This window comes from Emys orbicularis, chromosome 24, assembly GCF_028017835.1.
Source record: "Emys orbicularis isolate rEmyOrb1 chromosome 24, rEmyOrb1.hap1, whole genome shotgun sequence".
NCBI classification, from domain to species: domain Eukaryota; kingdom Metazoa; phylum Chordata; order Testudines; family Emydidae; genus Emys; species Emys orbicularis.
In genome coordinates this window covers 18,345,075-18,413,938 of record NC_088706.1, presented here as the reverse complement: position 1 = coordinate 18,413,938, position 68,864 = coordinate 18,345,075, and the positions used below count along the sequence as shown (strand labels likewise).

At 61.7% G+C, this 68,864-nt stretch overlaps 2 protein-coding genes across 2 annotated transcripts; both read right to left on the bottom strand.

The window, feature by feature from the left end:
- Window positions 1-29,393: 29,393 nt before the first annotated feature.
- Window positions 29,394-32,318, bottom strand: CABP5 (calcium binding protein 5). Its single transcript, XM_065422254.1, has 6 exons — window positions 32,256-32,318; window positions 31,892-31,922; window positions 31,285-31,428; window positions 30,868-30,977; window positions 30,495-30,642; window positions 29,394-29,419 (listed from the first exon to the last, which is right to left on the bottom strand). Exons 1-6 carry the CDS (start codon window positions 32,316-32,318, stop codon window positions 29,394-29,396), a joined length of 522 nt encoding a protein of 173 aa, XP_065278326.1.
- Window positions 32,319-35,962: 3,644 nt separating this feature from the next.
- Window positions 35,963-41,372, bottom strand: LOC135894180 (ADP-ribosylhydrolase ARH1-like). Its single transcript, XM_065422233.1, has 8 exons — window positions 41,362-41,372; window positions 40,476-40,699; window positions 39,239-39,337; window positions 38,837-38,942; window positions 38,544-38,623; window positions 37,979-38,162; window positions 37,334-37,548; window positions 35,963-36,126 (listed from the first exon to the last, which is right to left on the bottom strand). The coding sequence occupies exons 1-8, from the start codon at window positions 41,370-41,372 to the stop codon at window positions 35,963-35,965; spliced, it is 1,083 nt and encodes a 360-aa protein (XP_065278305.1).
- Window positions 41,373-68,864: the final 27,492 nt, after the last annotated feature.

Below are 68,864 nucleotides of genomic sequence, written 5' to 3'. Positions count from 1 at the left end.
AGCCCCGTCCCACAGCCCGCACCCCAGCCCTGAGCCCCCCCAAACCCCTCATCCCCAGCCCCGTCCCACCCCAGAACGCTCACCCCCCTGCACCCAAACCCTCTGTCCCAGCCCTGAGCCCCCCCAAACCCCTCATCCCCAGCCCACCCCACAGCCCTCTGCCCCAGCCCCGTCCCACCCCACAGCCCGCACCCGCCCACACCCAAACCCTCTACTCCAGCCCTGAGCCCCCCCACCCCAAACCCCCCATCCCCAGCCCCGTCCCAAACCCCCCACCCCCAGCCCTGAGCCCCCCCCACCCCAAACCCCCCATCCCCATCCCAAACCCCCCACCCCCAGCCCTGAGCCCCCCCCACCCCAAACCCCTCATCCACAGCCCCGTCCCAAACCCCCCACCCCCAGCCCTGAGCCCCCCCCCACCCCAAACCCCTCATCCCCAGCCCTGAGCCCCCCCCACCCCAAACCCCTCATCCCCAGCCCACCCCACAGCCCTCTGCCCCAGCCCCGTCCCACCCCACAGCCCGCACCCCCCCACACCCAAACCCTCTACTCCAGCCCTGAGCCCCCCCACCCCAAACCCCTCATCCCCAGCCCCGTCCCAAACCCCCCACCCCCAGCCCTGAGCCCCCCCCACCCCAAACCCCCCATCCCCATCCCCAACCCCCCACCCCCAGCCCTGAGCCCCCCCCACCCCAAACCCCTCATCCACAGCCCCGTCCCAAACCCCCCACCCCCAGCCCTGAGCCCCCCCCACCCCAAACCCCTCATCCCCAGCCCTGAGCCCCCCCATCCCAAACCCCCCACCCCATCCCCATCCCAAACCCCCCAGCCCTGAGCCCCCCTCATCCACAGCCCCGTCCCAAACCCCCCACCCCTGAGCCCCTCATCCCCAGCCCTGAGCCCCCGCACCCCAAATCCCCAGCCCCGCCCCCCACGCAGACATGACTTGACTCTCTCTGTCGCTTACAGGGCCCGGGCCCCGCAGTGACACGCCCCGGAGCTGGGTGGGGGCGGGGCGGCCCCTGTGGAGGGCCCGTGGGCTCCTGCCCCACCTCCCGCTACAAGGGGGGCGGGGCACTGAGGCGCCAACGGCTGCAGCGCGCGCCCGGCCCCGGCCGCCTTTTGGCGCCTTTTTCGAGCTCCTCGCGCCGGGGCGGCCGTTGGGCTCCGGACTCCGGCCCCGCCCACCGCGGCTCTCTCAGCCAATCACAGCGCAGGGGGCCGGCGAACTGCCCCGGCAACAGGCACCACCCCCTCCCGTAACCCCCCCCACGCCGCGCGCATGCGCAGTGACAGTGGCCTGGGATTTCACTGCTCCCCTATTCATTTCTTGGGGTCCTCCCTCAGAGCCCCCCCCGAGGTGCTGACTGGCCCCTGGGGTGGGGCGGCCTTTCACACCCTGTGCGGGAAGGGACTGGGCCGTAGCAAAGGGGGGAGGGGCGCAGTCACGCCAAGGGGGGGCCAGACTTCGGTTGGCCCCAGTATGGCCGCCCACCCCACAGCATTCGTTCCAAAATGGCCGCCCAGCCCAAGGTGGGGCGAGAGCACCCCCCTCAGTAGGGCGGGCATGGGGCAGGTGAACTGATACGCTCCCCCTGCCTGGGGTAGGGAAACTTCGGCATGGGGGCGGGCGGTGGCCATGCCACAGGTGGGTGGGCGGGTGTTTGGGTCACCCCAATATGGCCGCCGAACCTGAAAGGGGGCGAGTGGGCAACAGTGACGCCCACCCCCAGGGAGTTAGCTGGGTAACTCTGTCCCCGCCTGCAGTGGGGAGGCCCTTTAGCCCACACGTAGGCTGCGGGGACTGTGGTCATGCCAAGGATGGAGGAGAGTTTGGTTTGCTCCGATATGGCCACCCATCGTGGCATGGGGGGAGAGTGACCCCCGGGGCAGGGATTAATGGGTTGAGAGCACTGGGACCCTCCTGGGGGGTGGGGTGGGGGAAGAGCATGGTGTGTGTGGGGGGGGGTCATGCCAAGAGTGGGCAAGAGGTTAGTTTGTTCAGACGTGGCCGACCACCCTTAAATGGGGAGAAAGGGCAGGAGCACAGGCAGAAAGCCACCGATTGAGAGCACCGATTCCCAGCATACCCCAAGGGGAACCCTGGGGTGTGTGAAATAGACGGCACTGTCGGGTGATGCCCCTCCACCCTTTAGTACAGCCAGCTCGGGTAACCTCCCTTCTGCCTCTCCCTCTTTCTAGAGCAATGCCGAAGCCCCCAGTGCTTCCGCCATGCTGCCCCGCCAGCCTGGGCTATGTCGCCGAGCCGTGCTCCCTGGCAGGGCAGTTACACCAGCACGTGACTGAGGGCAGGCTCAAGAAGGCCAAGAGGCTGCTGAAGAGAGGTAAAGCCCCTCAGTGAATCCACCCTGGTCTAGAGAGACCATGGATCAGGGCCGTAGCAACAAAGAACGTGGCCCCCTCCGAACGTGGCCCCCTCCGAACATATGTCCAGGCGGGGCCCCTTACAATGCAGAAACTGGAATGCGGTATTTATTTTGCCACTTTTAGGGGCCCCCTTCCTTGCGGGGCCCCCTCCGGTCGGAGGGCGCTCGCTACGCCTCTGCCATGGATCCAGTGTGCAAGGCTCTGCCATGAGCTGAGCGGCCAAGCCGAGATGGGAGCATTGCATGCTGGGAGCTGGGGTCCCCATGAGCCACACTCCTGCAGCTCGGATGAAGATGGGAGCGTTGCATGCTGGGAGATGTGGTCTCTGTGGGTCACACCTTTTGGGTGATGGGCCATATTCATAGATTCATAGATTCTAGGACTGGAAGGGACCTCGAGAGGTCATCGAGTCCAGTCCCCTGCCCTCATGGCAGGACCAAATACTGTCTAGACCATCCCTGATAGACATTTATCTAACCTACTCTTAAATATCTCCAGAGATGGAGATTCCACAACCTCCCTAGGCAATTTATTCCAGTGTTTAACCACCCTGACAGTTAGGAACTTTTTCCTAATGTCCAACCTAGACCTCCCTTGCTGCAGGTTAAGCCCATTGCTTCTTGTTCTATCCTTAGAGGCTAAGGTGAACAAGTTTTCTCCCTCCTCCTTATGACACCCTTTTAGATACCTGAAAACTGCTATCATGTCCCCTGTCAGTCTTCTCTTTTCCAAACTAAACAAACCCAATTCTTTCAGCCTTCCTTCATAGGTCATGTTCTCAAGACCTTTAATCATTCTTGTTGCTCTTCTCTGGACCCTCTCCAATTTCTCCACATCTTTCTTGAAATGCGGTGCTCAGAACTGGACACAATACTCCAGTTGAGGCCTAACCAGCGCAGAGTAGAGTGGAAGAATGACTTCTCGTGTCTTGCTCACAACACACCTGTTAATACATCCCAGAATCATGTTTGCTTTTTTTGCAACAGCAACACACTGTTGACTCATATTTAGCTTGTGGTCAACTATAACCCCTAGATCCCTTTCTGCCGTACTCCTTCCTAGACAGTCTCTTCCCATTCTGTATGTGTGAAACTGACTGTTCCTTCCTAAGTGGAGCACTTTGCATTTGTCTTTGTTAAACTTCATCCTGTTTACCTCAGACCATTTCTCCAATTTGTCCAGATCATTTTGAATTATGACCCTGTCCTCCAAAGCAGTTGCAATCCCTCCCAGTTTGGTATCATCCGCAAACTTAATAAGCGTACTTTCTATGCCAATATCTAAGTCGTTAATGAAGATATTGAACAGAGCTGGTCCCAAAACAGACCCCTGCGGAATCCCACTTGTTATGCCTTTCCAGCAGGATTGGGAACCATTAATAACAACTCTCTGAGTACGGTTATCCAGCCAGTTATGCACCCACCTTATAGTAGTCCCATCTAAATTGTATTTGCCTAGTTTATCGATAAGAATATCATGCGAGACCATATCAAATGCCTTACTAAAGTCTAGGTATACCACATCCACAGCTTCTCCCTTATCCACAAGGCTCGTTATCCTATCAAAGAAAGCTATCAGATTGGTTTGACACGATTTGTTCTTTACAAATCCATGCTGGTGTGACGAACTGGGACTGTTCTTACTGTGATCTGTAAGTGCTGACAGGGGAGTGTGGCTAGGATGGTCTCCATTGGGGGATGGGAGAATGACTGAAGGGAAATACCTGAGCCTGTAACATGAGAACCCAGGAGGGGGCTGGGGCGAGGTGACACCTTTGCCCGGGAAACTGAACAAAGGCTGTGGGAGGGGTCGCTGAAGGCAGACTCGGGGGAAGCTAGCTGGTGAGGAGGCTGGAGGCAGGGAGGGCTCTGACCTCTGGAGGGGGCTTGGGGTGCCCAAGGACCCCAAGATGGACCTAACTGAGGGGTATCCTGTTGTCTGTGCCTGCAAGACCTGTCTCGGACTGTATTCCCGTCGTCTAAATAAACCTTCTGCTTTACTGGCTGGCTGAGAGTCATGGTGAATCGCAGGAAGCCGGAGGTGCAGGGCCCTGAGTCCCCCCTTACTCCGTGACAGCTGGCTATTCTCTATCACCTTACCACCTTCCAAGTGGTTGCAGAAGATTTCCTTAATTAATTGCTCCATTATCTTCCCTGGCACACAGAAGTTAAACTAACTGGTCTGTAGTTTCCTGGGTTGATTTTATTTCCCTTTTTATAGATGGGCACTATATTTGCCCTTTTCCAGTCTTCTGGAATCTCTCCCGTCTCCCATGATTTTCCAAAGATAATAGCTAGAGGCTCAGATACCTCCTCTATTAGCTCCTTGAGTATTCTAGGATGCATTTCATCAGGCCTTGGTGACTTGCAGGCATCTAACTTTTCTAAGTGACTTTTAACTTGTTCTTTTTTTATTTTATCCGCTAAACCTACCCCCTTCCCATTAGCATTCACTAGGTTAGGCATTCCTTCAGACTTTGTGAAGACCGAAACAAAGAAGTCATTAAGCATCTCTGCCATTTCCAAGTTCCTGTTACTGTTTCTCCCTCTTCACTGAGCAGTGGGCCTACCCTGTCTTTGGTCTTCCTCTTGCTTCTCATGTATTGATAAAAAGTCTTCTTGTTTCCCTTTATTCCCGTAGCTAATTTGAGCTCATTTTGTGCCTTTGCCTTTCTAATCTTGCCCCTGCATTCCTGTGTTGTTTGCCTATATTCATCCTTTGTAATCTGTCCTAGTTTCCATTTTTTATATGACTCCTTTTTATTTTTTAGATCATGCAAGATCTCGTGGTTAAGCCAAGGTGGACTTTTGCCACATTTTCTATCTTTCCTAACCAGCGGAATAGCTTGCTTTTGGGCCCTTAAGAGTGTCCCTTTGAAAAACTGCCAACTCTCCTCAGTCATTTTTCCCCTCAGTCTTGATTCCCATGGGACCTTACCTATCAGCTCTCTGAGCTTACCAAAATCCACCTTCCTGAAATCCATTGTCTCTATTTTGCTGTACTCCCTTCTACCCTTCCTTAGAATTTCAAACTCTATGATTTCATGATCACTTTCACCCAAGCTGCCTTCTACTTTCAAATTCTCAATGAGTTCCTCCCTATTTGTTAAAATCAAGTCTAGAACAGCTTCCCCCCTAGTAGCTTTTTCAACCTTCTGAAATAAAAAGTTGGCTGCAATGCAGTCCAAGAATTTGTTGGATAGTCTGTGCCCCGCTGTGTTATTTTCCCAACATATATTTGGATAGTTGAAGTCCCCCGTCACTACCAAATCTTGGGCTTTGGATGATTTTGTTAGTTGTTTAAAAAAAGGCCTCATCCACCTCTTCCACCTGGTTAGGTGGCCTGTAGTAGACTCCTAGCATGACATCACCCATGTTTTTTACCCCTTTTAGCCTAACCCAGAGACTCTCAACACTTCCGTCTCCTATGTCCATCTCCACCTCAGTCCAAGTGTGTACATTTTTAATATATAAGGCAACACCTCCTCCCTTTTCCCCCTGTCTATCCTTCCTGAGCAAGCTGTATCCATCCACACCAACATTCCAATCATGTGTATTATCCCACCAAGTTTCAGTGATGCCAACAATGTCATAGTTGTATTTATTTATTAGCACTTCCAGTTCTTCCTGCTTAACTTCCAGCGTGCTGGGTAATCTTTGTGCCTGCCTCCTTAGGGGTGGATGTGGACGACCAAAACACAGCTGGACAGACAGGTCTCTTCGTTGCCGCACTGCTGGGACACACCGCGGTCGCCCGGCTCTTCCTCTGGTTCAGAGCAGATCCCAACCAGTGAGTGGCCCTCATGGTGGAGCCAGTGGCCTGAGAGAGGAAAGGTCCCATATCCCATTCCCCTCCCCCTGAGCCAACCAGTCTCCTGCCTGGGGCCAGATCGGAGCTGGCGCCCTGGAAAGGCTCTGGATCCCATTCCCCCAAGCCAGACTGGAAGCAGTGCATTACGGGAAAATCTTCCCTTGTTGCCCTGGGGTCTCAGCAGTGCCTCCTAACACCTGTCCCGTGCACTTCCTTCCCCAGCCGGTGTTACGATGGCAGCACCCCTGTCCACGCCGCTGCCTTCTCCTGCCAGCGGTCCCTCTTCGCCCAAGTCCTGGAGGCGGGGGGTGACCTGAGACTCCATGATCAGCAGGGCAGGACCCCCCAGGACTGGGCTGAACAAGCTGGGAGTGACCAGAATGCCGAGGTACCTATGCAATCGAGGTGGGTGGCCTCCAGTGCTTAATTTGTAATGAAAGAGGTGCCTGGGCTCAAGCAATTTTTGTATATTCACAACTGATGCAGGAAGCCCAGAGACACCGGGGCTCTGAACCGCCCGGCCAAGAGGTGCCAGGGCTCAGCCCTGGCACAAATTAAGCACTGGGGGCCTCTGTATGGGATAAGGAGCTTAGCCTGAATCGTCTGCCTGTCGCCCCCCCCCCCCCAGGTGCTGGCATTCATTCAGCAGTGCCGTGCCCGAATGGTGGGGCTGACTCAGCATGGGGAGCAGGGAGCCACGCAGACGCTTTCCAGCAGGGTAGGGGGCTCGCCACGCAGCCTGCGTTCCTCCTTCTCCTCCCTGTCCTCCCTGCTCTCTGCCTCCTTCTGGTAAGACCCCTCCCCACAAAGCTGGGGTTCCAACAGTGCAGCAGCTCCCAGCATGCATTGCTCCATCTTGATCCCAGCAGCCATTCTGATGTGAGTGGATGGGAGGTAGCGCATGAGGTTACCATCCCCAGCATGCACTGCTCCGATGAGACTCTATGTCCTAGCATGTAATGCTCTATCGTGACATGAGTGGATAGGGAGTGTCTGGGTTGCTTGGCTAAAGATGGTGTGTTGCATGCTGGGAACTATAGTATAGAGCCACGGCCTGTCCACTCCCATCAAGATGGAGCATTGCATGATGGGACCTGCAGCCTCACAGGCCATAGTCCTGTCTGAGCATGTCAAGGTGATGCACTGCATTCTCGGGGAGCGGGAAACCTATTTTTATTTGGTGGCATGAAACAGCCTCAAGAGTGGATGGCTCACTACAAAAACTGCTGCTACTCACACCTTCTTGTTAACTGTTTGAAATGGGCCACCTTGATTACATTGACCTCATTAGCACTACACAAGTGATTTCCACCCCTTCTTGTCAACTGTTGAGAACAGCCCACTTCCACCTTAATTGAATTGGCTCCTTAGCACTGACCCCCACTTGGTAAGGCAACTCCCATCTTTTCATGTGCTGTGTATTTATACCTGCTACTGTATTTTCCACTCCATGAATCTGATGAAGTGGGTTCTAGCCCACGAAAGCTTATGCCCAAATAAATTTGTTATTCTCTAAGGTGCCACCGGACTCCTAGTTGTTTTTGCTGATACAGACTAACAGGGCTACCCCTCTGAAACCAGCCTCAAGAGGGCAGCACAGGGGTGGGGGCTGGTTATAACCTGAAGTGTCTGTCTCTGAGACCCCGTGTGACTCCAGTCTAGGGTGACCAGACAGCAACTGTGAAAAATCGGGACGGGGTGGGGGGTAATAGGCTTTTATATAAGAAAAAGCCTCAAATATCAGGACTGTCCCTATAAAATCGGGACATCTGGTCACCCTACTCCAGTCCCTGCTATTTAGAGATGCTCCCCTCGTCTCTCTGCCACAGTGAAGTGCCAAAATGGGGTGGGGTGGGCAGGGGGTTAGTAGGTAAAAGTTTAACTTTCAGCCTGCCCCACAGGTCTCTGGACAGCTCCGGGACGGATTGGAGTGGCAGGGGGCCTGTGGTTGGGTTTGGCCAGGTAAGCAGGGGGGTGGTTTCAGGTAAACAGAGGTCTCTGTTTGGACTGGTGGAGGGGGCATTCCCAGGTAGCAGGGGTCCCTGAATGGCCGGAGGGGTGGAGGGTGCTCCCAGGTAAGTGGGGGTCCCTGAAGGGATGGGGCATTCCCAGGTAAGCGGGGCCCTTGAATGGCTGGTGTGGGGGCAGTATGAAGCTCACGGGCTAAGGGCGTGGTTGGTACAGCTGGGTGGGGGGTAACCTGATCTCCACAGGGGGCCAGTACCATCTGATCACCCTTGTGTACCCCCCCCACAGCTGTGCCCCAGTGGCCCTCTGCGCCCCAGTTTTGCCTCTGTCACCCCCATCGCGGACCCGGACGAGCTGCTGCGGGCCCAGGCCGAGCCGGACCGCAGCTATGAGAATGGGCCCTACACACTCATGAGCAAGTAAGAGTGGGGGGGATGGGGTGTGTGGGAGGGTGATCCCCGATGCTGACCCCACCTTTCTACCACCCAGCTGCCTGTGGAAGGGACAGCTCGTCACTGTGCGAGGGCTGAAACCGGAGCCCCCCGGCAGCAGGCCCCATGGCCCCACGGACCTGCTGGTGGCAGAGCAACAGCACTGCAGGTAGCACCCCCACCCCACCGAATCCCACTGCCCCGGGCATCCCAGCCCCGGGGGGCCCCACCCCACCGAATCCCACTGCCCCGGCCCCGGGGGGCCCCACCCCACCGAGTCCCTCTGCCCCGGGCATCCCAGCCCCGGGGGGCCCCACCCCACCGAATCCCTCTGCCCCGGGCATCCGGGCCCCGGGGGGCCCTTCCCCTCCGAATCCCTCTGCCCCAGGCATCCCAGCCCCGGGGGGCCCCACCCCACCGAATCCCTCTGCCCCGGGCATCTGGGCCCCGGGGGGCCCTTCCCCTCCGAATCCCTCTGCCCCGGGCATCCCAGCCCCGGGGGGCCCCACCCCACCGAGTCCCTCTGCCCCGGGCATCCCAGCCCCGGGGGGGCCCCACCCCACCGAGTCCCTCTGCCCCGGGCATCCGGCCCCGGGGGGCCCCACCCACCGAATCCCTCTGCCCCGGGCATCCCGGCCCCGGGGGCCCCACCCGCCCAATCCCACTGCCCCGGGCATCCTGGCCCCGGCGGGCTCTTACCCTCCGAATCCGTCTGCCCCGGGCGTCCCGGCCCCGGGGGGCCCCACCCACCGAATCCCTCTGCCCCGGCCCCGGGTGGCCCCACCCCACCCCACCGAGTCCCTCTGCCCCGGGCATCCTGGCCCCGGGGGGCCCTTCCCCTCTGAATCCCTCTGCCCCGGGCATCCCGGCCCCGGGGGACCCCACCCACCGAATCCCTCTGCCCCGGGCATCCCGGCCCCAGGGGCCCCACCCGCCCAATCCCACTGTCCCGGGCATCCCAGCCCGAGGGGGCCCTTCCCCTCTGAATCCCAGCCCCTGTGAACCCCCTCTTCCCCCGTTAGCCATCGCTGCCCCTGTCCCCATGGGGAGCCTCTCCTGTTAGCGGGAGCGGCTGTGGCTGCCCCTCCTTTTCCCCGTGGGAGGCCCTGCACTGGGCTACACCTCAATAAGCCGCCCTCTCCCTTGTAGCCATCTGCACCACCCCCAGCTGCTGCTGCTCCTGGCCGTGAGCCCTTCCCTGGACCTGCGCGAGGTGCGTCTGGTGTTTGAGAGGGTGGAGATGGGCTCCCTCTACTGGGCCCTGCACCAGGAGGTGAGCCGGCCTGGGGCCAGGGTGAGGGGCTCCCTGTACTGGGCCCTGCACCAGGAGGTGAGCCGGCCTGGGGCCAGGGTGAGGGGCTCCCTGTACTGGGCCCTGCACCAGGAGGTGAGCCGGCCTGGGGCCAGGGTGAGGGGCTCCCTGTACTGGGCCCTGCGTTAGGAGGGGAGCCGGCCTGGTGCCGGTGTGACAGGCTGTTTGTGCAAGGAGGTGGGATGGGAACATGGGGGGGCAAGGGGCTCCCCACTCATGCTGTGTCTCCTGCTGCAGGCACCCCGCCCCCCTGCACCCCCCTCCTGCCTGGCCGCCTTGCGCCTGCTGTTGCAGCTGTGTGAGGCGCTGCTGTTCCTGCATGGGCAGGGGTATGTGCACCGTGCTCTCACCTCCCACGCAGTCCAGCTGGTGCGCCCCGGCCTGGCCAAACTCGGCAGCCTGGAGTACATGCAGCCACGGTGAGTCCTGTCAGGGTGAGGCCTGGGGGACCCTCGGAGAACCCCACTCTGATGCCTCTCTCCCTTGGCTTTCAGGGCCGAGACTGGGTCTCGGGACCCCACACCACCCCCTGAGCTCTATAACTGGCTGCCCCCGGAGGTGATCCGTGACCGCCCAGCCTCCACGACCTCCGACCTGTACAGCTTCTGTGCCGTCACCCAGGAGATCTTCACAGGTCAGCGCCCGGCGAGGCGGAGTGGGGCTGGACCCTCGCCAGCAATCTAACGCAGCCGCTCTGTGTTCCAGGGAGGTGATGGGCAGGGGAGTGGGGCCAGCCCCACCGGAGCTAACCTGGCTGCTCTGTGTTCCAGGCACCGGCCCCTGGGAGGTGATGGGCAGGGGAGTGGGGCCAGCCCCCCCGGAGCTAACCCAGCTGCTCTGTGTTCCAGGCACTGGCCCCTGGGAGGAGATGGGCAGGGGAGTGGGGCCAGCCCCCCTGGAGCTAACCCGGCTGCTCTGTGTTCCAGGTGCCGTGCCCTGGTACGGGGCGGAGGGTGCGGCTGTGTGGCAGTGGATGCAGGCAGGCCGGGTTCTGGCCCCTGATGCCTGCGTGCCCCCACCCTGCTATGAGGTGGTGAGGGCTGGGCTGGCCTTCCGGGAGCGGGAACGCTGTGGCTCCCTGCCTGACATTCGCTACGTCCTGCGCAAGGCCCTGCAGGTAACGGGGGAGGGGGGGGATTCCCCACCCTGGTCTGCCCCACCAGGATCTAACTAACCTGTCCATCCCCTTCCCAGGAGGCCGCGGGGCGGCTGGACGGCCCACTGTCCCTGTCTCCCAGGAGGCTGTGCGCGTGGGCAGGAGAGGCCTGGACCCCCCTGGAGTGCCTCCCTGCAGCCCCTGCAGGTGAGAGCCATGGGGTGCGGGTGGGGTGGACAGGGGGTACTGACGCCAGGCCCTCACCCCCACCCCTCTGCTCCCCAGAACCACTCTACTATGAGGTAGGGGATGGCAGTCCAGAGCGGGCAGCAGCCGATGGCAACGCAGGCCGATGGGCTGAGGTAAGGGGGTGGGGCAGGACCCTGGGACAGCACCAGGGGGCAGGTATCAGGAGGTCGGGATGAATGGGGTGCAGGCAGGGTCCAGGGGTGGGGGTGAGAATGGCTGGGTGGAAATCACAGAGTGGGCTCCAGCGCCCAGCTACCAGGGGTTGGTAAGTGCAGGGCGGAACGGCTGGGCACAGGCACCAGGGGCAGAGTGAGGGAATGAGGGGGTAAGGGCCAAGGAACAAGGTAAAGAGATGGGGAATGGGGCAGGATTCACTCCAGCCCCCCAGCCCCTTTCTCAGCAATGCCCCCTGCTTCCCCCCAGCCGGGCAGTGGCAGCCCAGTGCCAGGGCTACAGGGCAAGGGGCAGCCCAGCCCCCTGGCGTGCCAGGCCAGAGCAGCCTCAGACAGCAGCTTGGAGGTGGACAGCAGCAGCCAGGAGGAGACAAGGGGCAGTGAGAGTGACAGCCCAGGCTCCAGCACCACGGTATGTGGGTCTGTGCCCCTTGCCCTGCTTGCCTCAGCTCCCCTGGCATTTAACCCCTCTGAGTCTGCGTCTCCCCGGCCTGCACCCCGGCATCTAACCCCGTCTGCTTCTCCCCGGCCTGCACCCCGGCATCTAATCCTGTCTGCGTCTGCATCTCCCCGGCCTGCACCCCGGCACCTAACCCGTCTGTGTCGGCATCTCCCCTGCCCTGCACCCCGGCATCTAACCCCGTCTGTGTCTGCATCTCCCCGGCCTGCACCCCGGCATCTAATCCTGTCTGTGTCTGCATCTCCCCGGCCTGCACCCCGGCATCTAATCCTGTCTGCGTCTGCTTCTCCCCGGCCTGCACCCCGACACCTAACCCGTCTGCGTCGTCTGCATCTCCCCGGTCTGCACCCCGGCATCTAATCCTGTCTGCATCTGCTTCTCCCTGGCCTGCACCCCGGCATCTAACCCCATCTACGTCTGCTTCTCCCCGGCCTGCACCCTGACATCTAATCCCGTCTGTGTCTGCATCTCCCCAGCCTGCAACCCTGCCCTGCACCCCGGCATCTAATCCTGTCTGCGTCTGCATCTCCCCGGCCTGCACCCCGGCACCTAACCCCATCTACGTCTGCTTCTCCCCGGCCTGCACCCCGGCACCTAACCCCATCTACGTCTGCTTCTCCCCGGCCTGCACCCCGGCACCTAACCCCATCTACGTCTGCTTCTCCCCGGCCTGCACCCCGGCACCTAACCCGTCTGTGTCTGTATCTCCCCGGCCTGCACCCCGGCACCTAACCCGTCTGTGTCTGCATCTCCCCGGCCTGCACCCCGGCACCTAACCCGTCTGTGTCTGCATCTCCCCTGCCCTGCACCCCGGCATCTAATCCTGTCTGCGTCTGCATCTCCCCAGCCTGCACCCCGGCACCTAACCCCATCTACGTCTGCTTCTCCCCGGCCTGCACCCCTGACATCTAATCCCATCTGTGTCTGCATCTCCCCGGCCTGCATCCCGGCATCTAATCCCATCTGTGTCTGCATCTCCCCGGCCTGCATCCCGGCATCTAATCCCATCTGTGTCTGCATCTCCCCGGCCTGCACCCTGGCATCTAACCCCGTCTGTGTCTGCATCTCCCCAGCCTGCACCCCGGCATCTAACCCATCTGTGTCTGCATCTCCTCAGCCTGCGTCCCGGCATCTAACCTCATCTACGTCTGCTTCTCCCCGGCCTGCACCCTGGCACCTAACCCCATCTACGTCTGCTTCTCCCCAGCCTGCATCCTGGCACCTAACCCGTCTGCATCTGCATCTCCCCGGCCTGCACCCCGGCATCTAACCCTGTCTTTGTCGGCATCTCCTCAGCCTGCACCCCCTGCCCTGCACCCCTGGCACCTAACCCTGTCTGTGTATCCGTGGCCTGCACCCCCACAATCTAACCCTGTCTGCATCTGTCTTCCCAGCCTGCACCCTCAGCACCTAGCCCCATCTGGGTCTGCACCTCCAGCATCTAACCCCATCTGTATCTGTGTCTCCCGGGCCTACACCCCTGGCATCTAACGCCGTCTTGGTCTGCATCTCCTACTCCTGGGGGAATTCTGCGCCACTGAGCAATGCAGAATTTTGCAGAAATTAACATGCGTGCAGAATTTCCTTTCCCCCCACAGAAATGGGCTGCTGGACCCGGTAGAGCCCAGCTCGTACATAGAAGACACTGCTGGGGGGATGGGGAGGGAGCTGGAGGGCTCCTGGCAGCTGCAGTTCCCAGCCTGCCCTGGGAGGAGAGGGCAGCGCACAGGAAACTCCGTGCAAGCGTGGGACGAAGCATCAGGCTGTTTCTTCCCCTGGATCCCTGGGCTCTGGGGGTGGATGTCTGGGCAAGGGGGGCCCCCTGGCTGGACTCTGGGGGGGAGGGTACCTGGGCCGAGGGGGCTTGCAGCTGGGTTCTGCGGGAGAAGGGGTGCCGGGCCGGGGGACCCGGCGGTTGGGCTTTGCGGGGAGGTGTTGTGGGTGTCTGGCCCCCCGGCTGGGCTCTGGGAGGGGGAAGGGGGCAGAGAAACAGGAACTGGGTTGTCAGAGGGGTTTCTTTAACGCTCTGCTCCTGGGGGGATTTTTGTGTGCGTCTGTATTGTTTCAGACGTACTTGCTGCCAGGTATTTTGAAATAAATTACCAAAATAATTGAAACTGACATGATTATGTAGTGTTATTTTGACAAATACAATTTGCAGAATTTTGCAGAATTTTTAATTTTTTGGTGCAGAATGCCCCCAGGCATAGGTAGTGCGGTGTGAGGGTCACTGCAAATGCTGGGTGAGGGGCATTAGTCTCTGCAGAGTGGACGAGTCTCCGTCGGGCGTCTGTCTCAGTGAGACGCAGTGAACAGAGCTCACAGGATGAAGCAGGAAGAATGCAGGCCCAGGTCGATGTTCAGTCTGAGGGGGCGGTGAAGCCACGTGGCTTACCTTGAAGGAAGTGTGAGACCCCTGGGGGGTCTGGCTCACTGAAGGGGTTCCTTCTAGACACTGTTCCAAAGCTGGGGCTGTAGCACTGATCCTGTGACTCCGTGACAACAGTCAGGTGGAGGCACCACCAGGGCGTAGCGAAGAACCAGGCCGCTGAAACCCACTGCGGCCAGAGCAGAGGGACAGCGCCAGGTCAGAGCTCCTGTTGACGATTAGCTGCCCTTAGTGGTATGGCAACGCGTAAAACCCCCTTACACTCCTGGAGGCACCGCTGGGATTGTAAAGAAAAAAAAACTCCCTTTTATCCCGTGTGAGTCAGCATGGACAGAGGACAGGTCCCAGAGTGGTGTGATGGGGATGAAGTAGACCCACAACAGGCTGTGGTGGTGGGAGGCTTTGGCAGGAGTATCTCCAGAGTACAGATTGTACAGGCCATGGCTACAGTAAAGGCCTCGGGCCAGGTCACCTTCCATGGCAGAAGCTATCGGGAGAAAGAACAGAGATGGTATGCCTCCAGGAGGTTCGATGTGCAGATGGGAGCTGGAGACATAACTGTGGATGGCGAGGGAATGCAATGGACTCTACAAGCTAGAACTATGCCCATTCTGCCCCCTGCTCCATGGGATGAGACATCTGACTTTCAAGGAGAAATTCAGCGTTTTCCCCAGAGAATGGGAAATAGGGAAGAAGTTCTGAGGGCATTGTATAGTCCTGCCCCATCTTCTCACCCTTTGACAGAAGATCATTCCCCAGGCCGTGGGACAAGTGGTAGGCCTGGAAGTTGGAACTAAGAACCTTTTCAGGGATAAAACCTACCCCTGCGCATGAAGAAGAATTTGAGACCTGGTTGGATCATGCTGGTCAGACGGAATAGGAATGGGCATGCACCAAAAGCGAAAAAAGAGACTAGTGGAAAGTCTGCACGGACCTGCTGCTGAATCTGTCAGGGCACTCAGGGCCAGTAGCCCAGAGGCAACTGCAGCTGAATCAGAGCTTCCAAAGAAGAGAGGTAAAGTGGAGAGGATGTTATATTAAAATTCCAGACCACCCATCAGGAACCTGGAGAGAAGCTATCTCAGTATCTGGCAGAGGTGGAACAACTCCTGCAGAGGGCCCATTATAAGAAGGGAATTGCAGGGAGTGATTTGGATTGCCTCAGACTGGAGCAAGTGTGAAATGGTGCGAGACATGCTGGATTGATGCTCTTCTAGTTGCGATTAAAAGACAGAAAGGGAAATTCCCCATCTTTTGCTACACTGCCCAGAGAGGTCAGGGAATGGGAAACTCAGGATTCTAAAGATAACCCTTCCCGAGGGACTGACATGTGTGGACTTTGGAAGCTGCTTAGTATAACATCCCTCCTGAAAGTGACCATAGGATGAAACAGCTAGGTGAATTGCGAGAGAAAGTAGCTGTCCTGACAGTGAAACAGCACTCTGTAGTGCAGGGGTAGGCAACCTATGACACATGTGCCGAAGGCGGCACGTGAGCTGATTTTCAGTGGCACTCACACTGCCTGGGTCCTGGCCACCGGTCCGGGGGGCTCTACATTTTAATTTAATTTTAAATGAGGCTTCTTCAACATTTTAAAACCCTTATTTACTTAAACTATTGTTGTATGTAAGTTCTATATTATAGACATATAGAAAGAGACCTTCTAAAAACGTTAAAATGTATGACTTGCACGCGAAACCTTAAATCAGAGTGAATAAATGAAGACTCGGCACACCACTTCTGAAAGGTTGCCGACCCCTGGTCTAGTGTCTCCCCAACAAATGACAAAAGGTCAAGTATTTGTCCCCCAGAGCAAATGCAAGATGGACTGCTGGACTAAAGAGGCAGGGGTCAAGAAAGTCATAAGGCCTGGTGGAATCCTTGCCTCTTGGAGCCCATGCCTTTCTGTTGTTGATGTAGAGAGTTGAGGAACAATTTAAAGCCCTCTATGCCAGTAAGACAGCGGGAAAAAGAGTGATCAGATAAGGACTCACCCTGGGTCCCGTAGTCACCTTCGCTTCCCCAACTCAAAGATGTGAAGGCTTAGGCTTTGCCTCCAGCTACGCCAGGCTTGGCTGTAGGACTGTGGACCAAAGTCTGAGGTTGGAGTGGCTATTGAGGGAATAGCATGTACAGCTGTTCTTCATAGTGGCTCTCAGCTCATTATCGTCTCTGAACACTTTTACTGGCAACATCTGTCCCATCTGCCCCTAACGGGGTTGGCCACATGGGGGTCAGGAGATGACCAGTGCCCATATCTGTGAAATATGCTAGTGAAGTTACAATTCCCAAAGGATGTGGTTGGAGTTGAGAGAGACACTCTTGCTTTGATCTGTCTCCACCAGATAGCCAAACCTGGCGCCTTGTATTGTAGGAACACTTGCAGCCTTGGCTGGAGCTTTGGCCCAGCTATGCCAAGAGTTTGCTGGACCTAAATATACACAAAGCCTGAAGCTCCATGCGCTGTGTTTGGAAGCATACCAAGCTAAAGAAGGAGAGCGAGACCAGTGTGGACTCGGAGGACCGGTGAGAATGGTGAAACTAGGATATGGGACTCCAGTTACCATTCCTGCTAGGATGGAATTGCTCAAGTGGATCAGAAGGCCACTGTCACGGAGTGTGGGGAAACACAAGGCCCTGCACCCCCGGCTTCCTGCGATTCACCATGACTCTCAGCCAGCCAGTAACACAGAAGGTTTATTTAGACGACAGGAACACAGTCCAAGACAGGTCTTGCAGGTACAGACAACAGGACCCCCTCAGTTTGGTCCATCTAGGGGCCCCAGGGACACCAGAGCCCCGTTGGGAAGCCCAAGCCCCGTCTGGGCTCCCCTCCATTTCCCCAGCCAGCTCCAAACTGAAACTCCCTCCAGCGTCTCCCTCAGCCTCCCTCTGGCTCCTCCCACAGCCTTTGTCCAGTTTCCTGGGCAGAGGTGTCACCTGGTCTCCAACCCCTCTTCCTGGGTTCTCATGTTACATGCTCAGGTATCCTCCCTCAAGGCCAGTCTCCCATCCCCCAGTGCAGACCGTCCCAGCAAAACTCCCCTGCAACCTTCCCAGGCCAACACTCCCCGCTCAGCATTCAAAGAACACATTAAGAACATTCCCACTTCGTCACAGCCACCAATCAATCAGTTGATCTTGGTTGAAGCCTCAGATACAGATATGCTGCTGGGAGGATTGATGTTGAAGAGAGGTGTAGCCAAAACCTCATCTCGTACAGAACGCGTCTGTAAAGCTACTGGTGGCTAATGAATCTGAGCACCCAATCACTATCCTTCGGGGAACTGTGTTAGTGCAGGTATACTGGGCTGCAGCACTGGCCCGTCTGCCCCCCGCAGGAAGATTATACCCATATTTGACCCAGAGAAGTTGGACTTTAGGAACTCCCCAGTTCCTCTGGTGTGGAAAGAGAGATTGAAATGGAAACTAGTGCAGAGAGCCCAAGTGTTCTCCACTTGTGAGTGGGTTGGTCAACTCCTTGGCACATCACATTCCGCAGAATGATAGGCCTTTCTATGAAAGATCGAAGAGACTAGCACCTGCAGATATCGAAGATGTTCGGAAACCTGTGCAGGAGATGAAGACTGAAGGAATCCTACAAGTCTTTATGCCTCCCCAGTTGTTGTGGCCAGAAAAAAGAATGAGGATTATGCATTTGCATAGATTATCATACTTTGAATAGATGTACCTGACCCCAGTGTACCACTAAGAGTGGATGATGCCTTAGAGTCACTGCCTAATAGGAAGCGGTTAGTAACTTCTTCTCAGATCCAAAAAGGAAAACCATCAGATACGCAAAAGAGCCTTCATCTGTCCACTCGGCTTCAGGGAATATGTGGGGCCATTCCAGAGATTAATTGAGTGGATGGTTGGTGACCAGTAGCGTAGCTAGTGGGGTGCAGGGGAAGCAGCCGCTTCCCCTCATCACATTTTTCAAAAGTGGCGCCTGAGCAGGGCTGGCCGCGCCTAAACGCTCCGCCCCCCTGCTCCTCCCCCTCCCCTGCTTCCCGCGAATCAGATGTTCGCGGGAAGTCTGAAAACAAGCAGGGGCAGGCCGGCAGCAGGAGGTAAGCTGGGGCAGGGGGGGAACGCGAGGAGGAGGGCTCCGGGGAGGCGCGGCATGGCCCAGTCCGGCCCTAGCCGAGCGGCTCCCTCCGGCCCCGGCCAAGTGGCTCCAGCCCTGGCCGGCCCCAGCGGCGCTGGCTCGGCTTGGGACCTGGGACGCCGGCCGCGGCTGAACGCGCCGGCCCCAGCGGCTCTGGCCCGGCTCGGGCCCCAGGGCACCGCCGCCGGCCCGGTCCCAGCGGCTCCGGCCAAGCACGCCGGCCCGGTCCCGGCGGCTCCAGCCCCAGCCCCAGCCTGGCTCGGGCCCCAGGGCGGCGGCCCCGGTTCCCGGAACGTGGCCGGAGCTGTGCGGCTCTCCCCCCACCTCTGCCATGAGGAGCCCTCCGGCCTCCCCGAAGGCTGTGCCTGCTGCTACGCTGGGGGGAGCCGCCAGCCCCAGCTAGCCCTCGCCGCCAGCCCGCCCCTGGCCCCCTCCCCCCGGCCCGAGCCCCTCCGAGGGGGGACGCAGCATGGCCGCAGCTTGGCTGGAGGAGCCAAGGGGGGGGGGGGCACGGCGCGGCCAGAGGAGGAGCCAAGGGGGGGCGTGGCCAAAGTGGGGCGCCTTTTTTAGGTTTGTTCCCCCTGCACTTAGGACCTGGCTACGCCACTGTTGGTGACATGAACCTTCTGCAAGTCCTGGTGTATCTGGATGACTTGATAGTATTCGGTCGCACTTTGGAAGAGCACGAAGAATGTTTATTAAAAAATGTGTGACTGTCTGCAGTGACATGGATTGAAGCTATCTCTAGACAAATGCCAGTTCTGTCAGGAAAACAAAGTACGTAGGGCATACACTCCATCTCGAGATGGAGTTGCTGCAGATCCGGACAAACCAAAAACACTGTGGACATGATCAAGCCCCAAAACCTTGAAAGAATTACAGGGTTTTTGTTTGTTGTTTTTTGGTGGGGGGGGGTTTTCTGCAATTATTATAGGTGATTTGTAGTGGGATTTTCTGCCCTTTGTCATCCCTTAGATGAACTCACCAAGGCGTATTCCCCATAGGAAAAGGGTATCTGGATGCAGAACCTGACATCTACCAGTCAAAGAACCCTTTGGAAGCCAGTGGACTCTGTAGTGAGAATGCTTTTTTGATGTTAATAGATGCACTGGTGCATGCTCCTGTGTTAGCTTTTGCTGATACTAACAAACCGTATCTTCTACACATTGATGCTAATATGGAAGGATTTGGAGAAATAGTCTATCAAGAATATACAGATGGAGGGGCAGGGCCGGATTAACCTTTTGTGGGTCCTGGTGCCTGGACCATGGCTCTGCTCCCTGGCCCACCCATGCTCCTCCCTGAGGCCGTGCCACAGCTCACATGGGGGGGGGGGGCGCAAAGAGGAGGGATCGGCAGGTGGGGCCTCGGGGTGGGGGGGAAGAGGCTGGGGTGGGATCTTCCGGGTGGAGCGCATGTGGGGCTCCTTCCGAGTGTGGGCACGGCCCCATTTTAAACCCAATACTGTGGATGGGGACCAGTTGCTTATACCAGTAGGAGTCTAATATCTATCCAGCTCACAAACTAGCACCAAAGTGGGCTGTGGCCAAGAAATTTCACGATTATTTTTATGGAGCAAAATGCACAATCTGTACTGAAAACAATTCCTTAATTTAGGTCTTGAAGTCGGCCTGTTTGGATGCCACAGGGCATAGGTGGTTAGCAGCATTGGCCACCTATGACTTCCTAATGTAGTATTGCCCAGGGCCTGATGCATTATCCTGCAGGCTGGACAGAGAGGGTGCCAGGCCAGGAATGGACTGACATCCCAGCTCCTGGAGTGAGGGTTTGCGTAAGCTGGCTGAGTCCCAGCCTCTTAGCCTGAATCAGATGCACAATGGCATCATCGAACTGCTGGGAGCCCCTCCCAATGCTATGCCCGAGGGGTATACAGATGCCACCCAACTGGATCTTACTTCATTTCCCAGATTGCAAGGGGAAGATATTCGCACTCAAGAGCTCCCAGCCTGAAAGTGACCCTGACTGCTGAAAGCTGGGGGAGACCTGGGAATACCATACAGAATGCCCATCCAGATGCAAAACTGATCTTGAGAGTGGAATCAGTTGACATCGAAAAGAGGCCTGTTCTATCGAGAGACGAGGGACTCACTTCATCACCATCATCATCAGCTGGTGTTGCCAGGAGAATTCAGGGACCTGGTGCTGAAGTCCTTGCATGATGAAGGAGGGCACTTTGGGGTAGACCAGACACTTGGGAGGGTAAGAAGATGGTTCTATTGGCCCAGATTAGCGAGGGTTATAGAGGAATATTGGTAAGAATTGTGCCAGCTGTTGAGCTTGGAAGACGTTACCCAAACCATGTGCCCAGTTAGTTAACATCCAAAGCAAGGGACCCATGGATCTTGTGTGTTCCTAGAATCTGACAACGAAGGGAACACTAGCGTATTAGTGGTAACAGATCATTTCACTCAGTAAGCACAAGCATTCCCCGTGAAACATCAGCGTGCTCCCACTGTAGCCAAGATAGTATTGTGCACTACTGCTGGCCTTCCAGAATTCACTCTGATCCAGGGTGTGACTTTGCAACTATACTTATCAAAGAACTACTACAAATAATTGGGGCAAAGAAATCCCGGATCTCACCATATCACCCACAAGGGGCCCCACAGCCAGAACGTTTCACTGGGGCACTTTTGAACATGCTTGGGACTCTCAGCCCGATACAAAAGCACAAATGGAGCCAACATGTTTCACAACTAGCACACACTTATAATTGTACCAGGAATGATGCCACTGGATTCTCCTCTCGTTGTCTAATGTTTGGGAGGGAAGCGAGACTACCTGTGGACATTTGTTTTGGAGTGACTCCAGATGGAGGTGGCCTTCACGCCTTCAGTGTGTAAAGAAAATAACAACGGGAGAAACGCCTATTGACTGGCTATGGCTGCGGCAGTGAAGAGCACAACTCAGAATAAGACCTGACGTGACCAGTGCATAAGAGAGCAAGAACTACTCCCAGGTGACTGCGGTTTGATAAGGAACTCAGGAGTAAAATGGAAGAACAAGCCAGGAGACCGTTGGAAATCAGAACCCTATCAGGTTGTTCGGAAACGACCTGGGATTCCCATAGATCAGCTCCGGAGAGAAGAAGGAAGGAGAGAGATCAGAACTCTTGACAGGAATCGCTGGTTGGCGATTGGGCAGTTGGTACGGTTCCCTGGAAGTGAGCCGGCCACTACGTCTGCTAGTAGCAATCCGGCTCTTCCACAGAACGAGGATGGGCCGGCTGTGACGGAACAAGACACGAAGGGGAGAGCATCGTTCATCTCTGGTGATGAATCTGATGATTGGAGTTTAACTACTTTTATCAACCCCCCCAGAGCCTAGAATCGGGCTACGCTGTGAGGCCCCATTACAGCTCCCACTGGCAGATATGGCTGCAGAGCAGGCAGCGATGCCCAAGGAAGGGGAGGTGCTGCTCACAGGAAGTCTCCTGTGCTGGACGCAGAACCTGATGTGGAATTACAGCCCGTTCCAAGGAAGGCGCATGCTGCGGGGCCGACTGGGAGAGAGAGGTGAAGCCGCTTGTAAGGCTTACCCATGACCTGCCTGGTACCTCAGCCAATAGCCCTACCCATGTGGGGCGTAACGCTGTAGCTGCCGTGCGCACTGGTGAAAGCAAGCGTAAAGAGGCTTGCCGTGTGCGTTAGTTACAACGGGTTGTAATGAGGTTGTGAGCTGGGGTGCTCTTGCAACAGGAGAAACGCTGTTAACGTTGAGGGGATAGCTAATGGGTAACGTTAAGGGGTGGGTAAAATGTATTAATTGAGTGTCGGGACGGCCGACTTTACACCCATATCCCCAGCATCTAACCCCGACTATGTCACCCGTAGGAGCCGGCCCGGCCCCCAGCCCTGCCCTGCGTGAGCAGCCTCCAAGCCTCAGCCTGCCTGCTGGATCAGGCCCAAGCCTCGCTGGAAACCCTGGAGCGCCGCTTTGCCTCTGGCATCCAGGCCCTGCAGGACTTCGTCAGCCTCCAGGGGGCGCTCCCGGCCCAGCCACGCTGCGGCAGGCGTGGGGCTGGCCAAACTGGGGCCACCCGAGCATGCTGCAGCCTGGGGGCCCTGCAAGGGTCTGGCCAGCCACCCATGGCCCCAGCAGGTGAGTCATACCTCCCAGCCTCCCCCCACTAGAACAGAGCAGGTGGGCTCCACCGAGCTCTGTGGATGGGGGGTAGTAGGCAGCCCCCCTTGCGGAGCCCCGGCCGTGCTGCTCTGGGTGCCAACTTTGGGATCCCCTGGGTGCCTGGCTGACAGCACCAAGGAGCAGCACAGGGCCTGCCCAGCAGTGCTGGCCCCCCACTCCTGGGGTGTGACTGCCCCCAGGCCGTTATCCCTCCCCCTGCCAGGGCCTGGCCAGCACCCCCCGACCTGGGGCCCCTCCTCCCACCCTGGCCAGGGCAGTGTCCCACACTCACCCACTCCCTCCTCCCCAGGCAAGCGTAGCAGGGCCAGCACAGGGCCTGGGGGTCATCCCCTGCAGACCCTCATCGATTTCTCCGCCTGGGTACGAATGCAGGAGCAGCAGCAGGTAACGGAGAGAGGAGACACCCCCCCCCGGCTGCCCCCCCAGATCTGCCACCATCACCGACTCTCCTCCCCCCTCCCCCCCGCCCCGTCTGTCTGCAGGGCCTGGGACGCTCCGACCTGGCCCGTGAGCCGACCCTGGACAGCCCCTTTGGCACCCTGCAGTCGTGAGTGGCCGGGCAGCCCTGCAGTGGGATGGGAAGCAGAGGCCAGCGCTCCCCTCAGCATTTTACCCAGCAGCCTCTGCTGCAGTCCCCCAAGTTGGGGAGGGAGGGAGGGAGCAGGGCTGAGAACCACCCTCGAGCACGTGTTATGGGGAGCAGCACCCCCATGGGTGGCACATGCTTGACCCTGGCTCATGTCCCCGTTATCACAGCAGGGCTGGGAATGGGGGGAGCGGTGAGGCAAGGGGGGCTGGGGCTGGAGAGCAGGTGTAATGGGAGGAGGGAGGCCGGTGGCTTGACAGATCCGGCTATCGCTTCCTGCAGCAGCCATGGGGAGCACCATGTGGGGGGGCTGGGCCACCCCCACCTCCCTGCTAACCTGCCCCCACTCCCCAGGCTGGACCTGCTGCAGGAGATCATCGACGAGCTGAAGGGCACGGGAGACGCCGGGGCCAGGCGGCCGGCGGGCAGGGAGCAGAGCAGGTAGGGACACTGCCCCCCTCACCCAGCACCCGGGGCCTTCCCCCAGCCCTGCCACCCTCCACTAACCCCAGCTCCCCCCTCTAGGGCAGCACGACAGAAGAGGACAGCTCGGTCCCACGCAGCAGCCGAGAGTAGCACCGTGCCCCTGCGCCAGGACAGCTGGGATGTGGGAGGGAGGGGGGCTTGGGCCTCCCTCTAAGACCCCCGCCCCAACCGGGCCGAGATCTGCTCCCCCCTCGATGACGAATAAATGGCCTGGCCAGAGCTGGGGGCTGTGCGCAGTGAGAAGGCAACACCCCCCCACCCGGCATCTAACCAGAGCCCCCTGCTCCCAGCTCCCAGCCAGAGACACATCCCCGCCCCAGGGCTCCCAGGCAGAGACCCACACAGCTGGATGCTGGATGCCAGCCCCAGCCCAGGGCTCCAGCTTCTTCCGTTTATTGTAAAACCCAGGAGGACACAGGACATGGCAGCTGGGGTGCCCCCCCCAGTAAGTGACAGGAGAGCTGCAGAGAGGGTCTCCTACCCCCCCCCCCCATCCCCACTGATGGGAACCTCAGGCCGACTCCTCCCCTTCCCAGCCCCTGGGGCTGCCGGAGACTCAGGCCAGCCACTGCTTTCACCTCTCAGCGCCAGACACCTCCCACCCCCCCGGTACAAGTTACCCTAGTGACAGAGCCCCCCAGCCCTGCCCGCTCCCCAGCCCCCCGGCTTGCAGTCTGGGCTGGCCCCGGGGAGCGGCGCCCGCCCCACCAGCTGCAGCAGGCGCTGGGTGAGATAGAGGCTGGCAGGGCGGCGCGACAGCAGCTGCAGGAGGGGATCCGGGCCCAGCGAGACCGACAGCACCTGCAGAGGGGGCGGGGAAGGAGAGAGGGGCTGTCAGGGGTGCAGGGCTGGAGCTGCCCAGGGCTCACCCGTGCCCCCAGCCCAGCCTCCCAGCAGGGCATCCCTCCCCCTCCCCCAGGGCAGGCTGCCCCCCGGCTCACCTTGCCGCTGCGGCACACCCCCACCAGGCCGTGGCGGGGGGGGTCGGGCACCGTGGCGAAGACGATGTCCCAGGCCAGCTGGACGCGGTGCAGGGGCTGGGCGGTCTCCACGTCGGCCAGGAAGAGCAGGGCGTGCTTGGTGAGCACCAGGGCCAGGCCCAGCCTTGGGGCGAACTGCAGGGAGGGGAGGGGAGGAGAGGGGCTGGGTCACGCACGCCCAGATAGCCCCACACTACTGGCAGGCACCCCCAGCAACCCCCCTCATCTCCCCCAGGGACCCACCACACACCCTGCTCACCTGCACGGCGCTGGGGAAGTCCCCGGGCCTGGCACCCTTGAAGGCTAGGCTGGCGCGGGCACTCAGCAGGGCAGCGTTGCCTGGCTGGTGCGGGCCCAGCTCCACCACGTGGAACTGAGAGAGAGGGGGGTGGTCAGACGGGTACAGCCCTTCCCCAGCCCCCATCTGCCACCTGCCTGCCCCCCGCCCTGGCACTGCCCTCTGCCACCTCCACTCCCGCCCACCCCAGGCACTACCCACAACCCTCCGGGAGCCAGCCCCCACCTGCCCTGCCTTTCCTCTCCCGCCCACCGCAGGCACTACCCACAACCCTCCGTGAACCAGCCCCCTTCCACTCCCGCCCATCCCAGGCACTACCCACAACCCTCCGGGAGCCAGCCCCCCCCCAGTCACACACCTGCCCGTAGCGCTCTGCCCCGTGCCGGACGGCGGCCAGCAAGGCGGAGGAGGGGTGGGGGTTCCTGGAGAAGCTGTGCCGGGGCAGCGCCACCGCCTGGGCCTCGATGACCTGGGAGAGCCGCCCCCCCCGCCAGTGCAGCTGGGTCAGCCCCACCACCTGGCCCTTCTGGGGAGAGACATGGGGTCAGCCGGGCAGAGGGGCCGCTGGGATTCTGGGGGAAGCTGGCAGGGGGGGGGCGGTCCTTACCTGGTCCAGGCCCAACGTGGACAGCGCCAGCCAGAGCCCGCTGGCGTCCTGCTGGTATCCCACCACCTCCGTGCGCCACAGCTGCTCATGGCGCCAGAACTGACGCCGCGGCTTTGGGCCTGCCGGCCGGGGGGTACAGACTAGAGTTAGGAGCTTAGAGAGCCCTGCGACCACCCCTCACGGCACCCCCTGCCCCACGCCGACCACCCACCCCCCACGGCACCCCTTGCCCGATCCCCCCACGCCGACCAGCCCCCCCCCCCGACACCCCCTGCCAACCAGCCCCCTCCCCACGGAACCCCCTGCCGGACCCCCCCCATGCCAACCAGTCCCGCTCCACAGGACCCCCAGGCTAGCCCCCCATTGACCAGCCCACCCTCCTCCCAGGGCGCCTGTCAGCAACCCGGCGGGGGTGGCCTGTGGCATGCTCACGGCTGAGGGCCCAGTGGAACACCTCCTCCTCCGTCACCAGCGCCAGCGTGTTGGGCTCCAGCCAGGCCCAGAACTCCAGGGGGTGGGCAAAGGTCCACTGCCAGTGTAGGCAGCGCTGCGCCACGTCGAACACCTGTGCCACACAGCCCGCTGCGGGCAGAGACAGGTCAGCGCCCCGGGGCCCGGCCCCACGGCCCGCTGCGGGCGGAGACGGGCCCCGGGGCCCGGCCTCACGGCCCGCTGCGGGCGGAGACGGGTCAACTGAGCCATGGGGGAGGTGAGGTGAGGACCCCCATTGGGGTGCAGTGAGGCCATGGGGCTGAGGGTCAGGCCGGGGCCTCTATGGGGAGTTGATGCTATTACCAGTCAGCCTGGAACACCCCCCACCCTGTTCCCTGGCCTGGGGGTCTGGCCCCCGCTGCCCCCCTCCTCGTACCCGTGAGACCCCCATACCTCGTAGGGCCAGCAGGGGCTGGCTGGGGTGGGCCAGCGCGCCCTGGGCCTGGTGCAGGGGCCAGCTGTGGGTGGCTGGGCCGTGGGGCTCACGCAGGTCGAGCAGGGTGACTCGGGCCCCAGCAGGGTCCTCGGGGGGGCCATGCCGGACGCAGAGCCGCCAGGGCGCGGAGAGGGTGACGCGAGGGTAGGTGATCTGCTCTGAGGGGATGCCGTGGTGCTGCAGCTGGGGGGAGAGAGGGGTTAGAGGGGCACCAGCACCTAGGTCATCCCCCCACAGTCCAGAGCCTTCCTGCCCCCAACACAGCTGTGCATCCCCAGGGGTCCCCCAGCCCAGGGTCCCCCCTTCTCCAGACACTCTTCCCTCAGGGATCACCACTCCCCCACCTTCCCCAACACAGGTCACCCCCCAAAGCCCTCCACCCCCACCATGACACCCCAGAGCCCCCTTCCCTTTACCTGGGTCAGCACCTCCACCCGCACGGGGGACTCGCCCATGGCTGAGGGGGCAGGTCAGCCCTGGGGGTAGGGAGCTTACCCCTGGGTGGCCCCAGGCACCCAGCCGTGCAAGACACACTACACCCCCAAAGCCCTGCCCCAGGGAAACCCCCTCCCCCTGCTCACTAGCTCCCTACTAGGCCTCCACAGGGGTCTGATATATCCCCTCCCCCGGCACTGCCCGGCCACACCCTGCTGCAATCAGCGCTAACGAATGGGTGGAGCCCACCCTCTGACAACATCACAGAGAGCAGCTTGGGACCCAGGAGTCCTGGCTCTACCCCACCAGCCCGCACTCCCCTCCCAGAGCCACAAGAGAACCCAGGAGTCCTGGCTCCCAGCCACCCTGCTCTAAACCACTAAACCCCATATCCCTCTCAGATGCATGAGAGAACCCAGGAGTCCTGGGTCACAGACTATGACTCCCCTTCCCCCTGCACTGGGGTTCCTTCCCAGCCCTTCCCCCCACTTCTCCCCAGGACTCTCAGTGGGGCACACACGGTGTACGGGGGCCCCCACTCCCCTACGTACCACCTGCTCTGGCAGGGTCCCAGCCTCCGCGGTCTGTGTCGGGGAACAGGCCCAGCGAGTGTGAGAGCTCCAGGGATCGGGCCCTGAATGTGAGCCAGCAGCCCGGCCGGGGCCCTGGTGTGAACTGACCCCTCAGCCCAAGGGCCTTAACTCCGCCGCAGGGCACTGGATCCCACTGCTCACACCAGCGGGGATGGAGCGAGATCAGGGGCCGTCGGGCTGGGTGTGGCGCAGACCCGCAGGGAGCGAGATCGGGGGCCGGCCGCGGCGCAGACCCACGGGGAGCGAGATCGGGGCCCATCGGGCCGGGCGTGGCACAGACCCGCAGGGAGCGAGATCGGGGGCCGGCCGCGGCACAGACCCACGGGGAGCGAGATCGGGGCCCATCAGGCCGGGCGTGGCGCAGACCCGCGGTGAGCGAGATCGGGGCCCATTGGGCCGGGCGTGGCACAGACCCGCAGGGAGCGAGATCGGGGGGCGGCCGCGGCGCAGACCCACGGGGAGCTAGATCAGGGCCCATCGGGCCGGGCGTGGCGCAGACACGCAGGGAGCGAGATCGGGGGCCGGCCGTGGTGCAGACCCACGGGGAGCGAGATCGGGGCCCGTCGGGCCAGGCGCGGCGCAGACCCGCGGTGAGCGAGATCGGGGCCCATCGGGCCGGGCGCGGCGCAGACCCGTGGTGAGCGAGATCGGGGGTCCCGTTGTGTGGGGCGCAGGGTCTCAGCCCCTCCCATGAGAGCAGGATGTGTCTGTACACAGCCGAGCGCTGGGGTGTAGAGCCAGGGAGCAGGAACTGAAGTGGGAGGGAGTGGTAAAGAGCTGGGGAGGGGCCCAGGGCTGGCAGGGGCTGCGGGTCAGGAGTGAGGGGCACCGCAGGGCTGGGCTGGCGGGGGGCTGCGGGTACGTCCATCTCCCTGCAGTGCCACAGACCCACGGACCCCCCCCCCACCCAATCTCAGACCCTCAACCCCAGGACACCCAGGTGCTGGAGCAATCCCAGGGCGCCGGGGGGATTATCTGGCTCGGCTGCTCGTTTCATTTAACGATATTTCCGGATTAAAAACTCCCAGGATTGGAGCTGAAGCCGCAATTTAATCTCAGCCCCTAATGACAGACAGCTGTGCCTGGGGAGGACAGGGGGACGGGCTGCCAGGACCCCCATGCCGGTGCCCCTCACTCCCGACCCGCTACCCCTGCTAGCCCAGTCCTGGTCTCCCCCCAGCTCTGCCGGTGCCCCTCACTCCCGACGCGCAGCCCCTGGCCAGCCCAGCCCTGCCCCACCCCCAGCCCTGCCGGTGCCCCTCACTACCGACCCACAACCCCTGCTAGCCCAGTCCTGGGCTCCCCCCAGCTCTGCCGGTGCCCCTCACTCCCGACCCGCAGCCCCTGCCAGCCCAGCCGTGCCCTGCCCTGCCCCCCCAGCCATCCATGCTAAGCCGGTTATTCCCATCCATATGTTGTCCCCGCGGGCTGTGATTATCGTCTCTAAGCCCTTCGCCCTGCGCTCGGCTCGGCCTCCCCCCAGCCCCCGCTGCCGCGTTGTAACCGTGATCCCCTGGCCAAGAAAGCCTCCCTCGGACGCCTGGGTTCAGCACACGGCTTTTATTGCACACAAGGGCTGCGTGTCTGCGGCGGAGGGGTCCGGGGAGGAGAGCTGGGGGGACGGTGGGATCCAGAGAGCCATGGGGCGGGGGGGACAGGAAAGGAAGGGCCTTGGGGAGTGGAGGGGGAGGTGAGTGAGTGCTGGGGGGGGGTGGAGGTCTGGGGGGACATGGTGTGGGGGAAGGCTGTGGGAGGGGGCTGGGGGCGAGGAGGCTGGGGAAGGCATTGGGGACTCTGGGGGTAGTTGGCAGGGAGGTGGGGGGGCAGGACGCAGCGATTTGGGGGTCACTTGTGGTGGTGTCTTGACAGCCAGTCTGGCTCGACCCCCCCTCCAAGGTCAGTCTCTGATCTCGGCGGGGCTCAGCCCCCTCAGCGTGACATCATCTTCACAAACTCTGCAGGGAAAGACCCCCATTAGTACCGATCCCAGCCGCATGGAGCCGCCCCACCAGGGGATCCCAGCCCCCAGGAAGCCCTGCGCCACTCACACCAAGTGTGCCTTACCCACAGTCCCCTCTTAGAGCTGGCAGGCCATGGTCCACCAACACCGGCCCACAATCCCTTGCCAGGGCCATGGGGCGTGATCCGTGTGGGCTCTGGCCGAGTGGTGCGTTACCCACAATCCCTTGCCAGGGCCGTGGGGCGTGACCCGTGTGGGCTCTGGCCGAGCGGCACGTTACCCACAATCCCTTGCCAGGGCCGTGGGGCGTGATCCGTGTGGGCTCTGGCCGAGTGGTGCGTTACCCACAATCCCTTGCCAGGGCCGTGAGGCGTGACCCGTGTGGGCTCTGGCCGAGCGGCACGTTACCCACAATCCCTTGCCAGGGCCGTGGGGCGTGATCCGTGTGGGCTCTGGCCGAGTGGTGCGTTACCCACAATCCCTTGCCAGGGCCGTGGGGCGTGACCCGTGTGGGCTCTGGCCGAGTGGTGCGTTACCCACAATCCCTTGCCAGGGCCGTGGGGCGTGACCCGTGTGGGCTCTGGCCGAGCGGCGCGTTACCCACAATCCCTTGCCAGGGCCGTGAGGCGTGACCCGTGTGGGCTCTGGCCGAGCGGCGCGTTACCCACAATCCCTTGCCAGGGCCGTGAGGCGTGACCCGTGTGGGCTCTGGCCGAGCGGCGCGTTACCCACAATCCCTTGCCAGGGCCGTGAGGCGTGACCCGTGTGGGCTCTGGCCGAGCGGCACGTTACCCACAATCCCTTGCCAGGGCCGTGAGGCGTGACCCGTGTGGGCTCTGGCCGAGCGGCACGTTACCCACAATCCCTTGCCAGGGCCGTGAGGCGTGACCCGTGTGGGCTCTGGCCGAGCGGCACGTTACCCACAATCCCTTGCCAGGGCCGTGAGGCGTGACCCGTGTGGGCTCTGGCCGAGTGGTGCGTTACCCACAATCCCTTGCCAGGGCCGTGAGGCGTGACCCATGTGGGCTCTGGCTGAGCGGCGCGTTAATCCCCCAGGGCGCCCCACGCACCCTCGAAGTCGACGGTCCCGTCCCCGTTGATGTCAGCCTCCTTGACCACGTCACTGATCTCACGGGGGGTGAGCCGCTCGCCCATGAGGCGCTGCATGGCCAGCTGCAGCTCGTCCAGCGTGATCTCCCCGTCCCCGTTGGTGTCAAACTGCGGGGGGGGGGGCAGCCGTCAGGACTCCTGGGTTCGCTCCCTGGCTCTGAGAGGGGAGGGGGCTGAGAGCCCAGACACTTGGGTTCTCTCCCAGCCCTGGGAGGGGGGTTAGAGCCAGGGGCTGGGAGCCTGGATTCCTGGGTTCTCTCCTGGCTCTGGGAGGGGAGGGGGGTTAGGGCCGGGGGACTGGGAGCCCGGACGCCTGGGTTCTCTCTCCCTCACCTCCTTGAAGGCGTCCCTCATCTCCTGCAGCCCGATCATCCCGGCCGTCTCGGCCAGCAGCTTGGGTGTCATCAGCTCCACGAAGTCTTCGAAATCCACCCGGCCCCCCACTGCAACAGGAGGTGGGGGTCAGCCAGGGGTCCCCTGCTAGGAGCCCCAGTCCCCTGGGCACCCCTCTGCCAGGAGCCCCGCCTCTCCCGCGCACCGCCCTGCCAGGAGCCCCACCCCCTCCCGGGCACCCCTCTGCCAGCAGCCCCGCCCCCTCCCGGGCACTGCCCTGCTAGGAGCCCCGCCCCCTCCCGGGCACCAACCCGCTAGGAGTCCCCCCCCCGGTCACCCTGTGGAGCCCCGCCCCCTCCCACGCACCCCCCCGCTAGGAGCCCCCCCCCCCGGGCACCCCGTGGAGCCCCGGCTCACGGTTCATGTTGATCTGCTGCGATAGCTCGATGAGCTCCATCTCGGTGGGCATGTAGCCCATGGTGCGCATAAGGTTGCCCAGGTCCTTGCAGCCGATCAGCCCGTCCTTGTCCTTGTCGAACTCCGCGAAGGCCTCACGCAGCTCTGCTGGGAACCGCCGGGCTGAGCCCCCCCCGCCGGGCTGGGCCCCCCCCACCAGGCTGAGCCACCTCTGGGGGGAACCCACCGGGCTGAGCCCCCCCCACTGTGCTGAGCCCCCCCCACTGGGCCGAGCCCCCCTGCCTTGCTGAGCCCCCCCGCTGGGCTGAGCCCCCCCCCTGGGCTGGTCCCCCCTGCCGGCCAGGCTGAGCTCCCCCCGGGGGGAACCCAGGACTGCTGGGCCCCCTCCCCACCGCACCCAGGACCCGGGAGTGCTGGGACCTGCAGCACCCGTGTTCCCCCACAGCCCTCCTGGGTTTGGGGCTAGTACCGGGGGCTCCTGCACCAATCTACTAGACCCCACTCTCCTTTGGGCTGCAACGAGAACCCAGGCGTCCGGGCTCCCAGCCCCACCCCTCCTTCCCTGCTTTAATCACTAGATCCCACTCCCCTCCCGCGGGCTTCTTACCTTCGATTTCATCGGCTCCCAGCTCCCGGTGCTGCAATAAAGAGACACACTCAGGGACCCAGTGCGGTCCTGCTGGGGAGAGAACCCAGGTGTCTGGACTCCCAGCCCCGCCCCGGCTCTAACCCACCAGGCCCCCTCCCCTCCCAGAGCCGGGAGAGAACCCAGGTGTCCGGACTCTCAGCCCCACCCCGGCTCTAACCCACCAGGCCCCCTCCCCTCCCAGAGCCGGGAGAGAACCTAGGAGTCCGGCCTCCCAGCCCCCCTACTTTAGCCCACCAGCCCCCACTCCTCTCCCAGAGCCGGGAGAGAACCCAGGCGTCCGGGCTCCCAGCCCCCACTTCCCTCGCAGAACCAGGCGTCTCACCCCATGCTTCTCGGCGATGCCCTTGCGCAGGAAGATGCAGGCGGGCCCCAGGGCATTCTGCATGGTGCCGGCTGCTGCCCCGGAGCCGGAGCTGTGGCTGGAGGAGGAGGCGGCCGTGCCAGGCTGGGTGGGGGGGTTTATAGTCGCTCCCACGTCAGGGGATTATCCTCACCCCCATGACCTGTCGCCATCCCGACCAGGGCAGCTGCTGGATAAACCCGCCTGGCCAACATCTGCTGGCTGGTACAGGGGCTGGGAGCTCGGACACCTGGGTTCTCTCCCTGGCTCTGGGAAGGGAGGGGAGGCTGGGGGGTTAGAGCAGGGGGGCTGGGAGCCTGGACTCCTGGGTTCTCTCCCTGGCTCGGGGAGGGGAGGGGAGGGGGGCTAGTGGGTTAGAGCAGGGGGGGCTGGGAGCCAGGACTCCTGGGTTCTCTCCCCGGCTCTGGGAGAGGACTGGGGGCTGGTGGTTAGAGCAGGGGGGCTGGGAGCCAGGACGCCTGGGTTCAGATGCAGAGGGCTCAGTGCCATGTCTCTGATTAGGGTCCTGGGTTCACATCCCCTTTGTGACCCCCACGGGGCGCTCCCTGCAGCTCAGCCCCCCTGCAGAGGTGGGGCAGGGGGTCTCATGGGGTGTCCCCGCCAAAGCTTTTAAGGTGGAAATTTTGGGACGCAGGAACCTTGGTTCCCAGAACCCGGTTGTGGGGGGAGGGCTAACACCCATCTCTGGGGCACTGAGCATATGGGGCTGGGGGTATTATGGGATGGCAAGCTTTGCAGGGGGGAATTGTGGGGTGTAGGACCCCGTTCTGGGGTTCAATCCCATCGTGGGGCATGGGGTGGGGCTGGGGTCTCTTATGGGATATCACCGGTGTCCGTTACAGGAGATTCCCCCCATGGGGCGGGGGCTAAGCCCTTCCTCTAGGGCAGGGGCCCCTCTCTGCTGGGTGATATGGGATGGCCCCCCTCTGTTATGGTGGGAGTTGCAAGAGACCCCAGAAAACCCAGCTCAGCTCCCCCTCCACTGGGGGCTTCAGTCAGAGGGTGGGGGCAGAATCCCCCTCTGCTTGCCCAGAGCCCCCTGAGATATGGGGGCCTCCCTTAGCCCCCCCCCCACTATGCTACCCTGTGAGACCCTGCTTTGGCAATTCCACCTTAAGAAAACTCCCCCCCCGCAAGGCTCCCACCGCCTGATCCCCCCCGCCCCCCAATACAGCAAAGTGCTCCTAGTGTGAATGCAGCTCACCCAGCACAGCCTTTAATGCTGTAAGTTAGTCCAGCTTCCCCCCCGTTCTCCCCCCACAGAGCTGAGCCGGCTGCAGGGTGCAGTGGAGATGGGGCCTTTTGGGGGCAGTTTGTCAGTGTGGAGAGTCAGTGGGGTAGCCAGCCTAGAGCCAGGGGGTGAGTGAAGCCCTTTGCCGCAGGGAGCACCCTGCTTTGTCTCTCCCTGCCGCAGGGAGCAGCCTGCTTCTTCTCTCCTGGATTTGGGTTCTTGTGTGGTATCGTTCTGGATTCTCACTGAGCCGCTCAGCAGACCTCTTGCTCTGGTTATCACACAGGGTGGGGGGCGTGAACGGGACAGACTTAGCCCCATGACCCCAGTTTGTCCTTTGGGGCGGTGCCCAGGCTGTCTCTTCACATCACCCTGGTGGGAGGGCCCCAAGGGAGAGCCCACTCCTCGGCCAATGGGTTTCCTGCCCGTCTCCATGGCAGGTGGCTTCCCGCAGGCTGCATGTGGACAATGGGGCAGGAGGACAAGACCAGGAACTCAGATGTCCTGTCCAGCTGACTGCCCAGCCGGGGGGCTCAGAGCAGGGGGGCAATTGAGGTTGGGGATTTTGGGGGAGTGTGACATTAGGAGTGTGATATAATATCTCATTGGAAGGTGACAGGGCCAGAAAGAGTTAATTACCTCCCAGACTGACCTGACCCAGGGCCCAACTGGAGCGACTGGTTCGGAAGATCTGTTAATGAGCAGAGCTGGGAAATGCAGCCGGGGTTGTTAGAGGTAGACGGGAGCTGTGTGCTCAGGGCTTGTGGGGTCAGCAAACAAGTCTTGTCTATTGCTAGAGCTTTGATTCACAGATCAAAACAGGAATAGTAACATTTATGATGAGACTTGAGGGAACAGTATTATTGTCTCTCTGTCTCTTTGAAGGTTGTGGTAACCTGTATCTGAACTGTTTAATGGATACATTACCCTGTGCTAATTGCCAGGATGTTTGGGAGAAGGAGAGTTCAGCCTATTGTTTTCTCAGGCCGAAAGGCTGCTGGAAATGTATAAGAACCCTGGGACACGATCCTACTTCATCTCAGATCTGCTTTGGGTTTCAAGAGGGGGAAACCTTAAGCCACAAGGATTGAGATCCCCAGTCACTGACTGGAGCCACCCTGAATATGGACATTGGACTATAACCTATGGACTATTTCTAAAAGGATTTTTGGCAATGACAAGCTCATCTCTGCTGTGTCTGAACCTCAAGAATTGAATTCAAGTCTGTCTGTATATTGATCTTTTAACCAACACTCTCTCGCTTTTCTTTTTAATAAATTTTAGTTTAGTTAATAAGAATTGGCTAGTAGCGTGTATTTTGGGTAAGATCTAAGTTATAATTGGACCTGGGTATGTGGCTGATCCTTTGGGGTTGGAAGAACTTTTTCTTTTCTATGATGAGATAAGATTGTCAGGAATCATCATCATATCTGACGTGTGTGTCTGGACGGAGGCCGGACGCTGGGCACTTTAAGGGAACTGCGTTGTTTGGACTCTAAGTAACCAGTGAGGTCCTATAGAAGCTGTTCTGTGCTGGTTGGTAAATCTAAGTATTGGAATATCCACCAGCGTTTGGGGTTTGTCTGCCCCGTTCTGTTTGCAGTTCACCCTGATTGAGTGACCTCAGCCGGCTGGCGGAGGCCAATGACCAGAGCTGGGAGCAGCTGGGGGAAGAGCGGGCGGGCGCTGACAGGAGCTGGTTTAATGGCTGACGGGGCCCAGCCGGGTGGGGCTGAGCAGAAAGTTGGGGGCTGCAGGCCCCTCTGGGGAGCCAGTAACAGGTTTGGGGGCACAGCCCTTGGAGCAGAGGGGGGCCTGGGTTCCCGGGGGGCTGATCTCCCCCCCCCAGCTGGGGCACAAGGCCTGCGGGAAGGTGGCCCTGGGGGATTGCAGAGCAGGACCAGGAGGGGACAGCACAGCAGGCAGCCGGCGTGGGGGGCTGTGGGGGGCCCTTCCCTGGCAGTCAGTGCTGGGATCAGTGGGGTGCTGGGGGTGCTGCGCTGCAGGGAGCAGGACGCCTGGGTTCTGGCCACTCCTCCCCTGCACCCTGGCCTCGCCCATCCCCCGGGGGACGCCTGCTCCTTGGCACGGGCCCCGGGCCCCCAGGAAATGACCCCCGCCGGCACAGGAAGGCAGGAGACGGGTTTATTGAGCAGGATGGTGCCAGGAGCAGCGACGCTGACCAGGGAGACCTGGTGTCCTGGGTGCAGCAGTAGGAGGTGCTAGCAGGTGGGGCCCCGTGGCTCATGGGGGGCCAGGAGCGTGCACTGGGGGGGATGGGAATTTGGTGCCCCTCCCCCATGTGTCTGGAGAATGGGGGAACCCCCAAATCCAGCCCTGGCCTGCGGCGGGGTTGGCTGTTGAGTGCAGGGTGGGAGGCCAGGGTGGTGGGGTTAAGAAGGAACCCAGGTGTCTGGGCAGTGCGGGGTCCCCCCGCTCACGGGGCACTCTCCCCCCAGGCCAGGGCGTGGATCCGGTCGGCGGCTGCCTCCATGCGGTGCCGGTACTCCAGGTGTCGGTGATTCCCCTCAGGCACCCCGGCCAGCCCGTGCGCCAGCCCCCAGCAGCACCCCGCAATGACGCCCGTCGAGTCGCTGTCTCCTGCGGGGAGATCGGCACAGGTGAGACGTGGCCCCTCTGGGGTGGGGCACCCGGGGACCCCTCTGGGGCGGGGGCTGGGCACATGGGGATCCTGCAATGGGGTGTTTGCCCCACACGAGCCCTGAGTGGGTCAATGTGGGTCAGACCAGGCCAATTAACCTGCCCCACTGCAGCTGTGGAGGTTGGGGGGCTGAGCAGGGCCTGTGGCAGCTGGAGCCCAGCAGGGGCGCAGTCCCTGGAGGGGGCAGGGAGGTTGGCCAGGCAGGAGGATGAGTTTGGGGGGCGACCTGGGCCCTGCCCCAGCTGGGAGAGTCTGGCCGGGGTCAACCGGGGTGAGGTAGTCTCTGGGGCCACGAGCTGTGTGTACTGGCATCGGGATGCGACTGGCTCTGGGGTGAGACACCGGGGACTGTGTATACTGGCATCGGGACCAGAATGTGGCTGGCTCTGGGGTGGGAAGCCGGTGGCTGTGTATATTGGGGCCGAGATGCAGCTGGCTCTGGGACGGGATGCCGGGCACTGTGTATACCAGCATCAGGGCCAGGATGCGGCTGGCTCTGGGGTGGGGCGCTGGGGGCTGTGTGTGCTGGGATGTCCCCTAGCGGGTCAGGGTCGCTGGGACGGGGTGACTCGCTCGGCTGGGCCGGGGGAATTGGCTGGCTCGGCCCAGCCTGGAGCCCCAGGGCAGGAGCAGGCGAGCTGAGTGTGGGCGGCAGGGGCAGCCGCGGTCCATCCCCAGCCGCAGGGTGGCAGGAGGAAGCCGGGGGGACCAGCAGCCCCCTGGCAGGGCGCTCCCAGAGGAGCCGGAGGAAAAGCCTGATGCTGGCGAAGCAGGACTGAAGTTGGGACCGCGCAGGCCTGGGCTGGAGCCGGCCGGGTCCTGGGGTGGCCGGGTTCCCCACCAGCCCTGAAGACTGGGGACTGCACGGCCGCCCGGGCCAGCGACAGGAGGGGGCGTGGGAGGCGCCCGTCCCCGGAGAAGCCAGCAGGAGGCGCCCTCCCCATGGCCGCAGGGGCTGGTTTTACAGAGACCAGCATGCGAATGGCTCTGGGACAGGGCGGAGGGGGCTGGTTATACAGGGCTCAGAGTTGGGAGGCGGCTGGCCCTGGGGTGCGGCTGGCTCTGGGGTGCAGCATAAGGGGTGCGGCTGGCTCTGAGGCACGGTGGGGCCGGGGATGCGGCTGGCTCTGGGGCGGCCGGACTCACCCCCGTGGAACATGGCACGGCTGCAGAGCTCGTCCCAGCGGTCGCCAGCGCCCAGCAGCGCGTCATAGGCGATCATGGGGGCGTCGTGCCCGCTGCGACCCGCCCAGCCCTCCAGGCTGAAGGTCTGGTAGACCCCGTCCCGCTCCGCCGGGCCGTAGGGGGAGGGGAACCGGGGGGGGCCGTGTCCTTCGGCCAGGCCCCGCTCAGCCAGGTACCTGCGGGCAGGGATGAGACCAGGCCGCTGACTGCCCCCGGCCTCGCCCCCCTTTCCCTGCCCTGCGCCTGGCACCCTGGCTCCGCCCCCCAGGGGTTGTGCGCCCCCCTTTCCCTGCCCTGCGCCTGGCACCCCGGCTCCGCCCCCCAGGGGTTGTGCGCCCCCTTTCCCATCGCCCGCCCTGCGCCTGGCACCCCGGCTCTGCCCCCCTAGGGGTTGTGCGCCCCCTTTCCCATCGCCCGCCCTGCGCCTGGCACCCCGGCTCTGCCCCCCCAGGGGTTGTGTGCCCCCTTTCCCATTCCCCGCCCTGCGCCTGGCATCCCGGCTCCGCCCCCCCAGGGGTTGTGCGCCCCCTTTCCCATCCCCTGCCCTGCGCCTGGCACCCCCAGCCTCGCCCGGGGCTCTGTCCCCCCATTGCCCCCCGCACTCACCAGCCCCATTTCTGGGGGAAGTACCCCCAGGCGTCCAGGTTGGGCTGGGTGTCGACGCCCGCGTCCCGCACGTAGGTTTGGGCCAGGGGCAGCGTCTGCAGCAGGCCGGCCCCCCACTGCGCCAGGGAGAGCCCCCGCACCGCATAGGCCGTGAACAGGGCCGAGGCCAGCGCCCCCAGGTACCCTGCAGCGGGGAAGCGTCCGTCAGGGGCCCTGCACAGAGACCTCTTCCTCCCCCAGGCCTGGGGGCAGAGCCACCGCTCAGACCGGGGCCCCCCAGTTCCCTGCAACGGGGAAGCGTCCATCAGGGGCCCCGTACAGAGACCCCGGTACCCTTCCCCCCCCCCAGCCTGGGGGCAGAGCCACCGCTCAGACCGGGGCCCCCCAGTTCCCTGCAACAGGCACAGCGTTGGGGGCTGGGACCTCCCACAGCCCTCCCATAAACCCCCAATGGGAGATTGGGAGGATGGCCCCTCACACGGTCCCCCAGTCCCCTGCAAGGGGGAGGGGGATGCCGGGGTGGGAGTGTGGGACTATTTTCCCCTCCAGGCCCTGTGCCCCCTACCTGTAGGGTGATGGTGCGTCATGCGCCCGCTCTCCACGCTGATCCGGATCAGGGTCAGCAGCTCTGTGGGGTGTGGGTACCTGGGGGTGGGGGCAGGGGCAGTGCAGGGTCATGCCCCCCAGCCAGGTGTCCCCTGACACCAGAACCCCCCAGCGCCCCCCTGGGATGCACCCGCCAGACCCCCAAGACCCAGAGCCCCCATCTTCCTGGATGCTCTGTCCCCAGTCTCCTCCTGAGGCCCCCCACCTCCACGCCCTTCCCCGGGGTGCCCCATGGCCCCTGGGGCCCCGCACCTGAGCCCGATGGCCATGGAGCGCATGGCGGCCCCGCAGCCGGTGGCACTGGGGTTGAAGGGGATCCGGTACCCGGCCGGCTCGCCCGGGCGCAGCTGGGACGTCCCTGGGGGGAGCGAGAGTGGGGGTCACACAGGCGCCCTGCAGGGTCCCCAAAATAGCACCCCCCTCCCGTCCCCAGCCCCCCCAAGCCCGGCCCAGGTATGCACAGCCCACAACCCTCCCACGCTCCCCCCCACATGTCACAGGCGTGGGGGCTGCTAGGCTCCGGGGGGTGCGTGGGGCAGATGGGAGGGACAGTGGAGGGGGCCCCAGGAGGCAGCTGTGGGCTGGGTGTTGGTGGGCATGGGGGGGCCCCAGTGCCCAGGGGGTGCCAGGCATGAGGGGGCGTCCCTACCATACCCAGGATGCTGGTGGGGCCGGGTTTCCTGCCCTCCATGTCGCCCATCGCTGCCACGTAGCCTCGTGCCAGCTCCTGCAGCAACGCCTCCCCCTCCAGTCCTGGGGGGCAGAGAGAGGGGTCAGTCTGGAGCCCCCCAGCCACCACAGGGACCCCCCAGCCAGTCCCCTTCCTCCCCCAACACCCCAACTTCTCTGGGTCCAGCTAACCGGCCCAACCTGATCCCTGATTTACCCTCCACGTCTGTGCCCCCCATTCCCTTCCCCCACATCTGTGCCCCTGTGACATTAGGAGTGTGATATAATATCTCATTGGAAGGTGACAGGGCCAGAAAGAGTTAATTACCTCCCAGACTGACCTGACCCAGGGCCCAACTGTAGAGACTGGGTAGGATACTTGAGGGAAATAGTATTATTGTCTCTCTGTCTCTTTGAAGGTTGTGGTAACCTGTATCTGAACTGTTTAATGGATAAATTACCCTGTGCTAATTGCCAGGATGTTTGGAAGGAGAGTTCAGCCTATTGTTTTCTCAGGCCGAAAGGCTGCTGGAAATGTATAAGAACCCTGGGACACGATCCTACTTCATCTCAGATCTGCTTTGGGTTTCATGAGGGGGAAACCTTAAGCCACAAGGATTGAGATCCCCAGTCATTGACTGGAGCCACCCTGAATATGGACATTAGACTATAACCTATGGACTATTTCTAAAAGGACTTTTGGCAACTACAAGCTCACCTCTGCTATGTATCTGAACCTCAAGAATTGAATTCAAGTCTGTCTGTATATTGATCTTTTAACCAACACTCTCTCGCTTTTCTTTTTTAATAAATTTTAGTTTAGTTAATAAGAATTGACTATACCGTGTATTTTGGGTAAGATCTAAGTTATAATTGAACCTGGGTGTGTGGCTGACCCTTTGGGATTGGAAGAACCTTTTCTTTTATATGATAAGATTGTCAGGAATCATCATCATATCTGACGTGTGTGTCTGGACGGAGGCCGGACACTGGGCACTTTAAGGGAACTGTGTTGTTTGGACTCTGAGTAACCAGTGAGGTACTATAGAAGCTGTTTTGGGCTGGTTGGTAAATCTAAGTATTGGAATAACCACCAGCGTTTGGGGTTTGTCTGCCCCGTTCTGTTTGCAGTTCACCCTGATTGAGTGACCTCAGCTGGCTCCTACGGGCAGCACCGTCACAGCCCCCTTTTCTCTCCCCCCCAGATCTGTGCCCCTCTCACCGGTGGCCAGAGCCTCCGCGGTCGCCAGGTGCAGGACGGTGTCGTCGCTGACGGGCCAGTCGGGGGGCGTGGCCTGGATGCCCCCCAGCCCCCCCAGCTGGGCCAGCTCGGCGTGGATCTGGGGGCCCGAGGGGCAGTACTCCCAGCGCTGGTTCCGGTAGCCCAGCGCGTCGCCCGCCCCACTCAGCACCATGGCCGCCCGGTACGCCGCCTGGGGGGGTGTCCTGGGGGGAGACGGGGTCAGGGCTCCGGCCCCCCAAGTACCAGCCCCCCCGCTGCTCCCCCCCCCATCTCAGCGCCATGGCCGCCCGGTACGCCGCCCGGGGGGGGGCCCTGGGGGGAGACGGGGTCAGGGCTCCGGCCCCCCAAGTACCAGCCCCCCCACTGCTCCCCCCCCCACATCTCAGCGCCATGGCCACCCGGTATGCCGCCCGGTGGGGGAGGGCCCTGGGGGGAGATGGGGTCAGGGCTCCGGCCCCCCAAGTACCAGCCCCCCCGCTGCTCCCCCCCCACCGCTGAGCACCATGGCCGCCCAGTATGCCACCCGGGGGGGGCTCTGGGGGGAGATGGGGGTCAGGGCTCTGGTCCCCCAAATACCAGAACCCCTCCCCCCCACCGCTCAGGGCCCTGCTGCCTGGGTAACGGTGTGTGTGTGGGGTCAGGGGTCCACCCCCCCCAAGTACCAACCCCCCCCCACTGCTCGCTCTCCCCCCTGCTGCTCAGCGCCGTGCTGCCTGGGTAAAGGTGTGTGCGTGGGGGGGGGGTCAGGGGTCCAGCCCCCCAAGTACCAACCACCCCCCTACTCCTGCCCCCCAACTCTTCCCCCCCACCCCCTTCAGCTCCATGGGGCTGGGGACAGCCTGGGGTGGGGGAGGGGGGCACTTACGTCCCCTCCATGGAGCCTGCAGCTGGCTGGGGGCGTCAGGCCCACCTGTGTCCGTCTGTCCCTGCCGGGCCCTGCCCGTCCCCCTGTCTGTCCCTGTGTCCAGCCCCTGCGTCCGTCCGTCTGTCCCTCTGTATCTCCCCCCCCCACCCCCCGCTGGCTCAGCAATTCCTGTCTCTAAACGCGGCCTTGGCCCGGGGCCAGCTCCAGCCGGGCGCCCTTAAAGGGGCCAGAGAAACCAGAGCCCGCGAGAAGGGGGCTGGATGGGGGGCAGGGGCCTGGCTGCATATGGGGGCGGGGGGGTTGGCTAGATGGAGGGGGGGATGGGGAGGGCTGGGTAGACAGGGGTGCTGGGGTGGGGAGCTGGGTGCCTGGGGGGGTGGGGAGCTGGGTAGATGGTGCTGTGTGGGTGGGGGGCTGGGGGGCTAGACGGGGATGTGGGGGCGGGGGGCTGGCTGGCTGGGGGCAGGCAGGAGCTGGGTAGATGGGGGTGTAGGAGCAGGCTACATGGAGCTGTGTGGTGGTGGGGGCTGGGTAGATGGAGGTGTGGGGGCAGGCGGGGGGCTGGGTAGACGGGGCTGGGGCAGGTGGGGGGCTGCATAGATGGGGTGTGTGGGGGTGGCTACATGGAGCTGTGTGGGGGCGGGAGGCTGGGTGGCTAGATGGGGATGGCGGGGCGGGGGGCGGGCTGGCTGGCTGAGGGCAGGGGGGCTGGGTAGACAGGGGTGTGGGGCTGGCTACATGGAGCTGTGTGGGGGTGGGGGCCAGGTAGTTCTGCCTCCCCCTGGCTCTCGCTGCCATTTCCTGCCCTGTGCCTGTCTCCGCATCAGAGCCCACAGCTCGTCCGCTGGTCACTGCCCCCAACCCGTTTCCTGCCCCCAGCCCATTTCCTGCTCCCAGGGACTCTGAGCTCAGAGCCGCGTGCTGGGCCCCACAGAGCCAGCCGGGCGTGGGGCAGGGGGCAGTGGGAGCCGGCCCCACGGGCGGAGCTGTCGTGCCAGGCTGGTTGCAAACTCAGGCAGGCGCCGCTGCTCCCCCCACCAGGCATCGCGTCGCCAGGGCCGGGGGCTGCGTGTGGGGTGGGCGCTTGGCCGCCATGCGCCTGCTGCTCTGGGCCACTCTCCTGCGGCTGGCGGGCGGCTCCCGGCAGCGCGGTGAGTGCAGGGGGCAAAACCTCCACGTCAGACGCATGGAGCTGCGGGGCAGGGGCTGGTCCTTGCTCTGGGGGTGGGTGCTGAGCCCGGATCTCGGGGGGTGGGGGCTGGGCCGCAAGGGGGCCCCGGTCTCGGGTGGGGGAGGCTGGGTGGTGAGGGAGCCCCAATCTAGTGCAGGGTGGGGGGGATCTCGGTGGGGGGGTGTCACGGACTGTGGGGGAGACAAGGCCCTGCACCCCCCACTTCCTGTGATTCACCGTGACTCTCAGCCAGCCAGTAAAACAGAGGTTTATTAGACGACAGGAACATGGTCTAAACCAGACCTTGTAGGTACAGCGAACAGGATCCCTCAGCCAGGTCCATCTAGGGGGGGCAGGGAGCCCAGACTCCGGCCCTGGGGCTCCCTCAGTTTCCCCAGCCAGCTCCAAACTGAACCCCACCCCCAGCCGTCTCCCCCCCCCGGCTCCTCCCCCAGCCTTGGGCCAGTTTCCCGGGCAGGTGTCACCTGGCCCCAGCCCCCCCGGGCTCTCAGGTCACTTGAGGGACGATACCTCAGCGTAAAGTCACCCCCGATATCCCAGTCCCAGTACAACTCCCCCACCCCATCCCCAGGCCAGCCCGCCCCCCTCCCCGCTCCGTCACAGGGGGCCTGGCCAGCGTCTCCCAGCTCTGACTCTCCTCCCCCACCCAGGTCGCTGCCTGGGGGGCTCTGAGTTCTGGGTGCAGCAGCGCCCCCCGTGGGCAGCCCGGCCGGAGGGGGCGTCCCTGGAGATGAGCTGCACTGTGGAACCCCCCCCGCCGCCCGGGGCCTTCAGGGCCAGCTGGCACCGGGGGCCCCTGGCGACGGGGCTGGGCCAGGCCCGGCTGGAGAACGGCTCCACCAGCGTCCTGAGCATCCGGGCCCTGCGGGGCAACGACTCGGGCGTCTATCGCTGCCACCTTGTCCTGCTGCTCTCGGGGCAGCCCTGTCTGCTGCTGGGGTCTGGGACCCACCTCGTCGTCACAGGTACCCCCCCGCCCTGCCCCTGTCTCCCCTTCCCTCCCCCGTATCCCCTTCCCCACCCCCGGCCTGCCCCCCGGTCCTGCCCTGCCCCCATCTCCCCTTCCCTGCCCCCAGTCCTGCCCCCCAGTCCTCCCCTGCCCTGCCCCCGTCTCCCCTGCCCTGCCCCCGGCCTGCCCCCCGGTCCTCCCCTGTCCTGCCCCCAGCCTGCCCCCCGGTCCTGCCCTGCCCCCAAGTCCTGCCCTGCCCCCGTCTCCCCTTCCCCGCTCCTAGCCTGTCCCCCAGTCCTGACCTGCCCCTGTATCCCCGTCCCGTCCCCCAGTTCTGCCCTGCCCCTGTATCCCCGTCCCGTCCCCCAGTTCTGCCCTGCCCCTGTATCCCCTTCCCCACCTCCGGCCTGCCCTGCCCCCGTCTCCCCTTCCCCGCCCCCGGCCTGCCCCCCGGTCCTGCCCTGCCCCCGTCTCCCCGTCCCATCCCCCAGTCCTGCCCTGCCCCCGTCTCCCCTTCCCCGCCCCCGGCCTGCCCTGCCCCCGTCTCCTCTTCCCCACCTCCGGCCTGCCCCCCGGTCCTGCCCTGCCCTGCCCCTGTATCCCCTTCCCCACTCCCGGCCTGCTCCCCGGTCCTGCCCTGCCCCCATCTCCCCTTCCCCCACTCTGCCGGTGCCCCTCACTCCCGACCCGCAGCCCCTGCCAGCCCAGCCCTGCCCCCCCCAGCTCTGCCGGTGCCCCTCACTCCCGACCCGCAGCCCCTGCTAGCCCAGCCCTGCCCCCCCCAGCTCTGCCGGTGCCCCTCACTCCCGACCCGCAGCCCCTGCCAGCCCAGCCCTGCCCCCCCCAGCCCTGCCGGTGCCCCTCACTCCCGACCCACAGCCCCTGCTAGCCCAGCCCTGCCCCCCCCAGCCCTGCCGGTGCTCCTCACTCCCGACCCGCAGCCCCTGCCAGCCCAGCCCTGCCCCCCCCCAGCTCTGCCGGTGCCCCTCACTCCCGACCCGCAGCCCCCTGCCAGCCCAGCCCTGCCGGTGCCCCTCACTCCCGACCCACAGCCCCTGCTAGCCCAGCCCTGCCCCCCCAGCTCTGCCGGTGCCCCTCACTCCCGACCCGCAGCCCCTGCCAGCCCAGCCCTGCCCCCCCCAGCTCTGCCGGTGCCCCTCACTCCCGACCCGCAGCCCCTGCCAGCCCAGCCCTGCCCCCCCCAGCCCTGCCGGTGCCCCTCACTCCCGACCCGCAGCCCCTGCCAGCCCAGCCCTGCCCCCCCCAGCCCTGCCGGTGCCCCTCACTCCCGACCCGCAGCCCCTGCCAGCCCAGCCCTGCCCCCCCCAGCCCTGCCGGTGCCCCTCACTCCCGACCCGCAGCCCCTGCCAGCCCAGCCCTGCCCCCCCCCCCAGCTCTGCCGGTGCCCCTCACTCCCGACCCGCAGCCCCTGCCAGCCCAGCCCTGCCCCCCCCAGCCCTGCCGGTGCCCCTCACTCCCGACCCGCAGCCCCTGCCAGCCCAGCCCTGCCCCCCCAGCTCTGCCGGTGCCCCTCACTCCCGACCCACAGCCCCTGCTAGCCCAGCCCTGCCCCCCCCAGCCCTGCCGGTGCTCCTCACTCCCGACCCGCAGCCCCTGCCAGCCCAGCCCTGCCCCCCCCCAGCTCTGCCGGTGCCCCTCACTCCCGACCCGCAGCCCCCTGCCAGCCCAGCCCTGCCGGTGCCCCTCACTCCCGACCCGCAGCCCCTGCCAGCCCAGCCCTGCCCCCCCCCCAGCTCTGCCGGTGCCCCTCACTCCCGACCCGCAGCCCCTGCCAGCCCAGCCCTGCCCCCCCCCAGCTCTGCCCGTGCCCCTCACTCCCGACCCGCAGCCCCCTGCCAGCCCAGCCCTGCCCCCCCCCAGCTCTGCCGGTGCCCCTCACTCCCGACCCGCAGCCCCTGCCAGCCCAGCCCTGCCCCCCCCAGCTCTGCCGGTGCCCCTCACTCCCGACCCGCAGCCCCTGCCAGCCCAGCCCTGCCCCCCCAGCTCTGCCGGTGCCCCTCACTCCCGACCCACAGCCCCTGCTAGCCCAGCCCTGCCCCCCCCAGCCCTGCCGGTGCTCCTCACTCCCGACCCGCAGCCCCTGCCAGCCCAGCCCTGCCCCCCCCCAGCTCTGCCGGTGCCCCTCACTCCCGACCCGCAGCCCCCTGCCAGCCCAGCCCTGCCGGTGCCCCTCACTCCCGACCCGCAGCCCCTGCCAGCCCAGCCCTGCCCCCCCCCCAGCTCTGCCGGTGCCCCTCACTCCCGACCCGCAGCCCCTGCCAGCCCAGCCCTGCCCCCCCCCAGCTCTGCCCGTGCCCCTCACTCCCGACCCGCAGCCCCCTGCCAGCCCAGCCCTGCCCCCCCCCAGCTCTGCCGGTGCCCCTCACTCCCGACCCGCAGACCCTGCTAGCCCAGCCCTGGGCCCCTGCCCCCCGAGCTCTGCCGGTGCCTCTCACTCCCGACCCGCAGCCCCTCAGAGTTCCGCAGACGGAGCTGACTGGGAGGAGATCTCAGGATGTCTCTCTCTCTCTCTCTCTCTCTCTCTCTCTCTCTCTCTCAGGTCCCCCTGCTCAGAACACGACCCGGCCCGGTCTGCAGGGGAACACAACCCAGTCTGAGCCCGGACGTCGAACGCTGTCCCCACATCACTGGACCATCCGGCTGCTGGTGCTGGGAGCAGGAATCATTCTCACGGCTGCCGTTGTGCTTTGTCTGCACAGGAGGCGGGGAAGGGAGAACCGGGAATGAAACCCGTGGCACTCGGCTCCTTTAGGAACTCGAATAATTTCTGCAGGGCTGAAAGGAGCCTCGTTCAGAGCTGAAATGGCACTTTCAACCCTGGATCCCTCCTGCCCTGTCACCTTCTACTCCTGGAGGGAATTCTGCGCCACTGCGCGCATAATTCATGTGCTGTGCATAATTTCCCGCCCCCGCAGAAAATAACTTCTGCCGGAAAGTTGCTGCAGTTCCGCCTTTTGCCCACTAGGGGCCCCTGTGGCGCTAGAACAGATCAGGGCCACGTGGGGGAAGGGAGGTGGCTGAGTTGGGGCACAGAAACACGTGGGGACAGTGCGAAGGGGCTGCAGGGACACAGACAATGTGGCATCAGCTCTGCCTAGCCGGCTTGATGGCCCATTAAGGCCCATCAGCTACAACTGACCCATTGAGAGAAGCAGATACACCTTGTGACTCAGCAAGGCAGGGACAGGCCTAGGGACAGAGCTCTGAGGTTTTTCCAGGCCATGTGCTGGGTCGGTGTCTTTGGGACAAAGAAAGCAGAGACCACATGGCAAGAGACTATAAAAGGCTGATGCCTCGTCTCCATCTTGTCTTCAATCCTGCTTCTTACCTCTGGAGGGACTTTGCTACAAACTGAAGCTCTGAACAAAGGACTGAGGACCCATCCCAGCGGGGGATGTTCCAGAGACTCGATTTGAACCTGCAGTTTATTCTATCGCTGCTACAAGCCTGAACCAAGAACTTTGCCATTACTGTATGTAATTGATTCCATTTAACCAATTCTAGCTCTCATCTCTATCCTTTTCCTTTTATGAATAAACCTTTAGATTTTGGATTCTAAAGGATTGGCAACAGCGTGATTTGTAGGTAAGATCTGATTTGTATATTGACCTGGGTCTGGGGCTTGGTCCTTTGGGATCGGGAGAACCTTTTTTCTTTTTCATAACCATTCGTCCCTATAAGGAGTGGCACTGGTGGTGATACTGGGAAACTGGAGTGTCTGAGGGAATTGTTTGTATAACTTCTGGTTACCCATACATAAGAATAATCATTCCCTGTTTTCATTGCACAACCGACACTTTTGGTGAACATAAGAATGGCCGTACTGGGGTCAGACCAAAGGTCCATCCAGCCCAGTATCCTGTCTACCGACAGTGGCCAATGCCAGGTGCCCCAGAGGGAGTGAACAGAACAGGCAATGATCAAGTGATCTCTCTCCTGCCATCCATCTCCATCCTCTGGCAAACAGAGGCTAGGGACACCATTCCTTACCCATCCTGACTAATAGCCATTAATGGACTTAACCTCCAGGAATTTATCCAGTTCTCTTCTAAACCCTGTTATAGTCCTAACCTTCACCACCTCCTCAGGCAAGGAGTTCCACAAGTTGACTGTGCGCTGTGTGAAGAAGAACTTCCTTTTATTTGTTTTAAACCTGCTGCCCATTAATTTCATTTGGTGACCCCTAGTTCTCGTATTATGGGAATAAGTAAATAACTTTTCCTTATCTACTTTCTCCACATCACTCATGATTTTATATACCTCTATCATATCCCCCCTTAGTCTCCTCTTTTCCAAGCTGAAGAGTCCTAGCCTCTTTAATCGCTCCTCATATGGGACCCGTTCCAAACCCCTAATCATTTTAGTTGCCCTTTTCTGAACCTTTTCTAGTGCCAGTATATCTTTTTTGAGATGAGGAGACCACATCTGTATGCAGTATTCGAGATGTGGGTGTACCATGGATTTATATACGGGCAATAATATATTCTCCGTCTTATTCTCTATCCCCTTTTTAATGATTCCTAACATCCTGTTTGCTTTTTTGACCGCCTCGGCAGACTGCGTGGACATCTTCAGAGAACTATCCATGATGACTCCAAGATCTTTTTCCTGACTCCTTGTAGCTAAATTAGCCCCCATCATATTGTATGTATAGTTGGGGTTATTTTTTCCAATGTGCATTACTTTACATTTATCCACATTAAATTTCATTTGCCATTTTGTTGCCCAATCACTTAGTTTTGTGAGATCTTTTTGAAGTTCATCACAGTCTGCTTTGGTCTTAACTATCTTGAGCAGTTTAGTATCATCTGCAAACTTTGCCACCTCACTGTTTACCCCTTTCTCCAGATCATTTATGAATAAGTTGAATAGGATCGGTCCTAGGACTGACCCTTGGGGAACACCACTAGTTACCCCTCTCCATTCTGAGAATTTACCATTTATTCCTACCCTTTGTTCCCGGTCTTTTAACCAGTTACCAATCCATGAAAGAATCTTCCCTCTTATCCATTGACATCTTAATTACGTAAGAGCCTTTGGTGAGGGACCTTGTCAAAAGCTTTCTGGAAATCTAAGTACACTATGTCCACTGGATCCCCCTTGTCCACATGTTTGTTGACCCCTTCAAAGAACTCTAATAGATTAGTAAGAAACGATTTCCCTTTACATTGAAGTTCTCTCTGTTGGGCTGGTTCGGTGCCTTAATGGTAAAGGACCCCAGCCTGGGGCTGTGACTGCCCTGCTCTGAGCAATTTGTCCTGAATTGACGCTCTCAGTGGTGTCCCGCCAAAGGCAGCAGCGTTACAGTAGAGCCCATCCCCCTGGCTTCTGGTCGGGCTCATTCTCCCACGCCTGGAGAGGCTCTGCCTGGGGCCTGTCCCTCTCCTGTTCCCTGCTGTGGGGGAAGGGGAGGGTGGGGAACAGACCTCCCAGCCAGAGAGGTGGGGGTGTCTGTATCCAAGCCGAGGCTCTGATGGGGGGGGGGGGGTGGACCTAGCGTTGGATCCCAGCCCCTCGCTTCTCACAGAGCCCCCGGCGCAGCCCATCATGTCGTCAATTCAGATCCAACACGGCCTTGCCTTTGTTCTGAGCAGAATTGCAAGTGGGCCGGGTGCTGCACGGACCCCGGCCCGGCCTGGGGCCCCCGTCGCCCCGGCTGAGACCCGCGCGGACCCCGGCCCGGACTGGGGCCCCCGTCGGCCCGGACTGGGGCCTCCGTCGCCCCGGCCCAGACCCGCGCGGACCCCGGCCCGGCCTGGGGCCCCCGTCGCCCCGGCTGAGACCCGCGCGGACCCCGGCCCGGCCTGGGGCCCCCGTCGGCCCGGCCTGGGGCCCCCGTCGCCCCGGCCCAGACCCACGCGGACCCCGGCCCGGCCTGGGGCCCCCGTCGCCCCGGCCGAGACCCGCGCGGACCCCGGCCCGGCCTGGGGCCCCCGTCGCCCCGGCCCAGACCCGCGCGGACCCCGGCCCGGCCTGGGGCCCCCGTCGCCCCGGCCCAGACCCGCGCGGACCCCGGCCCGGCCTGGGGCCCCCGTCGCCCCGGCCCAGACCCGCGCGGACCCCGGCCCGGCCTGGGGCCCCCGTCGCCCCGGCCCAGACCCGCGCGGACCCCGGCCCGGCCTGGGGCCCCCGTCGCCCCGGCCCAGACCCGCGCGGACCCCGGCCCGGCCTGGGGCCCCCGTCGCCCCGGCCCAGACCCGCGCGGACCCCGGCCCGGCCTGGGGCCCCCGTCGCCCCGGCCCAGACCCGCGCGGACCCCGGCCCGGCCTGGGGCCCCCGTCGCCCCGGCCCAGACCCGCGCGGACCCCGGCCCGGCCTGGGGCCCCCGTCGCCCCGGCCCAGACCCGCGCGGAGCCCGGCCCGGCCTGGGGCCCCCGTCACGCCAGGCGCTGGATGAACCGGTGGACACGGAGCCCTGCTGTGAGCACGTCCCGAGCGAAGTCTGTGAATGTTTCACAAAGGTTGCTCAGACGCTGGCAGTTATTGCAGAGTTCGCAGCCCCCTCCCGCCGCCTCCTGCCTCCAAATCCAGGAGATTTTAAACAGCACTGGTGGGGTGTGGGCGGGGGGGAGGGGGGGCTCCTTGTTCTGAGCCTGTTGGGGTCACGTTCCCAGATCATTTCCCGGCCCAGCTGGGACCCGAAGCAGAGAATCCAGCCGAGATCCAGGGAGTCCCATGACGGCCCTGCCCCATTTCTTCTCCGCCCCGACGCAGGCTCCAGCGGCTGTAGCGGAAAGTGACATAAACAACGACTGCAGGAGTTTATCTTTCGTCTGTTTCCTCATTCCGTGGCCACGCGCCCTAGGAAGCAGGGCAGGGGCGTCGGCCGGGAGCTCAGCGCTGGGCTTGTTCTCCACGGCCTCTGCAAGGAAACAGCTCTTGGGGTTCCCTGAAGTTTTGCCTCGAAGGCTGCGAGTCCTCCCGCGCCGGGGCAGGTCCTGCCTTTCTCCCAGGTGAGTTGGGCCAGTCATGGGGGCGTTGGGCCTTGTTCTGTCCCGCACGTTCCTCGGCCAGCTCTAGGCACCAGCCCCCCCTGCGCTTTGTTCCAGCCAGGGCCGGAGATTCCCCGTGTCTGCGCTGAGCCGGGGGTGTCAGCCCCCAGCCCGTCGATCCCAGAGGGCCTGCAGCCTCGGCTTGCCCCGCTAGCTCTGTGCGGCTACCGGCCAGCCAAGCCCCGGGAATTCCTCTGGCTGGTTGGAACAGGGTGTCACGGAGTGTGGGGGGGAGACAGGGTCCTGCACCCCTCTTCCTGCGATTCCCCGGGACTCTCAGCCAGCCAGTGACACAGAAGCGTTATTAGACGACAGGAACACGGTCCAGACCAGAGCTTGTAGGTCTGGAAAACGGGACCCCTCAGTCAGGTCCATCTTGGGGGGCAGGGAGCCGAGACCCCAGCCCTGGGGCTCCCTCTGTTTCCCCAGCCAGCTCCAAACTGAAACTCTCCAGCCGTCTCACCCAGCCTCCCCCCGGCTCCTCCTCCAGCCTTTGTCCAGTTTCTGGGACAGAAGGTGTCACCTGGCCCCACTCCCCTCCTGGGCTCAGGTTACAGACTCAGGTATCATCCCTCCAGTGAAGTCCCACCCTGGTATCCCCTCCCCATCCAGCACCAATGCAGACAGTCCCAGTAAAACTCCCCTGCGACATCCCCAGGTCAGTCCACCCCACTCCCTGCTCCGTCACACAGGCTCGCTGTCATTTCCCACACCTGCCTTGGCTGGAGTTTTGTTCCAGTTCTCGGGGCCGCGTCCGCCTCCGGCCGGGGGAATCTCCGGGAGAGGTTTGGGGAAGCCCAGGCCGGGCAAGAACAGGGGGTGAGGCGGGAACCTGGCTGGGCCAAGGCCCCGCTCACGATCGGAAGCAGCCCCGTTAAAAGCCTGGCAGAATCCAGGCAGCCTTGTTCTCGCGTTGCCGGAGAAGCTCGCTTTGGTTTACGCATTTTTTCTGATTTTTACTTAAATCGCTTATTTCAATGTTCAGTTGTGCAAAATTATAAGTTTTAAGCATTTTAAATGTTCGTATCGATGTTAAACGTTTCCAGCTGCAGGAGGTTGTGGTCGGGTCAGTGTGACGAACTGGGACTGTTCCTACTGCGGTCTGTGAATGCTGACAGGGGAGTGTGGCTGGGATAGTCTGCATTGGGGGATGGGAGACTGACTGAAGGGAAATACCTGAGCCTGTAACATGAGAACCCAGGAGGGGGCTGGGGCGAGGTGACACCTTTGCCCGGGAAACTGAACAAAGGCTGTGGGAGGGGTCGCTGGAGGCGGAGTCTGGGAAGCTGGCTGGTGAGGTGGCTGGCAGGCAGGGAGGGCTCTGACCTCTGGAGGGGGGCTGGGATGCCCGAGGACCCCAAGATGGACCTAACTGAGGGGGTCCTGTTGTCTGTGCCTGCAAGACCTGTCTCGGACTGTATTCCCGTCGTCTAAATAAACCTTCTGCTTTACTGGCTGGCTGAGAGTCATGGTGAATCGCAGGACGCCGGGGGTGCAGGGCCCTGAGTCCCCCCTTACTCCGTGACAACTCCCCCTTCGAGACCGAACTGAGCGGGGTCACTTTAGCCAGTGACCCGGGGAAGTTCGAACCTACCCCCGTTCCCATGGATGCCCCAGCATCCCTCCCATTCCTGGGTGAGAATTACACCAGGCCCCTCCAGTTTCACTCCCCCCCTTAGGTCGGGGGTGTTCGAGGGCATTTGCAGTTCGCATGGGGGAAGGGTTATGCGGCCTGTGCCCTTTTCCCACCCCAATACCCCTGGGGTTCCAACTGGGCTGCGGTCTTCTCCCAGCGCTCCAGTCTGGAGGTCTGTGCTTCGGGCTCTCTTGGTTCAGAGCCCCCCTTTTAACCTTGGCCACCCTCCGGAAAGGCTCCTCTAGGCTGGGCAAGGGTCCTAAAGCCGTTTTCCCTTGTTCCGGGCCTTCCTCCCCCTCTGACAGGGGTCACAGGATCGGCAGTACTGCCGGACAGTAACAAAGACCCCAGGCCAGTAAAAGCTCCGTAGCAGCCTCTGCTGGGTACGCCAGGTTCCCTGGTGCCCTGAGAGGGGAATGTCATGGGCCCGGTACAGCAGCTGGCGCCGATACTTCTGGGGTACCACCAGCTGCCTCCTGAACCCCCCTGACTCCATTTTCCCTGGGGGAGCCCATTCTCGGTACAGGAACCCCTTCTCCCACAGGAACCTTTTCCGGCCACCTCTCCCCATGGTCTGTACCGCACCGAGGTCGGCCAGGTCCCTTATCTTCCGCAAGGAGGGATCTTTCTGCAACTCGGCCTGGAACTCAGCAGCTGGGACAGGGGTGGCCACCTGCTCTTTCTCGCCGGCTGGATCTGAAGCCGCAGCCTCCCTGAGCCGTGTCCCTGGGTGTTCCCTCCCCACCAGGTTAGGGTCCTGCGCCTCAGGCAAGGCACCCTCCCCAAGGCCAGGGCGCCGTGCCCCTCGCCGGCTCTGACTGCGGGTCACAACCAGGGCACCCTGGGGGTTGCTTGGCCAGTCCTCCAGGTCCTCCCCCATCAACACCTCAGTGGGCAAATACGGGTGTACCCCCACGTCCTTGGGGCCCTCCTTGGGCCCCCACTTCAGGCGTACCCTCGCCACAGGTACCTTGAATGGGGTCCCACCCACCCCCGTCAGAGTCAGGTAGGTGTTGGGCACCACCTGATCTGGGGCCACCACCTCGGGCCGGGCCAGCGTCACCTCTGCGCCCGTATCCCAGTATCCATCGACTTTCCTCCCATCCACTTCCAGGGGAACGAGGTACTCTTTCCGGAGGGACCGCCCCGCGCCCACCGTATAAACCAAAAACCCTGAGTCTGGAGCATCCCGCCCCGCAGAGGAGCAGGCCTGGGGCTCTCCTCCCTCCTTAGCAGGTGGTACTCTGCCAGCCCCCCTTCCCTGGGAGTGCTGCCTCTCGCCCGGCTGGGTCTCTACCCAGTCAACCCTCTGTGGGTTTGGTCTGCTCAGTCTGTCCCTGAGCCTGGGGCACTGGGCCCGTATGTGACCTCTTTGGTCACAGTGATAGCAGACCATGTCCCAGGGGTCCCCTCGAGTGGGTTGGATGGACCTGACGCTGGATCTTCCCCTTTGGTGGGGTTTCTCCGTATGTTCCCGCTGGGATGGCCCATGGTGACTCTCGCTCTGCGTTGTGGTGGGACTGTTCCTTTGGGACTCCTCCCTGTTATCCCCTGACCGGCTCTTTACAAACTCATCGGCCAGCCGGCCTGCATGTCGCGGGTTCTCTGGCTTTTTGTCCACCAACCACAGCCTCAGGTCGGATGGGCACCGCTCATACAGTTGCTCCAGTACCAGTAGTTTAACCAGGTCCTCCTTCGTCTGGGCCCCATCTGCCCACTTGCTGGCGTATCCTTCCATGCGGATGGCTAGTTGCAGGTATGAGATCTCAGGGGTTTTATGCTGACTCCGGAACCTCTCCCGGTACATCTCAGGAGTCAGCCCAAACTCACGTAGCAGGGCCTTTTTGAATAGTTCGTAGTCCCCTTTCTCCGCCTCTTCCAGTTGGCGGTACAAGGCCACGGCTTTGGGGTCCAGTAAGGGGGTCAGAACCCGGAGTCTGTCTGCAGGATCAACCTGGTGCAGCTCGCAGGCCGTCTCAAAGGCATCCAGGAAGTCATCCATGTCCTCCCCCTCCTTACGTGGGGCCAGGATGCACTTACCAAAGCTCCGTGCAGTCCTGGGTCCCCCCTCACTCACCGCACCCGGGGGCTCGCGGCCCTTCAGCCTCGCCAGCTCCAGTTCATGAAGCCTCTGTCTCTCTTTCTCCTCCCGTTCATGCTGCCTCGGTTTCTCTTTCTCCTCCCGTTCATGCTGCCTCAGTTTCTCTTTCTCCTCCCGTTCATGCTGTCTCTGGTGTTCACGATCCTCCAGTGTGTACCCTCTCACTCCTTCCCTGGCTTCTCATGTTACATGCTCAGGTATTCTCCGTCGGTCAGTCTCCCATCCCCCAATGCAGACCGTCCTAGCCACACTCCCCTGTCAGCATTCACAGACCACTTTAAGAACAGTCCCAGTTCGTCACACCCCCTTCTCTAAAATACACATTTTAATTACTATAGTAAAAAAACTTACTTCCAAAGTCTTCCTGTCCTTTCTGTCCATCCATTCCTCCCTTCACCCCCTCTCCCCTCCCCCCCATTGAAGGAAGCAACAGCCCTTTACTTCCAGATAACTGGACAGATTTCAGAGTAGCAGCCGTGTTAGTCTGTATCCGCAAAAAGAACAGGAGTACTTGTGGCACCTTAGAGACTAACAAATTTATTAGAGCATAAGCTTTCGTGGGCTACAGCCCACTTCTTCGGATGCATAGCTGGACAGAGTTTCCCTTTCTTTACTTCTGACTATCTGATTAACTAGTTTTAAGCAAAATCAGTACCTTAGTAAGATATAAAATCCTTTGTTTTGCCTAAAATCTTTGGAAACATATTTTTTAAAGTTGGTGAAATTTCATAAACATGTGTATTGTTATGGAGATCACACAGTAAATTAGAGTTCCCTTTTTCTAAAAGCAATGACCATTGTTCTGAACACACTACACCTCTGTGACTGATTAATTTAAAATAATGTCTGTTTCAGTGAGTTAAATATGTAGTAAGCTGGAATGATTATTTTATGAAGGCTTAAGAGTACATTTAAAATATAAAATCAGCTTAGAAATACTGATTAAGAAAATGTAAAACTGAGAAGAGCTGCATCATGTATTCCATAATATTTAATGTCGTATTCAGCAAAACAGCTGACTCGCCCTTACTACAAAGTTTTTGCAAATAAATGTCTGACAAACTTCAGGGCATATCAAAAAACCTGTGACTGACATTTTTTATTCCCAAGTTTAGTGCTTTTAATTAGGTACCTTCTGCAACTCCATTCTGCATGAGGGAGAGGGTACAGGGGTCTCTGCGGGGAACTGTGACTCTCCGCCACCGTGAGGCGGGCCGGGCATCTTGTTATTCCTTCTGCCTTGTCCCTCCGCCCCCACCCCCCGCCGGGCTGCAAGCTCAGGCTGCCATCGGGCATAGGGGCACCAGTTTAATAATACTGCGTAGGGCCCCAGAAATCCTAAGGACAGCCCTGGGGGCGCCAAAAAGCGGTGCCCTGGCTCGGCAGGGAGGAGCCGCCTTCCGGAGGCACCGGAGAGCCAGAGCGTCGGCTTGTGGGGGTGGCGAGCCCCAGCCATGGAGGAGCCGGCGCGGCGCAGGGGGGCAGCAGCCCTGCAAAGGCGGCAGCGCCGCTAGCGGGGAGCAGTGGTGCCCCCCGCCCCTCCTGCCCAGCCTGCGGCCTGGCGCCCGCCCCGGGGGCTCCTGCAGGCTGCAGCAGATGCATGCGGGCAGAGGCCCCCGTGCGCCCCCCAGCTCCTCCCTCGCCGCGCTCGGGCTCTGCGGTTCCCGGGCATGTGAGCCGCCTGTCACGGAGTAAGGGGGGACTTAGGGCCCTGCACCCCCGGCTTCCTGCGATTCACCATGACTCTCAGCCAGCCAGTAAAGCAGAAGGTTTATTTAGACGACGGGAATACAGTCCGAGACAGGTCTTGCAGGCACAGACAACAGGACCCCCTCAGTTAGGTCCATCTTGGGGTCCTCGGGCACCCCAGCCCCCCTCCAGAGGTCAGAGCCCTCCCTGCCTGCCAGCCACTTCACCAGCCAGCTTCCCCGACTCTGCCTTCAGCGACCCCTGCCACAGCCTTTGTTCAGTTTCCCGGGCAAAGTGTCACCTCGCCCCAGCCCCCTCCTGAGACAGCATGAAGAGAGACAGAGGCATCATGAACGGGAGGAGAATGAGAGACAGAGGCAGCATGAAGAGAGACAGAGGCTGAGGCATCATGAACTGGAGCTGGCGAGGCTGAAGGGCCGCGAGACCCCGGCTGCGGTGAATGAGGGGGCCCCAAGGCTGCAAAGAGCTTTGATAAGTGCATCCTGGCCACACGCAAGGAGGGGGAGGACATGGATGACTTCCTGGATGCCTTTGAGACGGCCTGCGAGCTGCACCAGGTTGATCCCGCGGACAGACTCCGGGTCCTTACCACCTTACTGGACCCCAAAGCCGTGGCATTGTACCGCCAACTGGAAGAGGCGGAGAAAGGGGACTACGAACTATTCAAAAAGGCCCTGCTACGTGAGTTTGGGCTGACTCCTGAGATGTACCGGGAAAGGTTCCGGAGTCAGGATAAAACCCCTGAGATCTCATATCTGCAACTAGCCGTCCGCATGGAGGGATACGCCAGCAAGTGGGCAGATGGGGCCGAGGACCTGGTTAAACTGCTGGTACTGGAGCAACTGTATGAGCGGTGCCCATCCGACCTGAGGCTGTGGTTGGTGGACAAAAAGCCAGAGAACCCGCGACACGCAGGGCGGCTGGCCGATGAGTTTGTAAACAGCCGGTCAGGGGATAACAGGGAGGAGTCCCAAAGGAACAGTCCCACCACAACGCAGAGAGAGAGTCACCATGGGACCTCCCCGTGGGAAAATACGGAAAACCCCACCAAAGGGGAAGATCCAGCGTCAGGTCCATCCGACCCACTCGAGGGGACCCACGGGACATGGGCTGCTATCACTGTGGCCAGAGATGCCACATACGGGCCCAGTGCCCCAGGCTCCGGGACAGACTGAGCAGACCGAACCCACAGAGGGTTGACTGGGTAGAGACCCAGCCGGGCGAGAGGCAGCATTCCCAGGGAAGGGGGGCTGGCAGAGTACCACCTGCTAAGGAGGGAGGAGAGCTCCAGGCCAGCTCCTCTGGGGGGCTGGATGCTCCAGACTCAGGGTTTTGGGTTTACAGGGTGGGCGCGGGGCGGTCCCTCCGGAGAGAGTACCTTGTTCCCCTGGAGGTGGATGGGAGGAAGGTCAATGGATACTGGGATACGGGCGCAGAGGTGACGCTGGCCCGGCCCAAGGTGGTGGCCCCAGATCAGGTGGTGCCCAACACCTACCTGACCCTGACGGGGGTGGGCGGGACACCAGTCAAAGTGCCCGTGGCGAGGGTACACCTGAAGTGGGGGGCCAAGGAGGGCCCCAAGGATGTGGGGTACACCCGTATTTGCCCACTGAGGTGTTGATGGGGGGGGACCTGGAGGACTGGCCAAGCAACCCCCAGGGTGCCCTGGTTGTGACCCGCAGCCAGAGCCGGCGAGGGGCACTGCGCCCTGGCCTTGGGGAGGGTGCCTTGCCCGAGGCGCAGGATCCTAACCTGGTGGGGAGGGAACGCCCAGGGACACGGCTCAGGGAGGCTGCGGCTTCAGACCCAGCCGGCGAGAGAGAGCAGGTGGCCATCCCTGTCCCAGCTGCTGAGTTCCAGGCCGAGTTGCAGAAAGATCCCTCCTTGCGGAAGATAAGGGACCTGGCCGACCTCGGTGCGGTACAGACCATGGGGAGAGGTGGCCGGAAAAGGTTCCTGTGGGAGAAGGGGTTCCTGTACCGAGAATGGGCTCCCCCAGGGAAAATGGAGTCAGGGGGGATCAGGAGGCAGCTGGTGGTACCCCAGAAGTATCGCCGCCAGCTGCTGTACCGGGCCCATGAGACCCCCCTCTCAGGGCACCAGGGAACCTGGCGTACCCAGCAGATGCTGCTACGGAGCTTTTACTGGCCTGGGGTCTTTGTTACTGTCCGACAGTACTGCCGATCCTGTGACCCCTGTCAGAGGGGGAGGAAGGCCCGGGACAAGGGGAAAACGGCTTTAGGACCCTTGCCCAGCCTAGAGGAGCCTTTCCAGAGGGTGGCCAAGGTTCAAAGGGGGGCTCTGAACCAAGAGAGCCCGAATCACCGACCTCCAGACTGGAGCGCTGGGAGAAGACCCCAGCCCAGTTGGAACCCCAGGGGTATTGGGGTGGGAAAAGGGCACAGGCCGCATAAACCTTCCCACATGCAAACTGCGAGTGCCATCGAGCACCCCCGACCTAAGTGGGGGCGTGAAACTGGAGGGGCCTGGTGTAATTCTCACCAAGGAATGGGAGGGATGCGGGGGCATCCATGGGAACGGGGGTAGGTTCGAACTTCCCCGGGTCACTGGTTAAAGTGACCCCGCTCAGTTCGGTCTCGAAGGGGGGAGAGATGTGATGAACTGGGACTGTTCTTAAAGTGGTCTGTGAATGCTGACAGGGGAGTGTGGCTAGGATAGTCTGCATTGGGGGATGGGAGACTGACCGACGGAGAATACCTGAGCATGTAACATGAGAACCCAGGAAGGGGTTAGAGGCCAGGTGACACCTTTGCCCGGGAAACTGAACAAAGGCTGTGGGAGGGGTCACTGAAGGCAGAGTCTCAGGAGCAGGCCGGTGATATGGCTGGGAGGCAGACAGGGCTCTGACCTCCCCAAGAGGCTGGGATGCCCGAGGACCCCAAGATGGACCTAACTGAGGGGTATCCTGTTGTCTGTGCCTGCAAGACCTGTCTTGGACTGTATTCCTGTCGTCTAAATAAACCTTCTGCTTTACTGGCTGGCTGAGAGTCATGGTGAATCGCAGGAAGCCGGGGGCGCAGGGCCCTGAGTTCCCCCACACTCCGTGACAGGGGGGTCTTTTGAAGGATTTATTTAAAAAACCATATGTCTGAAGATCCAAGCATTTAAGGCTAAAGATGATTGTGCATCTAAAAATCTATGCAAGGATTTTTTAGAGATGTGATTTTATAATCTTCACCAACTCACTAATGAAATATTTTTAAAGCAAATTTTACACTAAGGTCCTGTAGACTGACATGTCCTGAGTAAATATGACAGTCATGCACAACTGGTTTTGTCAGTACATTCAGAAACTGACAGTAGATACCTGGGGGTTGGCAAATGCCTGTTAAATGTCTTCACTGCCCCTTGAATGGCTCTTGAACAGTTTCAGGGTTGTGCTAATAGGTCTGGCCGGCTGGAGACTGTTTCTCTTTTAACTAGTAGATCCCCTTCCCAGGAAGACTGCGAGCCTGCAGGAAGGGTCAGAACAGGGATAGGAAAGCCAGACGGCTTCGCAGTGTGTGAGCCTGGGCCGCACGACCAGGCCAGGCAGGCTGCTGAGTCGCGCTGGGCGACATTTTTCACTTGACAGGTTTTTCCAAGGACAGAACAATCCAGATTCGGTGACAGGGAAACGCTTTGTGAACTCGGGTCGGAAAAAGAAAAAATGCCCCCAAAGTCAATCTTTTTTCCAGTCAAAAATGTCTTTAACTTTATTTTTTATAAAAAATCTGTAATGCTTCAAATGGAAACGGAACATTTAGCTCGGCCCCAAACGGATTGATCAGAATGTCCAGAGAATCTCTCCTTTGCCCAGCTCTATTTCTGAGGGCAGGGGCCTCTGTAATGCAGCTGCCAAAGGCAGCGCGAGACCCAGTGGCCGGGAGCCGACGGGAGACACAGTCAGACTGGAAATAATGGGCAGATTTTCCCTGAGCGGGGAATTAGCCACAGGACCAGACAGGGGGATTCTGCACCACTGGGAGTCTGTAAATTGCAACGGGGCGTCTCCCGCTGACAGCTCCACTCTAGCTCAGCCAGATGCTCTGTTCCCAGCCCCCGCCCCCAGAGACGCTCAATAGACACATCCATGCTGCCACTGGAAGGTTGCAATGAAATACGTACAGCTGCCTTGCTTAGGATCCAGGCAGGAGCGGCGCCAGGGTTTTTGGCGCCCTAGGCGGGGGTCCTTCCGCGCTCCGGGACCCGCCGCCGAAGTGCCCCGAAGACCGGGAGCGCGGAAGGACCCCCCCCCCCGCCGCCGAATTGCCACCGAGGGTGGCAAAATGCTGCCCCCCCAAATCATGGTGCCCTAGCCAACCACCTAGGTCGCCTAAATGGAAGAGCCGGCCCTGGATCCAGGAGAATAATACAAGAATAATACAAGACCCCCCAAACCAGTGTGAGACAAAGCAGGCTGCTCCCGGTGGCCGGGAAGCAAACTCACCCCTCCTGTAGGCTCTGTCTGCAGACTGACTCTGATTGCATCCAGTGCCCCATGAAGGCAGGTGTTCATCTTCAGCCCTTGGGGTTCCCCTTGTCTCAGCAGGGTTGGCCAGTCCCCTGTGCTGATTCCACCCCAGACGGTCCTAGCAGCTCCCTGTCTTGAACACCTGTCCTGGCCCCTTGTCCTGGGGGGAAGTCAGTGCTCCTCCCCCCCAGTCTCCCAAGGGGTGGCCATGCCCAGGGATCGGTACAGAGACAGGCTGTGAGCTCGGGACAAGCTGCCCGAGCCCACGCCCGACTCTCAAAGTGATCGCTTGCACTTCCAGCCGAGCTCGCTACACCGCCTGGACGCCCTGGGCCAGATTGGCGAACCGCTGGGGGATTCTCCGGCCAGGGCTGTGTGGGAGGCCGGGCGGTTCTGGGTCGCTGTGCGCTAGGAAGACTGTGCGCTGTGCGCCCGCGGAGATGCTGTGGCTGGCTTGTTGGCTAGCGCTGCTGGGACGCGTCGCCGCAGGACCAGGTGAGTCCCACGAGGTCATTTCCCGGGCGCTGGGGGGGCGGGCCTGGGCCTGGCTAACGATGCCGTCAGGCCCAACAGCTGGGCTGCATTGAAGGCAGGGACTCCGTGAACTACTGTCCAAGGGGCTTATCTGGCGCCCATCACCGGAGCATCTGAGCACCGCACCACCTCTGAGTGGATGTATCCTCGGACGCCCTGGGAGGTAGGGCAGGGTGCTGTCCCATGGGATGCCTGAGAGCCGTGCGTGTGGGGGTCCTTCGCTTTGATCCCCTCCCTGCCCCCAGCCTGCCAAGCCACCCCAGGGACAATCTAGCCCTGTGCATTCGAGTCCCAGTGCTGGTCACGGGGAGCTTGGCTTGGGTGCCGCGGTTCTGAGATCTGCCGGAGCCCAAAGCCCCGTGCTGGGCCCGCTTCTCGGATCCGAACCCTGGTGTCTCCCCGCCTGAGCGTCCTTCGCCCGCTGGCGGCAGCAGTAGGCTGTTACCCACATGTGCCAGAGGGTTCCCTGAGCTCCTGGGAGGGGCTGGGGCTGGCGGCTGCACGGCACCCGTGACACAGCTGCACTGTGTGGGGGGGTTGTCCACGAGGGTCCCCCAGGTACCTGGATACCCGGTAAACCCCCCCTTGTCTCACCTGCAGACACGGCCACTCAGGCGAGCGACGGCCCCCAGCTCTGGGCCCGGGCCGGCCAGGACGTCACGCTGGAGTGCAGGACCCGAGCACCCCCGGACCCCGACCCGCACCACCTGCGCGTGCACTGGCACCTCCTGCGGGAGCCGGCGGGGGACTCCGTGGTGCACAGCTACCACGCGGGGGCCGACCAGCTGGGAGACCAGGCTGAGGAGTTCAGGGGCCGGACGCAGCTCCTTCTGGAGGGGATCCGCGAGGGGGTGGCGGCCCTGAGCCTGGCCAGCGTGCGGCCCTCGGACAGCGGCACGTACCGGTGCTTCATCATGGACGGTTGGGATGCTGACAGCATGGACATCGTCCTCCACGTGGCAGGTAACCGCGGCGCACCGGGCCTGGCTGGAGCCAACCTGCCCTGGGGGTGTTTTGTTGAGCTAAGCGGCTGGAGCGCCTGGCGTCTCTCCCTTGAGGGCACGTTTCTGATCCTTCCCGGAGCTCTTCTCTGACCCCTCCGATGGATCAATCCCCGGCGTGGATTGTGGGAAACGAAGTCCCCTCCTAGCCGGAGAGCTGGGGGGAGATGCGGCCCCCACGGGGGAGCCGGCGCTAACACGGACAGGAAACCGCCCTGGTTGAAGATGTCGTGTCTAGGAGTGGGGGGAGTTTTGGGCGCCGGGCAGGGGACGCTGCAGTACCAGGGCAGGGGGCTGTTGAGGGCTGAGTCTGGCAATACGCTCAGCCTCAGCCCTGTCTGTGGTTAGGGGGCAGCAGGCCTCACCCCCCTTCTCTCCTTTCCCAGCCCCGTACGAGCCCCCGCAGCTCGCCGTGCTCTCCCGGGCTGGGGGGCGGCTGGCCCTGCAGTGCCGCTCCGCGGGGGGTTATCCCCAGCCCGAGATAACGTGGCACGACGGGAACGGGACCGGCTGAGCCAGGACGAGCCGGTGGAGCTGCAGAGGAGCAGGCAGGGGGCCTTCGAGGTGCGGCGCAGCCTGTCGCTGACGCCCCGCCCTGGGGGGTCCGTCTGCTGCGCCCTGAGCCACCGCCCCCTGCAGCAGAACATGAGCGTCTGCGAGACCCTCCCAGGGGAGCGGGGCCGGGACGCTACCCACAATCCCCGGGGGCGGGCGTGGGCGGGTGTCAGCGCTGCGGGGCGAGAGCCCCCTTCCCCCGCGCCCCGTCGTCACTGCTCAGTGGGAGGCCACCCAGGGCCTGCTGCTGGGGACACCCCTCCAAGAGCGGTCCGAGAGGTAGAGCTCGGGGGGCCGTGCCCATCACCTGGGCGTCTGGGCTGTGGAGGCTGGATCCAGGGAGAGGGGCATGTCCGCGGGGCCGGGTCTGGGATCTGCGCTGCTGGGGGCTGCAGGCCGGCCAGCTCCTGGCTGGGCCGGGGACCCCCTGGCTCTGGGTTCAGTCACAGCCCGTGTCAGCCCCCCTCTCCCTGCCCCACTGCAGCGCCGGAGGCCCGGCTGCAGGCGCCGGAGCAGCGATTCCCCGGGTGGGCGATGGCTGTCGTGACGCTGGCGCTCGTGACCCTCGTGTGCGCGGTGCTGATCCATTGGGGGCTGCCGCGCATCCCCGCCGAAGGTGAGTGACGGCCGGGGGGGGCGGGTCCGTGAGACCCCCGTGCCCTGCGGAGCCGCCTCCCAGCCGGGTTCCCGCCCGGCCCTGCTCCTGTGGGGCGCTGGGCCAGACCCTCCGGCTCCGACGGGTCGAAACAGTCTCATCTCCAGCCGCCCCCGGTCCCTGGCCAGTCGCCTGCCGCGTTCCGGGGCCCCCCAGAGCGAACAGACCCCCCCCGCCTGCGGCCCCGCCGAGCTGTGACTCCTTGCGTGTGATGGGCTCTGTTCCCCGGGCCTGATGCCTCTAGCCCAGGCCAGGCCCAGGTTTGTCCCTCACCACCGGCCAGCTCTGCTCCGCCCCCCCCCCTCCGAGGCCTGGGCTGAGACTGGGCCCAAGTGACTTAGGCGCCCTGCGTTTTAGTGCAAGGCTGGGCTTGCTCCGGGTTTGTCTCAGGAGCAACGCGGCCACCTCAGAGCCTTTACTAATAACGCTGCCGCCTCGCGCGTTCCACCCCTGGTGTGCCAGCCCCTCGGTGTCAGGACCCTCAACCCACAGGTGGGGAAACTGAGTCACGGAGGGGTGAGTTCCCCAGGTGTCCCAGTTCAACGCGTGACCCACTAGGCCACGCTGCTTCTCCGCTTGCTCAGCTCCACCATTTGTGTGTGTGTGTGACGGGGGAGGGAAAACGCCCCCCCCCCCCCCAAACCTAACATTGAATTTTTAGAAGCAAAAGTTTCCGTTGAAAGGAATCTGTTATCCGGGTGGGAAAATCTGTTTGCTGAAAATGTTTGCGGGTCAGTGGGACCCCGGCCCGGCTAACGCTGCCCCCCCCCATCCCATCAGGGCTTCACCTTGGATGGCGAAGAGCGCCCGGCTCCCAGGACTGGCACCGTGTCCGGACGGACCCCCCCGAAGTGGAAATGGCTGAGCGCTAGGTCTGCCCGGCCCCCCCGCCCCCCGCCCAGCCGGTGGGGAACGACGGGCTCAGACTGCAGCGGGGAAGAACGGAGGTTTCTGGGTGGAGCGATGTGACGAAGTGGGGGATTTTCTTGTTGTTTCCAATGGTTTGCATGCGGAGGGGGTGGGACTCAGTGTCCCTGGGTGTTTCTGGTTTAACGAGGTGAGGGGAGAGGGAGTTTGTGGTTACAAAGGACCAGTGACAGAACTTGGGACCCCAGCCGATGGCCTGGAGGATGGATACCCCAGCGACCAGGGACCTGGCGACCCGGAGACCCAGCTGAGGAGTCGCAGCCGGTTCTGGCCAGTGGGAGGACAATGGGCTGCGGGGAGAGGACCCCGGTGACCGGACCAGCCGGTTCCAGCCTGAGGGGGACAGAGGCGGGCAGAGAGGAGATGAGGCCCAGGTGACCCCATTTACGACCCTGTTTACCTGAGAGAAGACAATGGACAGAGGTGGGGCTTGGGAGCCGGTGATCTCAGATGCCCAGCTGGGAAGCAGGGGGGCTCTGGGCTGGAGAGGAGGAGCAGGCAGAGCCCACCTGGATGCAGGGGAGACTGGGATGTGCTGGGCTGAGGGAGGCCAGGCCTGAGGCCCTGAGAGTTTCCTGTGCTGTGTTCAACGCTCAATAAATCCTCCTGTTTTACACTGGCTGAGAGTCGCTCCGGGCTAGAGAACAGGGGGCATCGTCCCCTTCGGGGGCAGAGGCCCCGGGGACCCAGAGCGAGGGGACTCCCTGAGGGGGCCCACGGCAGAGACAGACGTGCTCAGTCTCAGAGAGGTGCGGCTCCAGGAGGTGGAGGGGCCTGACCCCGAGAGAGAGTGGACCCCCGAGAAGGGCTGTCGCACTGAAAGGGGCACCCCCCACGGAATGCACGGGGCCAAGAGTGGGCACGATCTGTGAGTCCGTGGCAGGCAGGACGGGAGCTCGCACCACGCGGAGCAGAAACTCTGGGCTGGCTGCAGAGATGCCTGCAAAGTAACCCGTGCTCCTGCCGGGTGGCAATGCAGCTGGCGAGGGGCCAGGAGGGGTGAGACGCTGCGTGGAGCCCTGGGATGGGCGGGCGAGAGCCTGGGGCACCCTGAGCAACCCTGGGGAAGGACTGAACGAGGTGAACCCCTTACAAGTGCGACTGTGTCTGTGTCCCTGGGGAACTGTATGGCCCTTCTCTAATGAACGTCTCAGTTCTCAGCGTTGGCAGCCCCTGGGGCAGACATGCGTCTCCTGGTCCCAGCCGGCTCCTCCAGAGACCCACAGACAGAGAAAGGACCTGGGGAGCAAACCCCCGAGTTTAGGCCTTTCTTCCGGATCCTGCAAACAGCCGGTTCACCTGACCCCTGAGGGGCGACACAGGAGCAGCGGCCTGGAGCTGGGACAGCCGGTTCACGCCAGCCAGGGCTGCTTGTTTCTCGGGCGCTTTGCTCGCGGCACGGCACTGCACGGGCTCCGGGCGCGCCTGGCTCTGGTCGCTGGACCCACCCTCCGCCCTGCTGCGGGGAAGCAGCGGCTCCGTCGCTGTCCCGGGGCCCACCAGGGGAGGGTGCGTTCGGGGACAAGCCAGAGCTGGGGGAAAACCACGGCCCCGGCCCCTCGCCCTCCCTGCCGCCAGGCTCTGCGGGTGCCGGGTTTGCGGCTCCCCCTCAGCTGGGCAGCTCCCAACCCCCTCCCCCTGCAGTCTGCTCGTCAGGCCAAGGAACCGGGCAAGGGCGCCCCAGAGCGATGCTGGGGGGTGCCCACAACTCCAGGGTCTCCCTTCTGCCCTCCACGGGGGGCAGCAGGGACCCCGGGGCTGTTGTGTGAATTGTGCTGGAAGAGCGAGAGGTGTCAGCGCGACACGTCCCCGGCCCGGCACACGGTCGGGTTCGGGATCCAGAGCCCTCGGCCGGCTCAGCGCTGGGCGCCCGTGGCTCCTGCGTGACACAGAGCACAAGGGCAGCCTGGCCGAGCCGTGCAAATGCCAAGTGTTGAGCCAGGCTGTTGCTGTCCCAGCATCCCCGGGGCCCGGTACCGGAGAGAGGTCGGGGACGGACCGTGGGTCGGAGCTGGTCACGGGAAGGGCGAGATCCAGCCTTTCGGGGACTGGCGAAGATGGGGGCACAGTGGGGCTGCAGCTGTGGGGGTCTGTGATAAACATAGGGAGAAGGGTAACATAAAATCCCTCCTTGGCAGCTGTACTGAATCGCCTTACCCCTAAGGGGTTAAGAAGCTCAAATCACCTAATTTGCCAACATTTTTATGGCTGACTTAGAACAACGCTTCCTTAGCTCTCGTCCCCTAACGCCCCTACTCTACTTGCGCTACATTGATGACATCTTCATCATCTGGACCCATGGAAAAGAAGCCCTTGAGGAATTCCACCATGATTTCAATAATTTCCATCCCACCATCAACCTCAGCCTAGATCAATCCACACAAGCGGTCCATTTCCTGGACACTACTGTGCTAATAAGCGATGGTCACATAAATACCACCCTGTACCGGAAACCTACTGACCGCTACACTTACCTACATGCCTCTAGCTTCCATCCAGGACACACCACACGATCCATTGTCTACAGCCAAGCTCTAAGATATAACCGCATTTGCTCCAATCCTTCAGATAGAGACAAGCACCTACAAGATCTCTATCAAGCATTCTTAAAACTACAATACCCACCTGCTGAAGTGAAAAAACAGATTGACAGAGCCAGATGAGTACCCAGAAGTCACCTCCTACAAGACAGGGCCAACAAAGAAAATAACAGAACACCACTAGCTGTCACCTTCAGCCCCCAACTAAAACCTCTCCAGCGCATCATCAGAGATCTACAACCTATCCTGAAAGATGATCCCTCACTCTCACAGATCTTGGGAGACAGACCTGTCCTCGCTTACAGACAACCCCCCAACCTAAAGCAAATACTCACCAGCAACCATACATCACTGAACAAAAACACTGACCCAGGAACCTATCCTTGTAACAAAGCCCGATGCCAACTCTGTCCACATATCTATTCAAGTGACATCATCATAGGGCCTAATCACATCAGCCATGCCATCAGGGGCTCGTTTACCTGCACATCTACCAATGTGATATATGCCATCATGTGCCAGCAATGCCCCTCTGCCATGTACATTGGCCAAACCGGACAGTCTCTACGCAAAAGAATTAATGGACACAAATCTGACATCAGGAATCATAATACTCAAAAACCAGTGGGAGAACACTTTAACCTGTCTGGCCATTCTTTGACAGACCTGCGGGTGGCTATCTTAAAACAGAAAAACTTCAAAAACAGACTCCAACGAGAGACTGCTGAGCTGGAATTGATATGCAAACTAGACACAATCAACTCAGGGCTAAATAGGGATTGGGAATGGCTGAGCCATTACAAACATTGAATCTATCTCCCCTTGTAAGTATTCTCACACTTGCTTCTTATCAAACTGTCTGTACTGAGCTATCTTGATTATCACTTCAAAAGTTTTTTTTCTCTTACTTAATTGGCCTCTCAGAGTTGGTAAGACAACTCCCACCTGTTCATGCTCTCTGTATGTGTGTATATATATCTCCTCAATATATGTTTCACTCTATATGCATCCGAAGAAGTGGGCTGTAGCCCACGAAAGCTTATGCTCTAATAAATTTGTTAGACTCTAAGGTGCCACAAGTACTCCTGTTCTTTTTGCGGATACAGACTAACACGGCTGCTACTCTGAAACCTGTCAAATCACCTAGTTGGCACCTGACCAGAAGGGCCAATGAGGAAAGAGGATACTCTGTCCAGAGAGGGGGAGTTGTTTGTTCCCTCTCTGGACAGAGAGAGAGACCAGGCAGGTAAAACATCTCCTGAAAACATACCTGAAATGAGTCATCTAAGATTACAAAAATTGTAGGTAAGGGCAAGGAAAGGCGTTAGATTATCTTTTGTTTTAGCCTGTGAATTTTCCCTGTGCTACAGAGGTAATTTCATTCCTGTTTTGTAACTGGGAAGCTGAACCAGAGGGGAATCCTCTGTGTTTTAAATCTTTTTATTTACCCTGTAAAGTTACCTTCCAGCCTGATTTTGCAGGTGTGATTCTCTTACTTTTTTTTTTTATAAATAAAATTCTTCTTTTAAGAACCTGATTGATTTTCAGTGTCCTAAAAACCCCGGGGTTTGGTCCGTGCTCACATTGCTAAGGCAATTGGTTGGTATATTATTCTCAAGCCCCCCCAGGAAAGGGGGTAAAGAGGCTTGGGGGGGTATTATGGGGGGAGAGGGATTCCAAGTGACCCTTCCCTGAATTTTTGTGTAAATCACTTGGTGGTGGTAGCAATACCGTCCAAGGGCAAGGAAGGAATTTGTGCCTTGGGGAAGTTTTAACCTAAGCTGGTAGAGATAAGCTTAGGGGGTCTTTCATGCGGGTCCCCACATCTATACCCCAGAGTTCAGAGTGGGGGAGGGAACCCTGACAGGGTCTGACCCCCTTTCCTAGCCGGGGGGAGAGACGCGCCAGAGAGAGAGGCGAGTAGCCCAGCCAGCAAACGCAGCATCTGGCTCTGCCGGTCACTCGCCTGCACCCTGCCTGCTGGAGACACAGGCCCGGCTCCCCATCTGCCCAGCCCCCCCAAGCCCTGGGGAGCCCCAGGAGAGGGTCAGGAGAGGGAAAGAAGATGGGAAGGAAAAGGATGTGGGGGAGGTGTGACAAATTCTCCCGTCCCCAGCCCTGTTTGGGAGCCGGCGGAGGAGCCGCTGTCGTCGGGGGGCCGCGCTCTGGCCTGGGCTGGTCGGGATGTCTCAGGATCAGGACGACGAAGGCCCAGG

Bases quoted from the DNA above. Each gene is read 5' to 3' on its own strand.
- LOC135894180 (XM_065422233.1), bottom strand. The intron at 38,943-39,238 runs GTATGGTAGGGA...CGCTCCCCCCAG, and splicing joins CGGCCCCACCAGCATCCTGG to GGACGTCCCAGCTGCGCCCG. The intron at 38,163-38,543 runs GTAGGGGGCACA...TCCCCGCTGCAG, and splicing joins GACGCACCATCACCCTACAG to GGTACCTGGGGGCGCTGGCC.
- CABP5 (XM_065422254.1), bottom strand. From the start codon at position 32,318: ATGCAGAATGCCCTGGGGCCCGCCTGCATCTTCCTGCGCAAGGGCATC. The intron at 30,978-31,284 runs GTGAGCCGGGGC...CTCCTGTTGCAG, and splicing joins GCAGCAGATCAACATGAACC to TGGGGGGCCGGGTGGATTTC. The intron at 30,643-30,867 runs GTGAGGGAGAGA...CCCCCCCCGCAG, and splicing joins TGAGGGACGCCTTCAAGGAG to TTTGACACCAACGGGGACGG.